At 29.9% G+C, this 72,089-nt stretch overlaps 5 protein-coding genes across 15 annotated transcripts in view; all 5 read left to right on the top strand.

Annotated features, from left to right (window-relative positions):
- LOC113865455 (protein MEI2-like 1) overlaps positions 1-1,218 on the top strand; it is an 8,525-nt gene extending 7,307 nt beyond the window's left edge. For 2 of the 4 annotated variants that reach the window (XM_027500040.1, XM_027500013.1), the window contains 2 exons: positions 1-82; positions 559-1,210. The exon at positions 1-82 is cut by the window's left edge and continues 98 nt beyond it. In XM_027500040.1, the coding sequence (XP_027355841.1) occupies positions 1-82; positions 559-723 (247 nt within the window). In that variant the 3' untranslated portion in view covers positions 724-1,210. Of the gene's footprint in view, positions 83-558 lie in introns of all 4 variants that reach the window. The other 2 variants (XM_027500032.1, XM_027500022.1) reach the window with 2 other exon arrangements.
- A 15,355-nt stretch (positions 1,219-16,573) lies between these two features.
- LOC113865752 lies at positions 16,574-27,704 on the top strand. 4 transcript variants are annotated; one of them, XM_027500508.1, is made up of 8 exons: positions 16,574-16,773; positions 17,808-17,963; positions 22,674-23,091; positions 23,299-23,455; positions 24,278-24,322; positions 24,941-25,106; positions 25,217-25,587; positions 27,050-27,704. In XM_027500508.1, exons 2-8 carry the CDS (start codon positions 17,835-17,837, stop codon positions 27,366-27,368), a joined length of 1,605 nt encoding a protein of 534 aa, XP_027356309.1. In that variant the 5' UTR covers positions 16,574-16,773; positions 17,808-17,834; the 3' UTR covers positions 27,369-27,704. The 4 variants fall into 4 exon arrangements, with proteins under 4 accessions (XP_027356309.1, XP_027356315.1, XP_027356294.1 ...); XM_027500514.1 differs by having other exon boundaries at positions 16,578-16,773; positions 17,821-17,963; XM_027500500.1 differs by having other exon boundaries at positions 16,621-16,773; positions 17,472-17,963.
- Positions 27,705-32,141: 4,437 nt separating this feature from the next.
- On the top strand, positions 32,142-34,789 carry LOC113865779. 2 transcript variants are annotated; one of them, XM_027500534.1, is made up of 4 exons: positions 32,142-32,388; positions 33,001-33,117; positions 33,254-34,164; positions 34,485-34,789. In XM_027500534.1, the coding sequence occupies exons 1-4, from the start codon at positions 32,146-32,148 to the stop codon at positions 34,504-34,506; spliced, it is 1,293 nt and encodes a 430-aa protein (XP_027356335.1). In that variant the 5' UTR covers positions 32,142-32,145; the 3' UTR covers positions 34,507-34,789. The 2 variants fall into 2 exon arrangements, with proteins under 2 accessions (XP_027356335.1, XP_027356327.1); XM_027500526.1 differs by lacking the exon at positions 34,485-34,789 and adding an exon at positions 34,284-34,348.
- Positions 34,790-40,876: 6,087 nt separating this feature from the next.
- On the top strand, positions 40,877-49,807 carry LOC113865726 (protein BONZAI 1-like). Of its 4 annotated transcripts, none has more exons than XM_027500456.1 (16): positions 40,877-41,232; positions 41,394-41,441; positions 42,454-42,602; positions 42,692-42,740; positions 43,028-43,084; positions 43,402-43,587; positions 43,671-43,805; positions 46,150-46,211; positions 46,314-46,416; positions 46,497-46,611; positions 47,809-47,885; positions 47,967-48,104; positions 48,185-48,349; positions 48,655-48,768; positions 48,895-48,991; positions 49,181-49,807. In XM_027500456.1, exons 1-16 carry the CDS (start codon positions 41,083-41,085, stop codon positions 49,273-49,275), a joined length of 1,740 nt encoding a protein of 579 aa, XP_027356257.1. In that variant the 5' UTR covers positions 40,877-41,082; the 3' UTR covers positions 49,276-49,807. The 4 variants fall into 4 exon arrangements, with proteins under 4 accessions (XP_027356257.1, XP_027356282.1, XP_027356273.1 ...); XM_027500481.1 differs by having other exon boundaries at positions 42,483-42,602; positions 49,181-49,589; XM_027500472.1 differs by lacking the exon at positions 49,181-49,807 and adding an exon at positions 49,058-49,168 and having other exon boundaries at positions 48,895-49,016.
- Positions 49,808-56,787: 6,980 nt separating this feature from the next.
- LOC113868814 (ethylene-responsive transcription factor ERF114-like) lies at positions 56,788-58,728 on the top strand. The gene is made up of 2 exons (XM_027504733.1): positions 56,788-57,032; positions 58,170-58,728. The coding sequence occupies exons 1-2, from the start codon at positions 56,788-56,790 to the stop codon at positions 58,726-58,728; spliced, it is 804 nt and encodes a 267-aa protein (XP_027360534.1).
- Positions 58,729-72,089: the final 13,361 nt, after the last annotated feature.

Genomic DNA, 72,089 nt, shown 5'->3' with positions numbered 1-72,089 from the left:
CCAGAATTCAAGTCTGATGAATGAAGATAAACGTTGTCGCCCTATTCTCTTCCATACAGATGGGCCAAATGCTGGCGATCCGGTAAATCAACTTCATTTTTCAGCTGTAACTAATTTCCTTTTGCTGACTACAGTTTATAATGGAACTATCATAGTACTGATATTTTGTTTCAAAGAGCCGATATAATGATGTCTTTATTAATGCATTGGGTTGATACAAGCAAAATGATAGTAACATTACAGGCTTTCTCTCTTAAAAGTTTTTTGCCTGACATTTAATGATAACATGCATTGGGTTTGACAAGAAATATTTTCTTGTAGGAATACTTTGTTAACGATTATTTGACTTACAAATAACTAAAGCATTATGGTTCTGAGTCTGATTTGAGCTGCTTCTGATGGCTATATACTGCAGTCTGTTTTTGTGGTTTTAACTGTTTCTAGCATTATGTGCATCAGAAAGGCTATATGAGCGTGCGATAATTTTTGAGTTTTTATACCTGGTTCTTGTGCTGATATTGTATACTGAGACAAAATGGACGTAATCTATCTCTGCAGGAACCTTTCCCCTTGGGTAACAATATTAGAGTGAGGCCTGGAAAATCTCGCATTAATGGTAATGAGGAAAATCGCAGCCAAGGGAATCCGTCAACTTTGACAATTGGAGAAGAGTCTGCTAATGGAATAGAATCTTCATTGAGTTCCTCAAGAAACTCTGACTGATTTAGCCTCATGCACTAACAGTTGAATATTGCATGTCAACTCCAAGACTGTATATTTACATTTTCTTTTTGTTCGCGCAAGAGAGGAGTTGGAGCCGGTAGGAAAAGGGGGCTCACAATTTTTGCCTATAGAGGAGCCTTACAAGGGTTTTTGGAGGTTGAGGTACATAACCAAAATGAAGTCACTGATTCTAGTATTTTTGTTATTTTCCTAATATTTGCATCAAGTTCTGCTACCAGCTTACACGTTTAGAGAACGGCTTAACTGAAGCTTAAAATTTTGGCTAGCTATTAATGGACATGTGACAATTTGCAGTTCCCTTGAGTCAACGTGCATCATTGCGGTTTCAAGGGTGCTTTGCTGGTTTTGTTTTCCTTGTTTTGTCTTTAATGTTCATATGTAATTTTGTTTCCATATATAAGGATTTGTTGTCCATATAATGGATTGTTGAGCGAAGATATTTAAATGGAACATTTACTTCGGTGGTAGTAGTTCAGATATTGCTGTTTCGCTTGTTATTTTTATATTCCTTCGTCGGTGCCTATACCTGTTGTGCATGCCGGAGCAACTTGTTTCTTGGTTGTAAACAAGTACATGTTTAGTGTATAGCTTATTTCGGCGGTAAATAATCACTTTTTTTTTTATAATTTTCTTAGAAAAAAATAAAATAAACGAGCATTTATTTAAAATAGTTAAGCTAAATATGCAAATACTAAAGCTCAATTCAGCCTCATGAAATTCATGGATTCTGAAAACCAGTAGCAAATATCACCTAAGAAAGATTACCCATGATATTCTATTTGATAATAACATCTATCTTGTCCCGAGTATTCTTTTAGAAAGAAAAATAAGTGTATATACTATGTAGTATTAAGCATGATGTCATTTCGGGAGTAAGTTTGATGATCATAATTTTTATGTTTAATTCGAAGTAAAATGACTTCTTGGATGAAGAAAACAGATTGTGCAGTTCTCTGTTTGTATCCATTAGCATTTATTTGTAGGCAAGTGATATGCCATGATTAGCACTGTATACCCTGCCACTAGACCTGATGAAACAAGATTTGTTTTGTCTCGATATTTGTTTTTTGGATCATGATAGTGACGCATCATGATCCGGAGTACAAGTCTTAACACGTTTTTTAATTGGGCCTTGCAGTGAAATCTGTTAGGAAAAGTAGCGCAATGTATTTACAATTCCAATTATATGAAAACTTTCTGAAAACTAACCATTGATGGACAATTTTGCCTCTTGCTTTAAAGACCATTAATGGTGACTGACGTACCTTATTATTATAAGAGAATAATGGAACATAAAATGTTGTATAAAAAGGTAAAAATATAATATCTTGTTTTACATTTGAAAATACCACCACATATTTGCGAATATATAAAATTAAAGTATAAGACTAATTTGAGAAAATAAAATTAGAAAAGATTAGAATAGTTAAAAGTGTGGATTACACAAAAAGACAAAGCACCATAATAATTGATAAAATTATGATAAAATGCATGTAAAATATGTACATGCACATGCAAAATATAAGTTTAAATATATTTTTATTTATATATTTTTTCAAATTAGCCAACCTTTTTCTTTTGATCCTTACATATTTTTTACTAAAAATTAACATGTTAAAACTCCTTGGTTAACTACGATAGTGAGAGAAATGAAAAAATAAACATAAAAAAATTCACAAAAGTATAAAGATAAAAAATATATTATGAAGTTGTAAAAACGACGTGCATTTGCTCGCGAAAAGTTAAAAGATTGATTATGTATATACACACACACAAAAGGCGAAGCAGAAAAACATGTAAAAAGCATGAAACTTTCACAATTTTTTTTTTCGCAGAAAGCATTAGTGTAGAAAAGTGGGAAATCAAATGTTGAAAAAAATTGAGTTTTATTGTAGTTAATTAAAAACTACTGCATAAGGGGATGGTATGGCAATCTCCATTAGAAAAACATCCAAAAGATAAAAACTAAAAATAACTTTATGATCATTTAATGGGCATGCCGTGTATTCCTTTCTTTGACGAATCTCCAATTTCAAGAACAAAATGGAAAAATTCCAATTTCATTTTGCCAGTAAAAAATCTACTACGTGATAATTTCAACACTGGTGTGTTTGATGTCTTCTTATTCTCTTGTTAGGTAAGATAACTTATACAGAACAAGAGCATTTAAGGGGCATCTCATGGCCTGTAGGACCAAAAAAGTAACTTCAACTGATTTAATATTCATTTTTATTATAATTTTCTTAATGCAAAAAAAATCCTTTAAATAATTTTGAAGAAAAGAACTTATCCTGTGCTTAGACATGCTTGATCATTAGCAAATATATTCGGGTCTTGGCTACATAGGACAACTTTCCTGGAATATGAACTTTACTCTCGACATTATGTCTGAGAAGGGAGTTTTGAAGAGAAAAAAATATATTTTTAATTTTTAAATTACAAGAATTATATACCATTTATAGTAATAAATACGTTATTAATATATTGATTTATTTTTTTTATTTTTTAAAATATTAGTTTTAAATAATTTTATTTAAAATATAAATTTTACTATCTCCTCCAAAATCCTCCTTAAACAACCCTTAAAATTCAATCTGTTGCAAGAGATGTAAAACATAGCGAGGCTGTGACAAACTTGATGGTTTTAGAATATAGTGATAAACTACACATTGGTTCACTTGACCGAACTGCCAAGGTAAAATTTTCTGCTAACGAGGTTTTTGTTTCATTGAAAAACAGGTCTAGTTTATTGGAAAGGCAACAATACATTGTGTACAGGTGTATGATATAAAGGACCAGATTCATAATTAAATAGCAATTAGTAGCTTAGCATGTCTCATTCTGCAAGTGACGGGTGTCACTCTGAAACCATAAATGAATGTTCTTCCTTGAGCCTCTTCTATGCGCAGTCTAGTGTGTAAAATAATGCTAGTCTCGTTGTTAACTAATTATGATTGTCTCTGTGTCACACAAACCTGCACAAAAGATCATATTGAATGCAATCCTGCGTCCCTGTCGAAAATATGAGAAAAGATCTTCAAGATTTGAAGAGATTTGGGAAAGAAGAAATTACAGGATAATATTATTTTTGAATTCAAGGACTGATGAACAAATAATTTTTTCTTAAAACTTTAAATATAAAAAATTTTGGGAGAGCACTTCATGCTCCTCAACAGCCAAGGCATAGTAGATTTGAGCTATTTTTAATACTTAATAAAAAAAATGAATATTTAACCTTCCCACCCTAAATTTTAATATATTTGTAAATTGAAATCAAACTTTATAATTTTTCGATTTATTCCTAAAACTGTAGTATGACTGTTCTACTGTTCCATTTACTTCTTGTTCGACTATATTAAATAAAATTTTCTTTTATAGTTTATATATGCACTGTATTGATATCCTTATTTTGTATCTATTATTAAACTGATATATATTTGAAGTTTTTACTTTAACATGGATTTTATATTTTCAACTTTAAGGTCTGAGATAATTTAATTTGTTTTTTACTTTGTATATTTATTAATATATAATTAATAATTATTTATTTTAAATTGATAAATAATCTATCTATATAATTAATTAATTACACCTACTTAATATTTTACGTATTTGTAATGAAATTTATGATTATTAAAATTTAAAATGCTTAGAACTACGAATAGTGGCATAAATGTTACAACACTAGAAGAAGGATGTCAAATAAAGTCACATAAAACCTTGGTGATATAGAGATGAATGTTGGTGCTGTTATCTAGTTATACGATATTAAGAACATAAACAGAAAATTAACTATGAATTATATTAATATAATTCACATCTTGGGTTAACATCTATAATACAATTAAAATGTTAATTAATATATAATAGGGAAATTTTAAAAATCAGAGTAGTTGAAAAAAGTAAAATTATTTAACTAAAATATGTTATAGTATATTTTAGAAACATTTATTTTCTACTTAAATTGTTTAAAATCTTTAATTAGTGTAAGAATAATAATTATTAGTATACTATTTATCAATTAATTAAAATTAAACTACCTTAATTTTAATAATTAATTTAATATACTGATTAATTTATGGTGTGGTTTCAGTTTACTTGGTTACTTTGCACTCTATGTCCAAGATGCATGTGTAAACTAGGCCGATGCGATTCTTTTCATTGTAAAATGATTAAGATTCTATAAGATTTCTAGGAATTCAGTTTACATCTTAAAGTTTTTTATATAAGAGGATTGTCCTAATAACCTTTAGGGATCTTAACCTAGTTCTACTTGTAGCACTTGTCAAGTAAAGATATGCATGCAATATGGATCAATTTCTATTAAGAATCACAAATATGATTACTTAGTACCAACTAACTGGTTTATGTAACTCACCAATTTCTGGTTGCTTCTGAATTTAGGTGAATGGGGCAAATTATTGGGTGGTGGGAATAGTTTCCAATCTACGTACCCCTACTTGAAGTAATAAACAAGTTGATCCTATCATAATGATGAAACAAAATGATATACTCATCCAGCTATTATGTTAGAAAATGTAGATTTGGACACGGGAGGAGTCACTCCTTTCAGTCACAAGAAGATAGTTCAAGTTGAGTCAAATGGTCTTGATATCAGGTTATCCATGTGGATATACAAAAAACTTCTGAGACAAAAGTATCATATTAGCAACTATTAATGCAAAAAAAAAAAAAAAAAAAAAAAAAACAGGATTCTTTTGGTCTAATTTTTTTTTACAAATAAGTTCTGATACAAGTTCACTACAGAACGACCTTTTTTACAAATTAATTCAAGTAATATACAACAATGTTCTGCAATATGCCAAAATATAGGATCACAATTACACTACAAGAACAGTTACAAAGAACTTGCATTTACATCACCCAAAGTAAATGAGTAGGGGCTCAAACATGTGATTTGTCATATGCGATACCCTATCTTGCTGCACTGGTGAAATCCTCTAGCAAAGTTTCGACGATGCATAGTTAAATAAATCAATAAAACAGTAAACCAATCACAATTATTTAGAACCACATTCATCCTAGTACCGAAACAAATGCAGTTTGTTTGGATAGGAGGAAAGAATATAGAGAGGAAAAAACAACACAGATAACAATTTTTTTTTAGTTGAAGAAAAAATGAAGAGAGAGAAGAGAGAATAGATGATTTTCAGAAACAAAAATTCAAAATTTTTTTTTCTCTCATTTTCCCTTTAATTCAAATTTCAATTTCTTTTCCTCCCCATATTTTCTTTCCATAGAAACAGAAAAGGGGTTAAGTTGTTTATGAAATAAAATTCTACTAAGACTTCCTTCAACCCTCTACAGCCCCACTTTTGCCTCTCCAAGCATAACAGTCTCAAACTTCCTGGCCTCCAACCAAGCTTTCCTGAAAAACCTTACTCCCTTACCACAAGCTTCCTCTTCTCCTTACAACAGGGCGGAGGTTGAGCTTTCTAGGACAGTTGTGTAATTTTTCCTCTACTGTTTCTTATCCTCTGTATTCTCTTACCAAATGCATAACAATATGCTAGGGAAGAAGAGAGGACCAATTGGTGATAGTGAAAGGCTTAGTATGTGTGAATAATGTTACTTACCTATGTCCAGCCATACCTAATGTTTGACTATCATTTAATATGATCATCAGCTTTATTTACTTAAGGTGTCTTCTTGCCTTTATATTAATTTAAGACACTAAAGGGGTTAATCGCTCCAATTAGAGTGGTGATATCCATCTCATTATTAGTTAACTTCCTAATCTTCACACGAATTTATCAATACCAAATTTTATTAATATGCTTCCTAATAAATTTCTAATTCAATTATTAAGTTAACTTATTTTACTTGCTAACCTTTTTCTAAGATCAATTATGTAAAAAGTTAAATATTTTAAGTTTTACTCTTCTACCACAGACCATAGTTACAATTAACATAAAAGCATTTTGTTTGTTTCTTTGCTTTCCTCTACCAAAAAAAAAAAGTGCATTTAAGATGAAAAAAAGATAATCTCGGTCCTGCATTGTAATTAGAAGCTTAGACAATCGACTTTTCAAAAAATAATGCACATAATGCTTTTTAAAAGGGTATTTCTCTCTGCATAATAAAGGCCAAGCTTGTGAGAATTAAAGAAACAACATTAACAAAGTAAATTCCAAAGCAGCTTAAATTTACCCTGTTTGAACCATGAATAAGTTGAAATCGCATGGATTGGGAAGGACACTCATGCATTTACTATCAATCTGATGCTTGAAATCTGCTCTTCCTACACAAATATCATATCCAAATATCTCTGCACCAGCACTATCTGCTTCTGCAGCATACCAGCAATTCCCATGACAGCAGAAGAAAGAAGATTCTTGCGCAATGCTTTTGGCTTCCACTTGTGCTCACCATCCTGCTCACTCCAAAGTATAACAGCATGGTCACTTACGCCAGTTACAAAACATGTATTTTCTCAGGGCATAGGAACAATGCCATTGATAATTCCCTTAACATGAGGCTTGTCCTCTAAGAATTTTACGCGCTCTCCCTGCCAGTTGCATACAAGTTTTGCATATATCAATAGCAATAAAAAAATAAAAGAAAACCAAACAGAAAGTTTTACTTTTATGCCAGGATATTTGTGCCAAAAGCCTTACCCCCTTGTCCTCTATTTAGATTTGTGACTGATAATTGAGTGTCTCCACCATCAGCACTTTATACTGAAAATATGTTTGTTTCCTTCTGGGTGCCAAGCTAAATCTTCTGGCCATCTCCTATGCTTTGCAGATACACAATCAGTACTGCTAAGCACAGAGACTCCTGACCTATTAAATTAAATATGGGGAGAAGATGTGAATTTGATAAAATGAGTGAGTCAACATTAAAATATCAGTTATGTTTTCCACCCCAATACGTGTGTAAAGTCAGGGAGAAACTGCCACTGGTTGAGGAAAGAGTCATCATATAGTCAATTTGGGAATGATAAATATTCATTCACTAGATTGAGGATATATGATAAATAGCCATCTTATATCCTCATTATTACTATTTATTGTATAGATATCACCATTTGCATTTATTCATTGTAATTATTAAGAGATATTCTATTTTTTAAATACTAGGATTAGTTTCCTATATATACATGTAACTGTTAACTTATGTTATTATACACACAACAGAATATATGACGAAAATGTTCAGTCGATAATGAATCCATTATTTCCCACACTAAACTCACTGAACAACCTCAATAAAATCAAACTATATGCTTTGTGGGCATTGGTTTATGTTTTTCTTGTGTCTGTCATCTTCTTCCTTCTCATCCTTCTCTCCAATCACTGGTAGTAGCTCTAGGGGGAAATCTAATAAGTCTAGTCATAGACCTTCTTCTGAGCAGAAAAAAGTTGAAATCAAGGACAAAGGGACAAAAAGGAAATCTGGTAAGATATTCGTATAATCATATCTTGAATGACCTTTATTTTTGTCTTTATGTAGTAGATTTGGCTAATCTATGGACCATATCTAAAGCAAATGTGCTTCATTCCAGGTTTTATGTCATAACAATATTGTTGGCTAATCTCATTTAAAGATTGCTTTTGCTTGAAATTAAGCTTCATAAGATTTTTCTATGTTTTTTAGACAAAAAGGAGCGCAAGGAATTGATTCCTTTAATACATAAGAGTTCTTCACCAAGCTTTTTGCACTGTCAAACAAGAAACTACATCTCAAGTCAACACAAGAGGAAATTGCGGGGTGTTGCTTTGTGTATTGTGAATGATCAGCTTTTTGTGACCAGGTAATTTTCCTTTTAGTAATTTGTTGAAAGTGGACTTGTTGACAATGATTAAAACTAGCCTTTTTTAATTCTGTTTCACCTATTGATTTTCTTTTCCCATCTTTTGGTTACAGCAAGTTTGGGATCACTCAAAAGTACTCTACTGCTACCTAAATTGTTAAATTGCAATATGTTGGATCACTAGGCTTATAGTGTTACTGAATGGAGCGACTTAAAAAGTGTATTCTCCACGGGTGAGAATGAGAATTTAAGGGTCATCTATAAGTTCTGAGGTTTAACTTTGTGACCTTTTGGTCTTTAAACTGATGTTCAAATAAGATAGGACATATGCATGACAACCAAAGCAACGCATAAGGGGTCTTACTATCTTTTTTGAATATATATTTTCGTTCTGCTTCTTCTATTGGAACCTTTCTCTAAAAGTCCATTCATTAGACTAAAATGATATAAGGAGGTGATTGCTAGGCAAGCATATGCCAAGTTTGACTTTGTGAATGACGTTTGCTATCAAAGTTTATACAGAAGCATGGACTCTTGTATAACCCAAATTTATCATTTCAAGAAAGGTTTGCTTATTAGTAATTATAATAATATAAATTTTGTAAAGGCTGTTCTTGTCATTTTCTGATGTGGTCTCTTTAGTGGTTCAAGAGCTCTTATTTAACTTGTATCATTTTTTTCATCCTCAATTTGAACTTCTCTGTTAGGCAAGATATGTTTCTTGTCATACAAGAATGATATATTATTTTGAGTCTAACATAAGCTGCCTTTCGGGAATGTGCAGTGCTTTGGATGGTGTGGTCAACTTGTGTAAGTTCAGTCTAAGGGTACGTATGCCCTCATTTTTCTTTTTAATGGCACTTTTGAGAGTTTTTAATCTTATATTTGGTGATGATGTTGGTTATAAAATAGACTTGAACCAAATATAATATTTTGAAAAAGGAGTCTATCTAATACTTATCTGGTTTTTGCACAAGAATAAATTTGCCAGTACCCCCTATGGTGTCTTGTTTCATTTCTACTGACAGTCTATTATTTGTATGTCTTCCACTCTCTGAATGTGAAGTTTTGGAGTAGAAAAACCTGTAAACTGATCTCTGAGACTGAGATCATATTTTTTCTGTGTATAATCACATAACAATTACATGTATATATAGGAAACTAATTAAACCCAATCCAAATCCAGCTCCACTTTTTTTGTCAGAAAAAAATTAAACTATAAATTCTGCAGGATACTTTAACCCACAACCCTTTATGTATATAGGATATTGATTTTCTTAAATACATAATTTATTTTGAGCGCCCCTTCTTTTTCACAGGAGATAGTAAATAATACCGGCATGTAAGATTTGAAGCAATTGATTCCGAAATTTAGAATTAATTGCAATAGGAGTATACAGAGTTGATAGTATCTATGGTCAATAAGAAGCTTAAGCAACAATGCAGCAGGACATGAAAACATGAGAGAATGTGGGGATTAAAATACCTGAAAAAAGTCACAAGCACTGAGCTCGATTGCCTATATAGACAGATCTGAGATGGAGGGAGAAAGTGAAGTGAGGGAGAGCGAAGATGATGACAATGATGATGATGAGGATCGTCAGAAGCTGCTATACATCAATAAGGGTATAATAGGAGTTTACAAACTGTAGCGATTTGGTTTTCTTTCAGTTTGGTTCGGTTCGATTTCTTAACTTGAACCAGAAACTGAACCGAACTGAAGAGAAAAGAACAGTTTTTTCCATTTTTGGTTTTTCAGCTCTTAATTTTTTCGGTTCGATTACGTGATTTAAAAATGATTGATTCAGTTCTTCAACCCTCTGGTGTGTATTTAATTTCCTTTTTTTTTTCTCTTTGATAAATTAATGTTTTCTTATTTGTTTTTAATGATTTTACAAATTATTATTGATATAAATGTTATTATAAGAATTTAATCAACAAAAAGTTAAATTCTTAATTTTAATTTTTTTATTTTAAATATATTTTTAGTATATTTAAAAACACGTATGAAGAAGTTAAAATTAAAATATTTTATTAAAAATAAAAATATTTATTATATTCTAAAAGTATTTAAATACATTCTTTATATAAAAGTTTGTAATATTTAAATCAAGTAATGAACTTAGATTTGGAAAATAGAGAAAAACCAAAAACATAGAAGTCATTGTATTGGAAACAACTCAGATATAAAAGCTCACAATGTTTTAGTGTATCAAGATAAAAAATGAGTAAAAAAATTGTAAACACACACTAAGATAGAGAGGGATGGAGAAGATAAAAAATGTGGAAGAAAATAAACATGATGACTACGGCAGGGACGAACAAAGGATGTTATGTGTTATGTGGCAAAAGACTTAGAAATGTTTTTTGATATTTTGAGTATTTAGAAAATTATTAAATTCAATTGTTTCTATAATCTAATATTGTTTTGGATAATTTTTGAAGAATGTGGAGAGTTTTAACTTGAATACCGACACTATAATGAATAATGTAGTTATAAGTTTGAAGTTTTAGTCCTTATATTTCTTCTTGGTTGTAGTTGAGGGTTGTGTGATGTAGGTTAAGCTAATTAGGATACTTAGTTCAATGATTAATTTTTTACATGACCATTTATTCATCAATGTATTTTAAGTTTTTTAAACATATATTAGATGTTAAGTATCAAAATGCTCTTCTTGCAACATTTTAATGTTAAACAATACATTACTTTGTTGCATTCAAATCTTTATATCTAATACATTTCTCATTGCTTGGAGTATTCTATGTACTTGTTATGGACATCTTTTACTAACTTTGATTTTTCTATCTTATTTTTTTAAAAAAAATATACAGCATATCAAATTCGACCAACATCTTTTTTTTCATAAGCAACAAGTTGAAAATGTTTTTCACAATTGCCCTCAAAATGAAAAGATTGTCCAAGTCACTGTTGATTTGCTTAGAGAGCATTGAACTGTAATATTATTTTGTAATATGTTTATAACTTTTTATAAATCTGTTTTCCTAACATAGATCTTAAACAAGTTGGAGAAGGGGGATACAATGTTTACGGCAAAAAAACATATTAATTTTCTGTCAAAGGATATGGATACAAGGCTTCTAGAAGGAAACTAATATCAATTATGTTATTTAGTCTTTTATGACATAATTAAATTGTAATCTTTTTTTATTCTTAGCTGGTTCTTTTATTTTAAAAGAAAAATCCATGTGTACCTCAAATAATTATCAACTATGTTTTTCTTGGTTTTAAACGGGGGACAAAAGGATATGTTTTGTTAAATATTTAATCTAGAGAAATTTCTATGTCTAGGGATGTTGTTTTCTATGAACATATTTTTCCATATTAAAGGGTTCAAGATGCTAGTAATGAAACTGACAAGCCTAACATTCATGATTAAAGTTCTTTTATTGAAGATTAATCCATTTTGAGTTAGCCATTACAAATCATTCCTGTATCATGTGATATTCTGATAATAACAGTAATAATGACCATGAATCTAACATTGAGGTTCAAGAAGTATGCATACAAATAGATCAAAACCTCAATGAAGACCATGACACAAAACAAAATTCTAAATCTCATTAGCCAATCTGAATGAGTACTAGAACAAAAAGATCACCTGAGTATCTAAAGGATTATCATTGTAACCTTAATGTTTTGAATATATTTTCAAGAGTTAAATATCCTTTGAATTTTGTGTTGTCTTATAATAAATTATCATATGCTTACTCATCCTTTGTTATGTCTATTTCTTCACATGTTGAGCCAAACACTTATTTAGAAGGGGTAAAACATGATTGTTGGAGAAAGACTATACAATGTGAGATATCTACCTTGGAGTCAAATCAATCATGGGAGGTTGTCATTCTGCCTAAGGACAAAGTTGCAATAGATTGCAAATAAGTATTCAAAATAAAATATAAGACTGATGAGACTGTTGAAAGGTATAAGGCAATGCTAGTGGCAAAAGGATACACCCAAACAAAAGGTAATGACTACCTTGATACTTTCTCTTGAGTGACAAAGATGACACCTATAAGGGTGTTTCTTTCCCTAGCTTCTATGTATAACTGGAAATTGAAACATTTAGACATAAACAAAGCTTTTTTACATGGAGAGTTAAAAGAATATTTATACATGGTTGCTCCTTCTTGATTGACTTCTATTTAACCAGGACAAGTTTATAAATTAAAAAAGACTTTATATGGCCTTAAGCAAGCTAGCAGAGAGCAGTTTGCCAAATTATCATCCTTTTTGCTTTTTGCTGAATATACATTAAAAAAGATTGGAAGGCTTATGTATCTCATTAATACTCGACCTAACATAACTTTTTTTGTACAACAACTCAATTTCTTGCTAAGTCTACAATAGCTCATTATACTGCAGCAATTAGAATTTTCATATATATTAAAGGAGCTTTAAGTCTTGATTTGTTTGTTTCTTCCAACAGTTCTGCTCATTTAAAAGCTTTTTGTGATAGTGATTGGGGCAATTGCAATGATTCAAGACAATCAATCTGGTTTTAGTGTGTATCTTGGGAATTTTCTCATATCTTGGAAATCAAAGAAGTAAGGAACAATATAAAAGAATTCTTGTGAAGCTAAATATAGAGTAAAGGCCACTATTACATGTGAGATTCAGTGCCTAACTTATCTTCTTCAAGATTTCAAAGTTTCTTTTGAGCAGCCATCTCTTTTGTACCGTGACAATGACTCAGCAAGATACATTGCAACAAATCTAGTGTTTCATGAGCGTATGAAACACATATAAATAGACTGTCATATTGTCAGGAAAAAATTGAAGAAGGGTCTCATTCACTTGCTTCCCATTTCCACCACAAAGCAGCTAGTAGACATCTATACCAAAGTCTTAAGTTCTCAAGCTTTCAAGAGTATTTGTTTCAAGCTGGGTCTTATCAAAATCTGTTCCCCAGCTTGCGCGGGGAGGGAGGGTATCAAAGGATATGGATAATACAAGGCTTCTAGAAAGAAGTTGACATCAATTATGTTATTTTATCTTTTTTGACAAAATCAAATTGTAATCTTTTTTATTCTTAGCTGATTCTTTTAAACAAGTGTCTTGCTTTTATTAGTTCATTGTTTTGCAATATTCTTTTTCGGTTAAGCCTAGAATAGGTGTACTGCTTGTATATATACAACCCCTCTACATTGGTTTCAATCAAAGAGAGAGAAATATTCATTCTCAAATTATTCTATTTCTTCTTTTCTCTTGATCATCTTCTTTTAGTTTTCTAATATGGTATCAGAGCTCTGATTTTTAGAGCTCTAATTGCTACATTTATCCATGGTTGAAGTTGTTGATCCCTCACAAGACCTTAGTTCTCTTTACCATGTTAGTTCATTTGATAATCCTTCATTTCTCATTGTCCCGAATGTTCTTGAAGGACCAAACTATCATCATTGGTCATGTTCATTTCGAATGAGTCTCATTTCAAAAAACAAGATAAGTTTCATTGATAGAATCATAGAAGCTCCCGCTTGTACCAACTCAGCCAATGTGCTAGTTGTTTCCTGGATGCTCAAAGTTATTTCACCATCCATGGCATAGAGCATTATCTGTATGGACAATACCTTTGACAGATGAAATGATTTAAAGGACAGGTTCTCACTAGGAGACATGATTCGCATTTTTTATCTTCAGGAGATGATTTCTTCTTTCAAACAAGGTAAGTTGAGTATTACAAACTATTTCACTGAGCTCAAAATTCTTTGGGATGAGCTTGATCTTTTCCGCCCACTACCTGGTTGCTCTTGTGCCTTTAAATGTACCTGCAGTGCTCTTGGAAATGTTGCTAAATATAAAAGACAAGACCATATTATTAAATTTCTAAGGAGGCTAAATGATAATTATTTGATTGTTAGAACTCAAATTCTGATAATGGATTCCTTACCATCCTTAAATAGAGTTTTTTCTCTTGTTATACAATGAGAGAGACAAATTTTTGGTGATTAGTCCAAGGCAATAGCTGGTACTAATAGAGGAGGTTATTAAAACAACATTGCAAGTTTTAAAAGTCTTATATCCAGATCCTTTGATATTTTAAAAAATATAATAAAAAAAAATAACATCAATAAATATTCATCAATACATTTTGTTAAATATATTAATTTTATAATTAAAGTCGACGTTTGTTCTATTCTTCTTATAAAAGAAACTAAGATAAGACATTACCTTAACTTTTTATTATATTCTTGCTAGGACTAATTGTTTCAAAAGCAACTTGCTAATGGAATTACTTTATCTTATCACCTGCAGTGGCAAGATATTAAAATTTTTTACAACAAAGTTTTTCTACATATTTTCAAATTATTAAGTTTGAATTAAGTTATAAAGATTCAACCATGTAAATGATTGTGAGATGTTTTTATTTTTGGACCTTTTCTTTTTAGTACTGGTTTCGTGGTCATAATTTGAATAGTAAAACAATTCGATCACTTGTATCTTTAGACAATTTCTTGTTGTATAGATTCTTGCATGCATATTGTGCATCAATTACTTTATCAACGGGCAATTAAGTTTTCAAATACTGCATGGTTTCATTTGTTTTGCTATGTTTACATTATGTGATTGCTTAACACTGATTTTTTTTAATATGCTCATTGATTCCTACACCACTAGTAGCATTGATGATGGTTTGTGAATGTTTGCCTATTTTATATAAAATTTAATGTCTCTGAAAGATTTTGTGAAATGCACATGTTTTAGTGCTTAATATTGGTTTTTTTTACTAATTTGTTGATCATATACATCTATTCACCTATAGTATATTTTTCCTTGAAATGATTAACAAAATTGAAGCATTAAATTATGATATTTTTCCATCTTATATTCAATTTCATAAAAAAGAAATTGTGGGAGAACACCAACGACTAGTATGATTCTATTCTTCACTAGGTGTCCTATATTTTTTTTAAATTTTATTCAATTAACAAAGAATTTTAGATTTCTTACTGTTATTGTTGTTTATCTCTTAGGCAATGGGTAGAGCTTATCGAATTAGGCTACAAGAAGAAGTTGTTAATATTAAAAAAATTTGTGATAAGTAAAAGTATTGTAGAAAATATTTTAGAACATTTTGAAAAGATGGTAATTACAATAATTGGATGTATAATGATTTGTATTGTTTATGAATTTGAAGACTTTAGAACATTTTAAAAAGATGGTAATGACAATTATAAATAATAAAGAACTCTAATTTACTTTTTTTTGAAGAAAAAAATAGTTATAAGAAGTTTCACAACGTTTATTCATTTTTCTGCATGATTAATAAGTTGATCATGTCATCTAATTAGGAATTTTTTTAACATTATTAAGATAATATTTTTTAAATTAGTTAAATTTTTTTATCTTAATAATCTTAATTTAAAATTAATCTTTAAATTTTAATATATTACATCAATACAAATAATATATCTTAATTTTAATAATTTATTTGTGTAATATGTTTCATAATATTTATGATTTTGTCTCTTTTAATTTATCTTCAATATTTTTTTAAAATATTTTTTTAATGTGTGCACATTAAATTTTTTAAAATATCATAAATTAACATAAAAATTATGTATTTGAATGTTTTTATAATTTTAAAATAATAAATATTTTTATTTTTAACTTCTTAATATATGCTTTTAAATATGCATTAAAAATTATTTAAAATAAAATGATTTTGTTTTAAAATTAAGAATTTGAGACGTCAAATTTTCATCGTACAATTTATATCAATAATAATTTGTAAAATCATCTAAAAAGAAAAAGAAAATATTAATTTATCAAACAGAAAAAAAAAAAAAAGCTAACATTAAATACACACTAGGAGTGTTGAACTGAACCAATCCGTTTTTAATAGTATAACAGAACCAAAAAAGCCGAGAACTTAAAAGAACAAAAAATTGAAAATATCTTTCTTATCTCTTCAGTTCGGTTCAGTTTCCGGTCCAGCTGAGAAAACTGAGCCGAACGAACTTCAATGAAAACCAAACCGAACCGGTATAGAAAACTTTATTTTTTTTGAAAATTTCTGTTATACCCTTAATGATGAATAGGGAAACCCTAGGCTCACTCCCTTCCCTTTGTGCACAGCCTTTCCCGTTCCTCTCCCTCATCATCATCATCATCTCCGCTCTCCCTCACTTCACTTTCTCCGGTATCCCTGATTCCCCCTGCATCTCAGATCTGTCTATATAGGCCATCGACAAAGACAATCGAGCTCAGTGCTTAGGGACCTTTTCAGGTACTTTAGTCCCCACATTCTCTCATGTTTTCGTGTCCTGCTGCATTGTTGCTTAAGCTTCTTATTGACCATAGATACTATCAACTCTGTATACTCCTATTGCAATTAATTCTAAATTTCGGAATCAATTGCTTCAAATCTTACTGCCTGTATTATTTACTATCTCCCGTGAAAAAGAAGGCCCCGTGAAAAAGAAGGCCTACTCAAAATACATTATTTATTTAAGAAAATCAATATCCTATGTACATAAAGAGTTGTGGTGTAGAAGTATCCTGCAAAATTTATAGTTTAATTTTTTTCTGACAGAAAAAGTGGAGCTGGATTTGGATTGGGTTTAATTACTAATAGTTATTAAACCAACCTGTTTCTGAGGTTTTAAAAGTTCCTATAATGGAGTTTCACCAAACACAGATTAGATTGACTGTCAATTTGTTTAATTAGTGAACTTTCAAGGATGCTAATTAGTGTATTCATCTTTGTTGTATTTGTATGTGTTGTGTGTGAACAGTTAGTTTTGAATACCTATTCGTAAGAATTAGTTATAAAAAAATAAACAAGTGTCAAAGTGAACATGTTTATGTTTATGCATTTCAGTATAAATTATGTATTTCCATAACAATTTGGAGATCTAATTTGTTGTGAGAATTTGATATGTTTCTGCACTTTGTGTGTATTTTTTATATGAATTGTGACAACAGGTGTATGAAAATTGAAAACAGATTTAACCGATCCAATCCAAACTGTATTTAAATGATTTGGTTTGGATTGGTTTTGATATTAGACTGATCCAAACGAAACTGCATGTACTTTTTATGATTGGTTTGGATGATCTTTGGCTTCAAAACTGAACCAAACTGCATCACGAACACCCTTAAAACACACATCCCTACCACTTCATGTGTCTCACACACAAAAACACATAACTCTCTCCTTCCTAAAGCTCCAACAACAACGAACTGAACCAAATCAAACAAGGTGTGAGAGGAAGCCAAGAGAACACATACAACCTAATTGGTAATTTTCAATTCTTGAAGAATCTGAAAACAGGAGGTGATGTTTTAATGGAGCAGAATGAGAATGGAAGCACTACGAGCAAGGAGGAACAGGAAGAGGCATTGGTGGCTTTGATCGAACATCGTACCCACGAAGTAAAAAACTTCCGTCACCGCATTGCTTATTACAAAACTCAGGTTCATTCTTAACCTTTTGATTTCTACAGTTCCAATCTTCCATGTCATTTTTTGCTTTTCTATTTTGTCATTTCCTCAATTTGTGTTAATCATATTACTTGCGTGAGCCTTCTAATAGTATGCTTTTAGGTTTAGTTTTTATTATTATTTGTTGTGTGTTATGACTACTAAGTGTTCAAACCAGAAATTAGTGTTAGTTCATGTTTGAATTGTTTTGTTCCTTCCACTATGAAACATTGTTGTTTGTGGCTAATGTTGACCTATTTGAAGTAAAATCAAATAATTTGATATGGTCTTGGACTAGATATCAAATTCTAGTTTTCAAATTCCAGAGGACAAGTTGAGTTTTAACATTTAAATGGGGAGAAAAGCCAAAAGGTTTTGTATCTTTGCCATATCTAAAGTTAGCACTTTTCTCTACTATATACTCACATTAAGTTTATTTTAAGTCTATATATGTTTAGTTTTATTAATCTCTAATGGAAACCGAAATGCAAGTATTATTGCATACCTATAAGAAAAGATTAACACACATAACCAGAGTCTATGTCTCCTACAAAAATCCCAACAGATACTGGAATTCTGCTCCCTCTAACAGAATGCAACCACTTATTCCCTAGTGCCTCCACACCCCCGCCTCTCACTCTCATAATGCCCCATCAAACTAACTCATGCATTGAATTCCCTTTTTTGCCCTTGTCTTTTTCTTTCTCACATACACCTTCCACACTTTGGGCCTCTCAATAGGATCCAATAACTGATTCCCTTTCCCTTTACTTGTCATTTGGACCAACAGCCCTAACAATACCTCTTGCTGAAACAGTAGCTTTGACCTTAAGGCTAAAATGAGAAAATTGATTCCTCTTAATAAATTCTTACTCCCAAGTAGAGTCTTTAGTTGCAAGTCCCTTCCATTGAATTAGATACTCCTTGAACATGTTACCCACCTCTAGTTTGTCTCGAATTGCCTAAACTTTCTTTGGTTCTGTGACATTATCTGCTGTCATATCTTTTGGCAAATCAGGAGTAGCTAAATACTTGCCAACTTTTTTGAGCAGTGATACATGGAATACCGGATGAACTCTATAGGTTGGAGGTGATCAAAGCTTGTATTTCACTCCACCAATTTTTTCCAAGATTTGAAAAGGGCCAAAATATCGTGGGGACAATTTTGGATAGATCCATTGGCACACAGAAGACTGCTTATGTGGATGCAGTTTTAAGGAAAACCCAATTACCGATAGCAAAAGTTACATCTTTCTGGTGCTTGTCTTCATAACATTTCATTTGTTCTTGTGCTTTATTGAGATTAAATTTCAATTGCTTTAGGGCCTTATCTTTATCTTTAAGATCTCTTGCCACAACCTCTACTTTAGTTTCCCCATCCAAGTACCTCACCACTGATGGAGGCTTATGCCTATACACCACCATGAAAGAAGTGAAACCAGTAGATACATGGATTGTGGTATTATATATTTATATCACAGTTCTTCCCAAGGCAGTCACAAAGACTAATTCCAAGGTTGTTTAGAAGCGAAGCAGTGCAAATAAGATTTTTAACACTGATTGATCACTTTTGTTTGACCATCAGATTCAGGGTGATAAACTGTACTCATTGTGAGAGATGTAGCTTACAAATTGAAAAGCTCCCTGCCAAAACACACTAACAAAAATAGGATCACTATCACTGAGAATGGACAAAGGAAACCCATGAAATGTAACACTTTCTTTCACAGGAAATGCTGCAATAATTTGCGCCAAATAAGGATGCTTAAGATAAAGTGGGCATACTTAGAGAGCCATCAACGATCACCAAAATGACATCATTACCTTTAGATTGAGGAAGCCTTGCAATGAAATCCATTGATATCTCTTCTCAAACTTGATTTAGAATTGATAAGGGATGCAATAATCCACTTGGAAGGGTAGCAACATACATCACTTTCTGGCACTCATCACAAGATCTTATAAACTCCATGAGAAATTTCCTCATTCCCAACAAGTAAAGATTGCTAGCTAACTTGCGATACATTCAGTGATAACTGGAATGTCCTGACTATTAACATCCTTGGCGAGATAAAAAATGGTGCGTTGTAGGTCAGGGTCCATATCCACCTCTTCTTTAAGCTCTGTGCTTTTTTGCCAAATCGGAAAATAGACTAAACTAGCCAATTCACCTTCCATTGGCAAACGAGAAAGTGTGTCGATAGCTTTATTTTCAGGCTTTGGTTGATATATTACCTCAAATTGGAAGCCAAGTAATTTGGCCAACCAATTTTGCTGATCAGCATAAGTCACTCGTTGCTATAGTAAGTTCTTAAGATTTTTCTGATATGAATATACAATAAACTTCCTCCCCATTAAGTAACGAAGCCAAGGCAAAACTGATAGAGCTACTGCCATGAGCTCTTTCTCATAAATAGATTTTGAGAGGTGATTTGTAGAAAGTGATTTGCTAAAATAAGCTAAGGGTTTACCATTTTGCATTAAGACAATGCCCAAACCTGGGCTTGATGCATCACATTCCAAGGCAAAGGGCTGCGAGAAGTTGTACTTGCCTTTTTTAGGATTTCAAATGCTTGTTGAGCTGCTGATCTCCAATTAAAAGCTCATTTTCTTTATCAATTCTGTTAATGTTTTGCTAACTGTCCATACCCTTGGATGAACTTCCGATAAACCTGTCAATCCCAAGAATCCTCTTAACATTCCTCACATTTCTAGGCTCAGGCCACTTCAGAACACTCTACACCTTAGTTGGATCCACAGACACACCCTCATTTGACAAAATGTAACCCAAATACTCTACTTGAGTTCTCAGTTCTCACAACGCTAAATTTTTTCTTATTTGCAATAAATGATTTTCTTTGAGCACCTGGAGGACACTAGATAGGTGCTACAAATGAATCTTTTGATCCTACTATACACTAATATATCATAAAAAAATACAAGCACGAATCTGTGTAAAAATGACTTGAACATTTGGTTCATTGTTGCTTGGAAAGTAGTTGGGGCATTCATTAACCCAAAGGGCATTACAAGGTATTTGTAGTGACCATGGGTTCTAGATGCTGTCCTGGACAAATCTTCCTCCCTTATCCTTATCTGATGATACTCAAATTTTAAATCCAGCTTTGCAAAGAAGCTTGCACTATGTAATTTATCAATCAACTCATCAACAATTGGAATAGGAAATTTGTCTTGTACTGTTGCCTTATTAAGAGCCCTATAGTCTACACACATCCTCCATGTAGCGTTTTTTTTCTTAATCAAGAATTACTAGACTAAAAAAAGGGCTAAAACTATGGCGAATTATATCTTGCTGTAACATTTTGATAACTTGATGCTCAATTTCATTTTTTTGATGATGTGTATAGCAATATAGCCTAAAATGTATTGGTTCTATGCCTTCCTTTAGATTGAATGAGTGAGCTATTCCTTGAGAAGGAGGGAGCCTAGACAGTTCGTCAAAAACTTCTGGATACTCTTGCAACACTCTCTCTAACTCCAACTGTTGTAAGCGAATTCAGCACTCCCTGTTGTTTTCCACTAAGCCCCTCTTTTAAGTTCCACAGTAAAATTCCTTACATCCTTTTCAAGTGTTCCAAAGCACCCAGGAAAGAGTCTTTAAGGTTGGGATTGCCACCATAAGTGCACCTTGAACCTAGCACAGCAACACCTTGCAATTCCACAATCTAGTTTCCTGTCTTAAAGGACATAATCATATTCCCCCAATCCATTTCACTTTACCTAGTGTTTCCAACCATGCTACCTCCAAGATCATGTCCACCTCCTAAGTCTAGAACATAAGCATCCACAAGCACATTTGTATCTTTGAACCACGGGTAGATTAGAGCATTTTCCCTTAGTGTAGACCCTGTGACCATCCACCTCACCCCAAATCATTTTGTAGGGTCTATGGAAACTTCAGTGAATATACCACTTCTTGTGCCACAAAGTTGTGACTCACCCCACTATCAACCAACACCAAAATGGGTATCCCTTTCAATCGCATAGTTTTATGCACTGACTGATCAGAACTTGTCACTCCCATGAGGTCCATGAGCTTACACTCTAACCAGAGCCTCCTACAGAAATCCCAATAGATACTGGAATTTTGCTCCCTTTAACAGAATGCAACAACTCACTTTTTCCTTAGTGCCTCCACACCCCCGCCTCTCACTCTCATAATGTCCCTTCTAACTAACTAATGAATTGAATTCCCTTTTTTGCCCCCTTGCTCTCTTTTTTTCTCATATACACCCTCCACACTTTAGGCCTCTCAATATGAACCAATAACTGAACCCCTTCCCACAACTTATAATTTTTTTCATAATATCTACTTTGGTATGTGGTTCGTTATAATTTTGTCACAACTTAATTCTAAATTTTCTTTGATGGTCATTACTAAAGAAATTGGTATTTGCTTTATCAGCACTCATATAGTATTGAGGATATTATTAGTAGTCACATTTGTTTTCCATTATGTTTAGTTTGGTTTCTTTGTCGCTGTAATCCCCATTGGAACCTATTTTATGAATCTTAATGAATTTCTTTATGCATGGAATGGTAGCAAGTTGCTGGTGTTTTAGTATCCATTTTATATTTTAATTTCATTGTATTTGTCAAACATAACATCTCTACCTATGCTTTTGTTTTGGCTCTTTAAATGGAGAATTGTAAGCTGATTTAGTTATTGTATAATGTGTGAAGCTTGAGGAAGCAGAGAAAAGGTTGCAAGATTCTGAATCCAAATTGGCTCGCCTTCGAGGTCAAAGTAATGCAGTGTTGGGTAAAAGTAGCTTAAATGATGGGATTAAAATTGTGAAGACAGAGTGCAGATCAAACAGTCCCATTGATAGAAATGAAGGTTCTTACAAAAACCAGAATCAATCTAAACCAGAACTTCTTATTCCTTCAGTGAATCCAAAAATTTCACAACCTGTACTGTTGCAAAGGTCTTCTGCAAAAGCTTCAATAAATTCCAGTTCTGAAGCCAGTCCAGTGGTCCATACTTCTCCAATCACTGGTAGTAGCTCTAGGGCGAAATCTGATAAGTCTCATAGTCATAGACTTTCTTCTGAGCAGCAAAAAGTTGAAATCAAGGACAAAGGAACAAAAAGAAAATATGGTAAGATATTCATATATCATATCTAGGATGACCTTTATTATTGTTTTTATGAAGTAGATTTGGTTAATCCATTGACCATATCAAAGGAAATGTGCTTCTGTCCAGGTTTTATGTCATAACGATATTATTGGCTTACTGCTGTCTTTTTCAATTCAAGATTGTTTTTGCTTAAAGTTAAGCTTCATGATATTTTTCTATGCTTTTTAGATCAAAAAGAGCACAAGGAATTGATTCCTTTAATACGTAAGAGTTCTTCACCAAGCTTGTTACACTGTCAAACAAGCAATCACATCTCAAGCCAACACAAGAGGAAATTGCGGAGTATTGCTTTGTGTCCTGTGAATGATCAACTCTTTGTGACCAGGTAATTGAATCATTTCATTTCTAAAATAATTTTCCTTTTAGCAATTTGTTAAAAGTGGACTTGTTGACAATGATTAAAATTTGCCTTTTTATATTCTTCATTTCGCCTATCTCAGTTCTTTTCTCATCTTTTGGCCACAGTAGGTATGGGATCAAAAGTACTCTACTGGTATCTAAATTGTTAAATTGCAATATGATGGATTACTAACTATGCTTATAGTGTTAGTGAATGGAGCAACTTAAAAAGTTTATTCTCCAGGGGCAAGGCTTATAAGTTCTGAGGTTTAACTTTGTGACCTTTTGGTCTTTAAACTTATATTCAAATAAGATATGACATATGCATGACTGCCAAAGCAACACATCTGGTGTCTTACTATCTTTTTCAAATATACGATTATTGGAACCTTTTTCTAAAAATCCATTCATCAGACTAAAGTGATATAAGGAGGTGATTGCTCGGAAAGCATATGCCAAATTTGACTTTGTGAATGACGTCTGCCAGCAAAATTTATGCAGATGCATGGACTCTTTTATAACCCAAATTTATCATTTCAAGAAAAGTTTGCTTATTATTAATTATAATAATACATATTTTTTGGAAGTCTGTTGTTTTTTTCTGATGTGGTTTTTTTAGGGGTTCAAGAGCTCTTATTTACATGACAGATATATAATTATGTAAATATAATGGCATTGATATTTAACTTGTGTCATTTTTGTCATCCTCAATTTGAACTTCTCTCTTACGTAAGATATGTTTCTAGTCATACAAGATTGATATATTATTTAGAGTCTAACATATGCTGCCTTTTGGGAATTTGTGCAGTGCTTTGGATGGGGCGGTCAACTTGTGGCAAATTCAGTCTAAGGGGTATGCCCTAATTTATCTATTTGGTGGCACTTTGGAGTGCTTTTATTCTTATATTTGATGATGTTAATTATAAAATAGATTTGAACCAAATATAATATTCTAAAAGAGGAGTCAGTCTAATACTTATCTGGTTTTTGCACAAGCATGAATTTGTCTGTACCCCCAATGGTGTCTTGTTCCCTTTCTACTGACGGTCTATTAGTTGCATCAGTCTTCCACATTTCCACTCACTGAATAAACTTATAAACTGATCTCTGAGACTGAGATAATATTCTATTGTGTATAACCACATAACAACTACTGTATATAAAACTAGTCCTACTACTTAAAAATAGAATATCTATTAATAATTACAATGAATAAACGCAAATGGTGAATTAAATCTATACAATAAATAGTAATAATGAGGATATGTTCTCAACACTCACCCTCAATCTAGTAAATGGATATTTATTATTCTCAGATTGACTATATGATGGCTATTTCCTCTACCTGTTGCAGTTTCTGCTTGACTTTATGCAATGTATTGGGGTAGAAAACATAACTGAATTCTAAAATATTTTAAAGTTGACTCACCAATGTTATCTAATTCACATCTCCCCATCTTTAATTTTGTAGATCAGGAGCCTCTCTACTTAGTACTACTGATTGTGTATCTGCAAAGCATAGGAGATGGCCAGAAGATTTAGCTTGGCACCCAGAAGGAAACAACATATTTTCAGTATACAGTGCTGATGGTGGAGATTCTCAAGTATCAGTTACAAATCTGAATAGAGGACAAGGGGTAAGACTTTTGGTACAAATATCCTGGCATAAAAGTAAATATTTCTGTTTGGTTTCTTTTATTTTTTATTGCTATTGATGATATATGCAAAACTTGTATGTAACTGATAGGGAGATCGTGTAAAATTCTTAGAGGACAAGCCACACGTTAAGGGAATTATCAATGGCATTGTTTTTATGCCCTGGGAAAATACATGTTTTGTAACTGGCGGAAGTGACCATGCTGTCATACTTTGGAGTGAGCAAGATGGTGAGAATAAGTGGAAGCCAAAAGCATTGCACAGGAATCTTCATTCTTCTGCTGTCATGGGAGTTGCTGGTATGCAGCAGAAGCAGATAGTGCTCTCTGCTGGTGCAGACAGGAGAATATTTGGGTATGATGTTCGTGTAGGAAGAGCAGATTTCAAGCATCAGATTGATAGTAAATGCATGAGTGTCCTTCCCAATCCATGTGATTTCAACTTATTCATGGTTCAAACAGGGTAAATTCAAGTTGCTTTGGAATTCACTTTGCTAATGGTGTTTCTTTATAGTTCTCATAAGCTTGGCTTTCTTATGCAAAAAGAAATATTAATGACACTAACACACTTTTTATTATTGGTTGAAATTTTTTAGAATTATCTCACAATTTAATGAATCTTATTTGTGCTTTTATTGTTTTAAATAAATTTCAACTAATAATTGAGAGAATGTTAAAATAATGTGTTCCTACCACGCTTATGCAGAATTTATAACATACCTCAAATTTCATGTTCTTATCTGTCTTGAATGTTTGGTTTTCAGTGAAAATTATGTTCATTCAAAAACAGTAATATAAGATTTGGTCCAAAAGTTTGAACCCCAGATGAAATTGCTTGCATTATTACTCTCTTGTGGTTCAATAAATTATTCTCATTGCTTATGTTGTCAGTGCACTTTGGAGAAATAGGAACAAAAAAAAGGATAGAGGTTTGGTTCCCCAACCTGAACTCCCGTACTGCTGGATGTGGTGTACAGCTATCATTCTATGATATTGTGGCTTTTTACATCTTTTAATTGGAAATATGAAATCTTTTTGAAAATCATGGAAATATTATGCATACAACAGCACAATGGTGAAGAAACTTATTGTGGTTTGTTGTGCACATCCTTGGTTTACAGACTTAGGCTATGTTTGGTAAAACTAATTGCAAGCTTATAGCTTTACAAGTAGCTGATTGAATTAGAGTTGTTTAGTAAAACTAGTGGAATGTATTAAATGACTAAAAAGGACGATAATATTACATAAATATAATATTAGAACTAAATGAGGAGAGAGAGAAATTTAAGATTTGTTTCTACATGTAATTTGTTTAAAAGGGTAAAGGTAAATAAAGATGAGATATAATTATTGGTATCTATTTGCTATAAGCTAAATATTACTTTAACAAAATTTTAGAAGCTAGCTTTTAGAAGCTGTAAGCTTATTCTATTTTGTGGTTACCAAACAGTTCTGCTAGCTTATTTTTTTAAGCTATAAGCTTGTGATACCCAACACAACCTTAGTTATATTGATGTGCTTCTAATGTTAGGATGAAGAAATAAAAGATTGCGATAACTGGCCCATAATTCAGCAGGTGCATCTCTCAGACAGTTTAATCTAGAGAACGATAAATCCTCTCAAAGTTGAATGTGAGGATGTGTCTGATCTTCAACAGTTTTTTTAATAGCTAGAAAGTCCATGTTATTTGAATTCTGGATTGGAATGATGTTTTTATGTTTTAAAGTCATATGCTACTTGACAATAATTTTGATTGGTAACTTGTACATTGAATTCAGCACAAGAGGTCTGCCTTTAAGATTTGAACATCATAATACTCTTTTGATCTTGTTTCCATCTCAACCGGCATTTTTTTATTGCTATTCCTTGGTATTCTTTTATTGGATGTTAGTTTATAGTAGCTTATCTACTTTTCATTCTACTAGGACCCATGAGAAGCAGCTTCGGTTATTCGATATTCGGTTAAGGCAGACAGAACTACATGCTTTTGGATGGAAGCAAGAAAGTAGTGACTCTCAATCCGCCCTCATAAATCAGGCTTGGTCTCCTGATGGACTATATATAACATCCGGTTCAGCAGATCCTGTGATTCACATATTTGATATTAGGTATAATTCTCACAAGCCTGCCCAGTCCATAAGAGCGCATCAGAAACGTGTCTTCAGAGCCATGTGGCTTCAGTCTGTTCCTCTTCTCATTTCCATATCATCTGATCTAAACATTGGATTGCACAAGGTTTACTAGAACCTCTTGCCAATGACCGAGACCAACTCTGCTCTCCACCCTTTTGTTGGTGCTGGGTAATTGGTTTCTATTTAATCTTGGGATTTCTGAGGAAAGAATATTAAATTTTTTCAATGTATGACTTGTGGAATTTTGGGGTTGCAAAGAGAGGAATTTAATTGGAAAATAGTTCCAAAAATTAGGAAAATTTTGGTTGGGAAAGGCATGCTCAGATGCTGGCAAGTTGTATTTTACTGATATTGTCATTTAAAGCAGAAGAAAGTATGAGCTATGTCCTGCTTTTATTTTTTAAAAAGGGGGCTAAAACCGTAAAAGAAGCTTTATTTGTGTTTTTATAATCAAACCTTTTTCAGTACTTAAAAAGCTATTCGTACCTCTTTTAAAAAACTTATTGTCAAATTCAACATCCGAATATAAAATGATTTTTACTTATTGAAATATATTTCTTAATCATATACAAATATTTTTGGACTGCAACATCCAAACAACCCTAAAATAATTTATTTGTTTTAATAAATCTTGTCTTTTCTGTAGAAATTAGGCCTTTATATTTAACTAAATCATATCAACCAATGAATTTGCTTGCCCTGCAATAACCAAAAAGAAACCACAAAAAGAATGATGCTACACAAAATGGAACAAATAATCCACTCGGGCATTATTATTGTTAAAACTCAAACAACTAACTAGTAGGAAAACAGCCTGAATAAATTACATCTGGGAGAACGAAATAGAAATAATTTATCATGTAGGTGAGTTACATACCCTATTTAACGAAATCCTAATCCAAGGGAGGAGCATTATAAACTTTATAAAGGCAGAGAAGAGGGGAGAAGGAAATGGAGAGAAAAGTAACACTTATTATGTGCAGTTGAACTCATGCACGCATAATTGGAACCCAAAATTTTTAATTAGGTTATATGTGGTTTTTGAATAACATAACGGAATCTAAAACCCATCAATCTGTCCATTTCCTAGTGTTTTATTTTCTCAGTGCAAGTCATTTTGTTATGCTAAGGTAGTACCTAAATAATAATAAATAAATAAATAATAGAAAATAGAGTGAGCAAAAGGGAGATGAAATAGAGAAACTAAATTTACATTGCAAGGATTGAGATCCAAGCATTTAATAATGATGAAAAGTAAGGAAATATCACTATAGATGATAGTAGTGGAGTTATAACTCACTTCTAATTTTGGAGTTTATGAGGTTGACAAAGAAACTTTGTTGATGAGTTTCCTCCTATTTTTCACTGAAAAATGTTTTGTACTTTGTTTGAAGTATCAGATATGTTAACGACAAAATAAGATAAGTTAATTTGAGTAGTTGATAATTGTTCCAACTAAATTCACTTATTGACTGCTAGGATGCATTTTGATTTTGGGTCAAGACATAAAATAAGATAGTATCTAATGCTAACGCATATCCCAACTATTATGATGACCTTCAACTACTATTGCATATTCCTTTTCCTTATTTTTTTTTGACACCATTAGGACATTGGCCAAGCCTATATAAAAAGGCTTTATGCTCCACACTTGACATACTTTGACTTCTCTACACACCTTTCTCTTCTTAGTTCTAACCAAACTCATCTTTGAGAGTCATTGGAGACCATTGGCAAGAATGACGAGCTTCCTTTTAGAGTCTAAACAAATAATTGAGCTATGACTCATCTTTTACCTTTCTGAGTTTCTTTTGTTTAAGTTTTTCTTTGTAGTTATGAGTTTCTTTATCATGTTTTTCGTAGTTTATTTTGTTATGAATAACTAAACCTATAGTTAGGGTTATGACGGATCCTACTGCAAACTTTGTGTGATTTTTACTTTAATATTGGTATTCGTTTTTCTTTAATATTTAGTTTTTATTCTATTGGATTATATTGTGTATGTTAAGATTTGATCACTCTTAACACTCTATAGTTAGTTGCATTATAGGCGATCATACCACGTGTAATTAACGGAACTATAAGATAAAACGAGATAAAGAAGTGAGATTAATCACACTTAATTTTTTCCTTTCAGCCGTTATTGAATTAACAAACTCATAGAATCTTCGTACTTTTTCGACCAATTACCTTGCATGATCATTAAGGGTGTTTGTTCAGAGAAAATAATATTGATATTGCATAATCATTGGGTGTTAATAGAACTAATAATGAGTGGTTGACAAATATTTGGATATCAATCATGCGCATTACAAAATAATATGGAAATGCATAAAAAAAAAAGATCATTCTAATAAAATGCACACTTATATAAATAATTTTAAATTTTAAAATAAATTTGTCTCTAGTCATTGGATCTAGAGTTTTACTAAGATTTGTTAATTTATATAAGTACATCAATTTTTTTTTATTGTTATTGAATGTATACGCAACTAATAATTTTTCTGTCTACTACATTAGTAGTATTAAATTAAAATAAAATTTTAAACAAATTATTATTATTATTATTATTATTATGTTGTATGATTATTTTAAATTTAATAAAGTTTATAATTTTAAAAAAATAAATACTGTAATTATTAATATTAAGTATTTTATTCTATTAAAAAATCAAAATAATAAATAATAATTATTTAAAAATTTAAATCAATATGAAATAATATATATATATATATATATATATATATGTAATTATAACATAATTTAGCATATTAAAAAATCAACTAATTCCTTTGAAAATTTATTTGATAATATTCTAAATAATGATTTTATTTAATAATTAGTATTTATAAGTTATATACGGAGGTAGATGATCGTGAGTTTTGTTTATGATTAATTAGAGCACAAAGAAATGTAGTAGGTGAACTCATAAGTCCTAAACTTATCTCATCTGATCTCTATCATACATTATATTATTGTTCTTTTAATTTATTGTTAAAATTAAGTTCTATTTTTTATCTGTTACAATCTCATTATATTTAAACAATCAAATTAAGTTATTCTTGATACTTTTAAATAATCTCTGTAGAACAATAACTTGAAAAATCTTAATTTAAAAATCTTTTATTACTTTTTGATAGGTACATTTGCTTACAAACAATCACAGATTAGAATCAAAGAAACAAAAATGATTATTTTTTATATAGATGAAAACAAGGTGAAAAGAAAAAAGCAAACAAAAAATTTTTATTTCTCAAAATTCTTCAAATCATTTTTCTCCATTTGTAGAACAAGCAAACAATAACTCCAGAATTTATATGATGTATATATTTTTTAAATAAAATCAAGGTGAGTTATTACAAGTTAAAATTAAGATTTTTTTTTTTTGCCTATTTAGAGTTTATTTTTTTTAAAAGTACTTAATGATGTTTGAAAAACATATTTTCTATCTAAAATTATTTTTGACACATGACACGGTAACAAAATGATACTCTATTTTTTATTTTTTTTAAAATGAGTATTGTCTCAATAAGTGTCGATATTTATTTTTAAAAAATTAAATTAATGGTTAAGATAGAGGATGTCACGTGGCACAATATCGTGATTAATATAATAAGCATAATTTGTTAGGATTGCACAACCTAACAAATTCTTAAAATATTACATTGCTACTCTTTTTTTCTTTCTTTTCTCATTTCTTTTGCCAAAAATAAAAATATATTCCTCTTTCACTCAAATACTCTATTATTGATAATATTCTTTGATAACAAAAATCTTATTTTGGACATAGACTTTTCATTTTTTATTTTTTTAATTTTTTCTTACTGGAATGAAAAAAGAGAAATAACAAATGAAAAAAATTAAAAAAAAGAGACATGTCATATAAACGTAATTTTGACTAGCATTAACAATCACATTGCTAATACTATTTAGAATTATATCATGTAACATCATTCACACTTAATCATTAATTTAAATTTTTAAAATAAATATAAATACTTATTAAGGTGATACTTATTTTAAAAAAATTAAATTTATACTATGCCTGAAAAATGTTTCTAATTAGAAAATATATTTGTCATATGTTCTTTTTAAGTTTTTTTTTTAATTAATCTTAAAAAAAATCAAAATTATATACTTATTCTCAAATATTTTGATAATTATATATATATTTTTTAAAAAATGATTTGATTGATTATAATTACATTCAGACATACACTTAAAAAATTTTTTTGTTAACTTCAACTTTTAGAATTTAATTTAAGTATTTATAAATATATTTTTTTTTATAAAAGATACATAATTATTATATTAATATTATAAAAATATAATAAATACATATCTTTTTAATAAATTTTTACTATTAAACTTTTTCGTCGTTTAACAAAACAAAAAATATATATTTTATTTTATTTTTTTCTCAGGAAGATCAAGAGCTCGAGCCAGCACAAGTTGCTTACTATTCTGCGCTCAACTGCTCTATGTAATTAATCAATCTCTATCTCTTTCTCTTTTTTCCATTCTCTATAGTCATAACTTGTTTGAATTAATTGCGTTCTTGATCATGCCCTAGACATCTACGTTTTACTGCATTCTAGATATATTTGAAAGCTTTGAATTTTGATTAAATGGTTGTTGATTTTGAAAATGCATGAGGGTTTGGGATCAACTCCTCCCATAGTTTCTTCCCATCTTACTACTGGGAGAGAGAGAGAGAGATAAAAACAAGTTTCATTGTGGCTACTACACATTCTTTTTCCTCTTGTTTCCCTTTCCCATTGTTTTCATCTCTTTTATTTTTACTGGGCATTGTTTAGTGATTTGAATAATCTGTTTCTGTTGCTAACTTGTGCAGTGATTGAATGGAAGCTGAAGTCTTGGGCATGAACATGGAGGAAAAGCTTTCTGGATTTATTTTCATGTGTAATAGAATTACAAAACCAGAGTGCTATCGGTGTCGAGTTTTTGGGCTTCCTTCTGGGAGAAAGGAAGTTGTAGAGAAGATCAATCCTGGCACATACCTTTTTCTGTTTGACACTGATGTGAAGCTTCTCTATGGCATATATGTTGCTACCTCAACTGGGAAGCTAAAGATAGAACCTTTAGCTTTTGGTCAGAAATTCCCTGCTCAGGTATCATTGATGACACGCTAAGCTAAATAAATGCCATTCTCTACCATGACTGGTAATTTCTACCGTTTTACTATTGCCTGAGTATGACAAAATTGCTCTTTTCTCAAACTTAGTCATTTGGCTGGTTATTAAATTAGCTGGTTGATCTGTTTGTGCTTTAAGACATATAGTATGCCTTTTGGGTGTTAATTTCTTAATTTGCTTGTGGGGGTGGATATATATGTAAAATTATAATTGGTTCTGGGTTCTGGCAGGTTTTTCTGATGCATTTGGAAATCATATTTATCACTATTGACTTTGATATAGTTTTTTAAGGAGTAAACTAGTGAACATTAATGTCAATTGTTTCGAAGTTGTTGTCATTATTGTTCTTCATTGTAACTTTGTGTGCTTGGCTGGTTGTTTATATTCATTTCCTATTTTTACCTTGTTTTGGTCAATGTTTGTTTATTAACTTCATTAGTCAGTTAGCTAGCTTTGTTTTTTAGCATGTGACCAGTATGTGCCTCTCTAATAACACTGTACACAATTACTTGGTGACATCAAATGCACCTCGTCTTGTTTTATTTTTCTTTTCCCATTTACCTGCTTTCATTTTTCAATTTTGTTCAGGTGAAATTCAAAAACAAAGACTGTTTACCCTTGCCAGAGAATTGCTTTAAACATGCCATTCAAGATAATTACCTGAAAGGCTCCAACAAATTTAATCCTGAACTCAATATTAGACAAGTAAACTTCTTTTTGTTCTATGGTAAATTGATTTTAATTACAATTATTTCAGTCTTTTTTTTTTCCTTTTTGTGTAGAAGTTAGTTTTGTATGGACTAATATGTCTTTTTAGTTGAAATTTATTGCTCTGTTGTAGGTAAGAAGTCTAATAGAATTGTTTCGCCCATTACATGTATTGCCAACAACACCTACACATCCTGTTTGGGAGAAACCCGTGAATTATGTTTTTGATCAGATATCAAGGCCACCCCTTTCTGATGGCATATTTTTGTCTAGGATATCACCTAATCAAGCTCCAAGGTTGTTGAACTATGAACATGTAAATAAACTCGAGGCATCTACTGGTCCTGCCTATCCTGTTAATGATGTTATGCCTAATTCAGCTGCAGCACAGTCTGTGCCATCCCAAGCTTCAAGTTATCAGCTTTATGCACCTCAATATTCACATCAGGCTATCAATCCACAACCTGAATTTCATTCTTCCCTGGTGAATAGTTGTCAAGCTCAATCATTGCAAGATTCTCAACATGCACATCACACTATCCTAAATTCGCCACCTGAATTTCAGTCATCATCAATGACCATGGGCAGTAGTCATGCTCAATCAGTGCAAGTTCCTCAATATCCATATCAGAGTATCCCAAACCCATCAACTGTGGGCGATAATCATGCTCAATTAGTGCAGGTTCCTCAATATCCATATCAGAGTATCCTAAACTCACTGCCTGATTTTCATTCCCAAGTGGCAAATGCAAGCAACAGTCATACCCATTGGTCATGGTATCCCCATTATACACACCAGAATATCCCAAGCTCGCAACTTGACACTTTCTCTACCACCACAGTGAATACGCGTAGTGTTTATGCTCAAGTATTGCCAGATCATCAACACACGCACCAGAATGCCCAAAATCCACAACCTGATTTCAATTCCTCTACAGTGAATGTGGGCCATGCCAATGTCATGATGCAATCGCACGCTTCCTCGTCATCATATTATCCATACATTCCACAAGAAGCTGTGTCTGCCACATATTCATCTCAAGGGTATTCTTCAACTTTATTCTAAACATTTAATACAAAGCTACCTTTGCATAGGTATTTTATTAATTTTCTTAACTTGAACAAGTAGATGATTCATTAACCTAAAAGCTACCATGTTTAAGATTCCAGAGGAGAAAGCATTGCTCCATTACAAATTTTATAATTGTTTGCTGAAAAAGCATTCATAGCCATGTGCTTAGTTTTTGACTGAGTTCAGTAACGTTAAATGATCCATATAGCAAACCTCACCTAGTGGAAGATAAGGCTTCCTCGTTGAACAAGCATTCATAGCTATGTGCTTAACGCATTTTGCCTATATGAAGTGAATTTCGTCGACGCCACTGATGCGCAGGTCTGGAGCCATACAAGGTGGGGTCTCAAGTGATCAACAAACTGGATATGAAAGTGAGCATCATCAGTCATCTATGCAGACAGAGAAGAATACTTTTACACAAGAGAATGTTGTCAGCCACCTACACTCAGCAAATTCATAGTCTCCATGCTGAACCACATGTTCCATTTAACATAGTCAATTCGATTTTACTGCTTTATGTACATATAAGTAGGGGGCATATATACCTAATGTTTAATTACTGATGTGGGATAGGGCTCTCTCAAGTAAAAATTTGACACCAGTTAGAGGGGATGGTGGTTTTCCCAGTTTGATATAGATTTACCAGGAACTTATATTCTGAAATTTGCAGTTTTGGATATAATGTACAAATATTACGGGTTGACTGGTATTAGTCTACCAGTGCCTACTAACATTGTTTTCGGCAATTCTGCCTCTGGAACTTTGTTCTTGTTGTATACTAGTAAAAAATGGTATTAGCAATATAGATAAATAAGAAATTATGATAGAAATCATTAATCATAATAATTAACTATTAATAAGTTGATAGTTTAATAGCCTTTCACACTTGTGATAATAATAATTAACTATTAATAAGTTGATGAACACGTTAAAATTTAGATAAATTAAATAATTATATATATTATCTTAGAGTTTTGTTAACTTTAACACTTTAAGGTTAAGTTTAAATAGTTATATGTATAATAAAAAAAAAATATTTATTATCATTTTATAACTTTAATATAATATATATGTATATTTTTTATAAAAAATATATATATTTATGGATGTTTAAATTCAGCCAGAAGATTAACAAAACTATTTTATAGATGATATTTATTAATCATAGTTCTTGTTATTTTATATTTATTTCAAATTATTTATTACTTTAAAATATAAAAAAACACTATTGTCTTTATTTATTATTAAAAATAAATCTCACAATTAATCATTATAATAAATTTAATATTATTTCAAGAACTTTAGTATTTTTAATATAAATAAATAAATTATGGTAATTCATAACAAAATAATCATTTTATTTAAATACATGCATTGATACTAAGTGGCATCTAAAACTATTGTTTTTATATAAAAAGTAATAAGTAAGAAATAATAACATACAAGAATAAAAACAATATATTATAAAAACAATAGTATATAAAAGTATTATCATTATTTCACAAAAATAAAACTCCATGTATTGAAAGAAAAAAAAAATAACATATGATCTTTTTATTATTATGATAAAAAATTTATTTTGTTATAAATGAATAAATTAAAATATTTAAAATTGTAATTTAATCTTAGTTTTATTTGAACTTGAGAATATATTATAAATATGTAAATTTGTAAAAGTTAGACAATTTTTTTGTTACGTAGGTGATTGATGTATTCATCATTTTATAAAGTTCAAATAGGTTAATAAAACTCATTATTTTATGGGTAATATTTAGTAATATTTTAAAAATATAATACATTATAATAAGTTGATTGATAAAGTATCAAATAATTTTAAATTATAAAAATTTGTAAACTCAATTTATTGAATATAATTTTTTAATTTAACAATTAAGTTAATAGAATTTGATATTTATAAAAAGTTATTAAAGAGACAAACCTAAATAATACTTACTTTTGAAATAAGTTAATTTCATATTTGTACATTTGTGTGTTTGCGTTTCGGTCCTTAAAATGATTTACCTTGAAAGTGGCGTCAGCCATTTTAACTAAGATAATAATAATAACGAACATAACAGAAATAAACAAGAAAGTTCTCGTTGTTCTGGTTCTTCTTCTACTGTCTCCGTCAACAGTGCGCTCCAATAATTTACAAGAAAACACCTTTTTATCTCTTTTACGTGTTTCGCTCTGTCACGGCATATCATATCATATCGGTAAGATAATAAAACTAATAATTAAGATAATTTCTACGGTAATTTCAATATTAGAAGATATTTTATTCTCTTTTTATGTAAAATATATTTATTGTGTAATAAATCGTGTGTATCAGAGATCTATTTAAAATATATATAAATACTTTTTAATGTTTAAAATTTTTAAATAATTATAATTATTGATTTAAAAAATATAAAATACCATTTTAAGTTTACTGGCATTTTAACAAACACAGTAACTAAATTAAAAAAAAAATAGAGAAATCTGCTATTTTTAAAAAAATATATTTAATTCTGTAATTAATTCTATTATAGGATATACATTAAAAATTATTATAATAATAGTATTGCAGTTTTTAAAGTTTGTGAAACCATATTGTAATCATATTACAATATTTTATTAACTTTTTATAACTAACTTCTATATATATATATATATATATACATATTAAATGAGAGTATTTTTATTTTTTTTGGAAACTAAAGTATCTAATGCACTTAATTTCTTATACAGTGACCACATTTTTAAGATTAAAATTATATAAGAATGATGTATAATTTACACTCTCCTTCTTGCAATGATTTTATTTTTATATTCTTTTTTACTTTTTTTTATTAATTTTATTTTAAATTTTAGAAATAAAATTTAGTGCTTTAATTTATTTTATTACCTTATATAAATTTTCAGATTTTTTTTTATGAATCTCTATGTTTATATTTTAAAAATTTCTCTTGTTATCTTATATAAATTTTAAAATTTTTTGCAAATAACTTAGTTTATATAAATTTTATATTTAATATTATTTTATTATTTCAAAATAAATTATATTTTAAATTATTCTAATTTTATTAATCTTTATCATTTTGATACTACTATCTATAATAATAGAATGAAATTAAATTAATCTTTAACAAAGTTAATATTTTAAATAATTTTATTATATATTATATGTATATTTATTTTAAAATAAAATACACGTGTATTACACAAACTACTAGCTAATATTAATAATGGTAATGCTACCCTTTAAAATAAGTGGGAAAATTTTAAACAAAGAACATATAAAATAAAAAAGTAATATCAATTCTCTCAAATAAAGAGGTATTTTATTTTATTTGAATTCAAGACATAGTTTTTTCATTTAAAATAAAAATTATATTGATTTTGGTTCTATTTGCTTGGTTTGCACTTTCACCCTTGTATATAATAAAAAATTATTATAATACAATACTGATATACTTACTCCATGCTCAAGCCCACTCAATTTCTACTGCATTCTATTGTTACTCTCATGATACACTTTTTCTTTTACTTTAATATAAGAAAGAGAAATCATCATCTCATAGATATCATTGTTATTGTGGCTTAAAGAAATACTCTTAAACATATATGTATATGATTTTTCTTCTAATCTTTTATTTATTTTTTTTACTTTTCAAAAATTCTATTTATTTTCACATTTTATGAACGGAGTTCGAAAATCAATATGTATAACGTGAAATACAAACATGTCATTAGAATCATGGTTTGTAGCAAGCAAAAGTGAAAACAAGTAAAGGAGGGGGGAAAATGTTAATGGGTGAGGTAAGGGTTTTCTTTTTCTTTTTCTTTTTCTGTTTTTGGCTGAACGTGAGGGTAAAGAGGCTACACATCATGAACATGGAAAATTATTAGGTATAATGGACGTCGTGTTGTACTTTTAGTTAGTTAAAAGAAGCACGTCAAGCATTTGAGAGTAAAGCATGCTCCTTCAATGTTCATGCACGTCCCTTTTCACATCCACGTAAGAACGTCTCCGTTTCCAAGATGATCAAAGCCAATAGATATTGGTGATCAAATTTAATTTGACCTTGTAAATTTGAATTTATGAGAATTTTAAGATTGATGACATTAAAAGAAAAGAAAAAAAGAAAAAGCTTATTGACTGTCACATCAGGTTTGATGATTTCACTTATATTTTAAAATTTTAGCACTAAGATTAAGATATGCTATTAAAATGGTTGAGGATGTAATTTTGCGAGAAATGAGACTCAGAATTATTAAACTCATATTATGATAATACTTTATGGTTTGTATCAGTATCTTTAACGCTGTCCATTATAATTAAGTGGGACATACGACAGATATGATACTTTGCTAATTTTTGTTTTAAATTAATACGTATTACTGAAATTGGTTTGTCTTAAAACATTTTAAACTAATTGATGTTAATTTCAAATATAATTGCGACTTACTTTTTAAAATATTAACGATAAGAATGCGTGCAAAAAGGCTTGTAAACTCGAATAAGTATTGATCTCAACAACAATAAGAGAAGAAAAAACACAGTTATTAATCTCACTCACAACTAATGGGGGAATACATTGTTCTGCAATGTTAAAAAGAAAAATAAATATTGATTCACTTAAGTTGTTTTTCAAAGTAACTAATAGCAATTGAATTAATATCAGGTGACAAATTTATATACTTTTAATACTTTTTTATAAAATATAATATCAATAAATTTAACTATTAATTTCAATTTTTTTTAGGTATATCAATTTTATAAAATTTTATATAAAAATAAAATTAATAAATATTTCATCGTATTACTTTATTTTAATGAGTATTATGCTTCTAAAATATTAGTAAATATTAAATTTTGGATAATTTATCTATAAATATCTTAATTATGTGTAATTTGATAAATATTATTTTAAAAATAATATAGAATAATTTAATGGTTAAATTGATCGATCTTACCTTTTATGAAAAATTATTAAGATGAATAATTATCTAAGTTTGACACTTGGTAAAAACGGATTGTAACTCATAAATATAATAAGTTATGCTTCATTATCTTCAAAATGAAAACTAGAGGAGAATAAATTATAATTTTATATTTAATATGTTATGTTGTAGATTTAAGTTTTATCAAATAAATCTAAAAGTTTTATCAAGCAAGATGAAAGATTTATAATGAAACAAAACCAAACGAAAGCAACTATGAGAATTTGATTTGCACTAGCTCCACAAATTAAAGTAACTATGGTAAAAGAAATCTCACCGAAGAAATTGTAGAAATCTTAAGAAAGTAAATTTGCATCAAACACAATAGTTAATCAATTAATGATGAAAATAGATTTGTACTCACTAAAAATGAAAGATGAAGGCAATATTATTAACTATATTAATAAGTTTAGTATCGAGACTAATGTATATTCACAAACTTTTAACAATTAATAGAATAAAGTTACAAATCATTTCATCTAAATTTTATTGTTTTGTAATTTTGTACCTTAGTGCAATTATATATGCTGTAGAAAGTAAATACAAAATAAAATTTTCTATTTATAATATTTTTTTACCTCTTCTTTTTTTTAAGTTGATCGTTGTGGAACTTAGATAAATATCTACTTTAACCTAACAAATTCTCCCTTCGTCTAAACTCTTGCTAGGTAAAAAAAAAAAAACTCATAATTTTGAGGTGATTTGACATATTTTGTCTAAATTTACACCAACCTTGGCACATAATCAAATGACTACATGTTGTTATGATTAATAAAAAAAATATAAATTTTTTTATTCATAGCATTTTTCTACCCCTTCTTCAAGTTGATATTGTGGAACTTGGATGAACAGTTATTTAAGTCTAACATGATGCAGGAAAATAATATCATATTGCATTAATATATAAAGTTATTTTTATTTAATAAGAAATTTTATTATATAATTTATTTATCGGTCATAAGCTATGGATGAAGATTAATTTTAAACTTAAACAGTTGATAATCTCTTACTTTACGAAAAGAAAAGAAAAGTTCCTGTAAGGTAACTCTTATTTTTATTATCTACAAAGAAATGAAAATAAGAGGAGGCGTATCAATCCTCCACCACGATGGAAAGAGGTGGGGTTGACTTGATGCCTTTTGTGTGCTAAAGATGCTTCATTCTAATATTTAGCTGATTAAGACCTGCCACTTGCTACACATGTCAGAAAGAGAGGAATAACGCAACGAAGTTTTCCAAATTAATTTTAAACATTGCAGGTAAAGACGGTTGTAACTAACAATATTCTATTATAACATGCATGCAAGGCCCTTACTCGCCGTTCTTTTTCTTCGTACCTTCCTCTTTTGTTTTTCTCCATCGGGCAGGTTAGTTAGGTACACAGATTTTCTCCAAATTCTATAACACAAACAAAAAATAGACATTTCATAATTCAGCAAAATGATAAAAGAGCCATAAATTTCATATACAGTTGAAATTTTCATTGTGGTTTTGAAAAAACATTGTTTAAACACTTAAAAGTGAACACTTAAAGGTATCTCCGTGTCTCTAGTGCATTTTTGAATGTCTCTTTACAGAAAAGATAAAAATAAAATAAAAATATTTATATATTATATCATATATAGTTTCAAAACAATATAACTGTGAAAGAATGGCAAAAACGCGTTTTGTCAAAGAAAGAATAGCAACAATAAGTATGATAGTATCAACTAGGAAAAAGTAACGTGAAAGTTTGGCAAATTGCATATTAGATAATAGGATATTCTCTGTGTGTTTCTGGTTTTGTTCCTTTCAATATTCCCTTTTTTTTTTTTTTAAATATTTCGCAGTTTTGGTCACTTCTGAGTTTGACCAAGACTGATGAGAAGTAAAGGCACTTAAGCTGGGGCGCGCACTTTTCAATGGGAAATTGCTTGTCCGACGTTGCCGGAGGCAGTGCTGCCGTTGGCGGCACCGCCGGCGATCTTCGGAATCCGGCGGGCGCTCCAAACGATGCCGTCGAGAATTTCCTCAGGTCTCGTGGCTACCACGGCCTCTTCTCTCAGATCGAGGTTCTTTCCTTGGCTTCGCAACGAGTTTCTCAGTGTGTTTATTTTCGCTCTTGCTATTCCTCTTCTCTCGCTTTCGGTGATAGAACTTCTACTTCGTTTGTGACTGGTTTTTGTGGAAGGAGCTTTTCCTACTGTGATGTTGGCCTCTGTTTTTGTTGCAGTTGTCGTTTTCCGCTTCTGGCTTGCGTGATCGTGATGTGCTCTCTAAGGTTCGTTTCTGTCGGTTAAGCATTTCATGAATCTTGTTTCGGTTACGTTTCGTTCGAATTGAGCTACTCTACTATTCCATCGTTTACCGTTTTTGCATTTGTTTCATTTCGCCGATATTATTATACTAGCTCAATGATCGCTTGTTTTGATCTATTCTTTTTTATACACATAGCATCATAATTAGGAAAAATAAATAAATAAATAATCGGGAAATTCCTAAGCACTTCAGCGAGAAATAGTCACGTTTTACTTCTAGAAATCAGGAGCATGTAGCTTTTGGAATCATTAATTCTGAGCTGCAATCTCTATCAGGAAGTTTTTCACGAAGCACAGAAAGTTTTGGGAGTAAAATGAAATAGAAACGAAAATCCACTAATCTAGACGCTTGCAAGCAGAGTCCCTGAAGTAAAAAAAGAAGAAAGCGTAATTCGTTTATTACTTGTCATTTAATATACTAACAAATGAGTTTTTCAAGTAAAATGATATGTCCTGAGTGCACGAACTGAAACATTTAACTTCGAGCTCCTCAAAATCTAATAGCTTAGCTGCCATCGTGTTTTAGACTAGATTCTGCTAGATCCTTACATTGACATAAGACATCAAGACATATTGAAATAGGCCTCATAAACGTAGCTGAACAAATAAATCACATGGACCAATAGGGCCACAGTAAGTGTTCCTTTGGTTATAGGATTGTCAATTTTTATGAATAAATGAAGAATGATTTTGTTAACCTTAGACCTTAAGCTAAGTTTAAACATCCAAAAGTAATAAACTACTGTTAGAAAAGGAAATATTTTACATTGGTTACAAAAGTATAATAAATGCTTTCTTTTCCAATAAAAATTTACTACTTTTTGGATGTTTAAACTCATCCTTAAGAGTTGATGTTAATAAAACCTAAAAGGAGAATATGCTTTTAATAGTTAATATTCTCTCCATTCAATTAAGTGAATCTTGCTTGTCACAGTAAAGTCTGGATAGTTTATATTTAACTTTTCTCTGATGCAGAGTGATCCAATGATGGTTCTTTATAAAAGAGGGCAAAATGGAGCACTTGAGGAACTTTGCCGCACAGAAGTAGTTTTGAATTCATTGAATCCCACGTGGATTACCAAACACACCCTTATTTATCATTTTGAGGTTATTCAAGTTTTAGTGTAAGTTTGAATATTTATACTTCTAACAAGGCAGACGACTGTTTGTTTATTTCACCAGGATTTATTTTGTTAAATTTCTTTCATCACAGGTTTCGTGTGTATGATATTGATACTCAGTTTCACAATGCAGATGTAAAGGTATAGTGTTTATGATGGCCTATATACTTAGTTCTTTCTGGAGTAAGATGTGGTTCCAACACATAACAATGTAGATAACAACCTAGCCCCCCTTAACTTTTTTCTAAATTACTTAGATTTTGCAAAAATCCTTATAAGGTTGTGCAACAAAACATTTCCCAGCTCTTTCCATGACAAAATATTCACTTGCCATGTGGGTTTTCTTGTTCATTAAATGTAATAACATGTTGGTAAAGAATATCAATGTTCGAAAATCTAGATTGAAGCTATTTGGTTGAATTGTGCAGATGCTTAAACTAGAAGAGCAGCAATTTCTTGGTGAAGCGACTTGTGCACTATCTGAGGTAACATAGAGAATTTTAAACTTTTTGTAGGCAGAAATCTGACAACTAAACGGAATTCATTGCACTACAAATGAAGCTGGATCTTTATGATCCAGGACTCCTGACCATCTCATGTGACAATTGTTTTGCCAAATATATGATACTTGAAAATGTGTAACATTTCTGTTTTATAGTTCATTGGTGGCTACCAAGCACATTAAAAGCTTTCTAAACCAAGAAAGAAATGCTTACTCAAATTTAGCTGCCCTTTGCATAACTGCAATTAAATTTGTATCCCAATTATTATACCCATTAATATTAACAAATTGGTTCTGCAGATAATCACAAAACCTGATCAATCATTGACTATAGATATACATACAGAGGATCCTCTTAGATCTACCCTATCCCAAAACTGTGGGAAACTCTTGGTGCATGCTGCGGAATGTGTTAGCTCAAAGACTGCAATAGAGATAGTGTTCAGATGTTCAGATTTGGAGTACAAGGATCTCTTCTCCAAAAGTGTATACAACTATTTTCTTTTTTCCTTTTGGGATTATGAGGAATGGCAGTTCTGCTATAAGACAAGCTTTTGTTTGTCTTGCAGGACCCCTTTTTATTGATATCAAAAATTATAGAAGGTGGCACCCAAGTTCCAATTTGCAAAACAGAAGTTATAAAGAATGATCTCAATCCAATATGGAAATCAGTGTTCTTGAATTTTCAACAAGTAGGAAGCAAGGTATATATATAACTGAAATACAGTTATGTTATGTGGTGAGGCAATTTATCTAATAAAGTTGGACTTCTCCATCATACTTTTATATAGACATTTCTAGTTTTCATTGCCTGTTGAGTTATCATCTCTTTTTTTGTTAGAATTGGTACAGCAAAGAAAGATTGAATTGTATTACTAAGAATGAACACAGTTCTATACCCAATGTAAGTATTGACTATTATCATACAATGCCAGAAATATTTGAGAGATCTTGGCAACTCTCCTACACAAACTTTTTCACTTACAAAAAGACTATTATCATACAATGCCAGAAATATTTGAGAGATCCTGGCAACTCTCCTACACAAATTTTTTTACTTACAAAAAGACACCTCAATTCTTTTAACTCTGACCTTTATAACAACCATCCCATGTAAGTGCCTCCTAATTATGAGCTAGTTGATTGTTTCTCTAGGTTGGGCCTTAACATTAAATGGCCCACTCTTCCTTTTTCTTACAATATACTCTTTTCATTATGGGACTAATGCTTAACCCCCCCAAAAGCTTTCATCTTGTCCTTAAGGTGAAAATGTGAAAATTATTGAGACTGCATAAGAATATGTTACACTCAAGAATCTTCACATTTGGCGCTAACTTTTTATTGCATTTTCTAGCCAAGGACTTCAACCTATAAGGGTGTATCTTTAAGTATACCCAATCTCCCACCTGGAATTCCACTTCTCTCCTTTTCTTATTTTCCTGTGATTTCATCTGTTGCAGTGCTGTCTCCAAGTTCTACTTTAACTGTTGCAGCATGTCATCCCTATCTTGTGTAAGTTGATTGACCTCTTCTATTTTAGAGGGTAAAGTGTCACCTCTAAAAAGAAGAGGTGAATCTCTACCATATAGTCATAGTGCCTAAAAAGGTGTCATCTTTGTTGGGCTGTTATAATTGGTGCCATACCAATATTCTACCCTAGCCAACCAAAAAGACCATTGTTTGGGATTGGTGCCTGAAAACAGCGCAGGTATGCTTCCAAACATCAGTCTATAACTTATGTTTGGTCATCTGTCTACGGATGGTAGGTAGTGCTATACTTCAACTTTGTCCCAGCTTGTTTGAATAACTCAACCCATCATCTTGTACACCATTTTCTTTAGTGCTGCAATGGATTGTTGCGTCAAATTCATCTTCTCCATAGTTTCTTGTTGCATTTCATCAAATCATGTCTCTAACTGCTTGCTTGAAACCATCTTCTCGCTTCACCCAATTGCACAGCAAGAATTTTCTAACCAAGAACTTGTTTTCTTTCAAGAATCTTGTGCATCTTAACTCCTTGGGCGACTTCAGATCACAAACACTCCAACTCAAAATCAAACATCAAACGTTGAAATCAAGAATCAAAATCTTGCCTCACCCATAGCTCCGGATTGGAACTCTGATGCCAGTGGTAGAGCTGGTACGGCAAGGAAAGAGAAAGAAAGATTGAATTGTATTACTAAGAACAAACACACTATTGTACCCAATGTAAGTATAGATTGTTATCATACAATGCCAAAAATATTCGAGAGATCCTAACAACTCTCTTCGACAAACTTCTTCACTTCCAAAAAGACACCTCAATTCTCCTAATTCCGACCTTTATAACAACCATCCTGTTAGAGACCAAATAAAAAATGTGAAAAGTATTACTAACAAGAAGAAAATACTGCAGAAATCTTTTCTGCAATACCTAGAGAAAAGCTACTACAAAGGTTTGCACCCTTACCCACTACTAATAGAAGAAAAACATATTTGACCCCTTTTCTCTCTTCCCTCCTACTATATGAAACATTACACGTCAACTTGCTATCCATAACTAATTTTTCTCTCTAATTCTCATTCTGCCCCTTCTTATTTCTCTTACTATATGTTTTCCAAATCCAAGGCCCATGACAAAGTTGGACTTGACTTATCCATTTAGGTTCTTGGGACCTAACACATCCAATGTAACTGCCTCCTAATTATGAGCTAACTGATTGTTTCTCTAGGTTGGGTCTTAACATTAACTGGTTCACTCTTCCTTTTCCTATAATATACTTTTTTCATTATGGGCTTATTGCTATCATTTTGTTTCCAAGATTTCTTCAAATGGAAGAAGGTACAGGGTCAAGTTGCTTTGTTTCAAAATGTGCATTATGTTTATTAAAACAAGAGTATATAATTTAGAAGTATTCTTCTTTCATAATTTCTTCATTTCATATTGGTGCTTGTTATCACTATTATAGGATATAGAGTGCTGGTTAACACTGACTTTGTACATTTTGGCTTGATGTTCTACATATAGTTTAATTGAAGCTATCTTATTTTCACTTTTATCATATACAGGACAGCCCTTTGATAATTGAGTGCTATAACTTTAATAACAATGGCAAACATGATTTGATGGGGTAACTGGCAGTTCCTTTTTCATGTGTCTATCATCCATGTTTCCATTATGTCTATGTCTAGGCTGAAATACATATTAGGGTTTTTCATTCTTGATTTATCAGAAAAATGCAGAGATCTTTGGCAGAGTTGGAGAAGATTTGTAATAATGGCCAAGGAGAAAAATTATTTTTGCCTTCTACTGGTGGACAGAACCACGATAACAAGGTCTTATTATGTTTTATTAAATTGATGTCCATCATGAATTTCTCTGTCTTTGTCTCATAGCATATGTGACTATTATTTAGGTGTTAAAGAGCCAACTATTTGTGGATAAATTTACTGAAAGTGTCCAATACACTTTCTTGGATTACTTGGCTGCCGGATTTGAATTGAATTTCATGGTGGCTGTTGACTTTACAGGTATAGAACAAAATCTTCAAACTTGTACTTGTGTGTATAAATATAATGATTAGTTAGAGAATGAGACAATAATATTATGATTATTGTATTTGTAACTTAGGACTTTGTGGTTGTTAAGATGTCTCACATTGATTAGGAATAGAGTCAGAATACTCCTTATAAGGGCTAGGGTAGTCCTCCTCTTACGAGCTAACTTTTGAAAGTGGGTTAAGCCCAAGTTTCTTAACATGTTATCTGAGCTTATTCAGTTTGAATATTGGACTGTCCACAAATGTCCAGTTCTGCAAATTTCACGCACCGAATGTCTAGTCCTAGGCGTGAGGGAGGTGTGTTAAGATGTCTCACATTGGTTAGGAATATAGCCAGAATACTCTTTATAAGTGCAAATTTCACGCACTGGATCTCTAATCCTGAGCGTAAGGGGTGTGTGTTAAGATGTTTCACATTAGTCAAAAATAGAGCCAGAATACTTCTTATAAGGGCAGCTGGGAAGATTACCAAACCTATATAGTAGCTAATTAGTTATGCTTGTTATTTCTGATAACTTACATGAAATTTAATTTTCTGTCAGAAATACTTTGCTAACACATTAATTTTGTTCTTTGACCTTTTATGTTCTATCTAGTTATTGTAGAAATTAAGAAATTTTGTTAGTTTTTTTTAATAACAATAGTACTTGCAGCGTGGGATTAGTTTAGCAAAACATAATTTTGACACTGAAGTTTACAATAATGGTAGAAGTTCAATATGAAGTCACTATTGCTGAGCTAATATACCCTTTGGTTTAGTGCAAACGATCACCAGTATCACTTGATAGTTAAACACTCATCCTCCTGACTCAATGCTTAGGTTTCAGTTTTCACTAGTGTGCTTGTTTGGCGGAGGAGTCTGGATGTGTCCAGTTTACCTTGAGGAACCATTTGTGGGTTCCCCAAAATGCTAACCCTCTGAGGCCCTTCTTGTCAGGCTCAACAGCTGGTATGAGGTTGCCCTTCCCCCTCCTTGTCCTCTCTATTTCCCTCCTCCCCACTCCTACCCCTGCCACCGTTTTCAATAGGAGGATAAAAGATAAGCTTAATATAAACTCATGAATTCATGTTACACTTTCATCTAATGACTTAACATGCTGCTGGTTAATGTATGCATGGATGACGGGGAAGAAATACGTTCTTATTAACCCCTTCTCTTGTTTACCAGCTTCAAATGGAAATCCACGTCTTCCAGATTCTTTGCATTATATTGATCCTTCAGGACGGCCAAATGCATACCAGAGGGTGAGAACTGATTCTTGGTTTAAATTCACAACTTTATTTGTTGTTGATCGATTGTTGATGTGATATAAATGCTTTTTCTAGGCAATTATTGAGGTTGGGGAAGTGTTACAGTTTTATGATTCAGACAAACGATTTCCTACTTGGGGATTTGGGGCACGGCCAATTGATGGTCCTGTTTCCCATTGTTTCAACTTGAATGGAAGTAGTCATTACTGTGAGGTAAAACAGCTATGTCCGATCTTGCTTGTATTTCATATTCAAACAGTTCATTAATAGTTAGAGGTTTCTATCTGTTCTAGGTGGAAGGGATCCAAGGAATTATGATGGCATATACAAGTGCCCTGCTTAACGTCTCTCTTGCAGGACCAACTCTTTTTGGACCTGTCATAAGCACTGGAGCACTGATTGCCAGTCAATCTGTAGCAAATGGTGGAAGAAAGTACTTTGTTTTGTTAATAATCACAGTAAGAATTAATATACTTAGCAGTGTTCAATATCATTTAAATCTGAAAATGAACTGTAATTTTGCCTCATTGAACACCATTTGTAATTTCATTGTAACTTAATGGTTGTTTGTTGTTTGTCATATGTTTCTCTCTAGTATGCCTTTATGCATCCATATAAATATGCATAGTAAGCATGGAATTCTATATTTGTCTTACATGTGACAAAAAAAATATTGTGCCCTTCCTGACTTCTGAGAATATTTTAGATTTTTCTATTGCCATGTTTTCCCACTTCTGCTGAGTTTTAATTGGTATGCTCCAAGGATGGAGTAGTGACAGATCTCCAAGAAACAAAAGATGCTATTGTTAAAGCATCTGACCTACCATTATCAATCCTTATTGTTGGAGTAGGAGGAGCTGATTTCAAAGAAATGGAGGTATTAAATCCAAATTGTCTGCTTTTTACAGAGTTAATTGTTTTGCATCTTGAGACACTTAGCAGTGTGACTGTTATACTGCAAAATGGCTTAATGTAGTTTTGTCGCAAATTTCTTGTTGCTTAGGTTTTGGATGCAGACAAGGGAGAGAGGCTTGAAAGTTCATATGGACGCGTTGCTTCACGTGATATAATTCAATTTGTTCCATTTCGGGAGGTTCAAAGTAAGTATTCAGTTTAAACTATTAGGTTTGAGCTAGTGGCAAGGGAGTTTCAGGAATTTGTATTAGGTCATAAATTTAAACTTATTTCTATCATTGTATTGAAAAGAAAAAATGTACACTGCTTTAAAAATGAAGTTTGGTGAATTACTCCGAACATATCAAACACTGGCAAACTTCTTTCTATCGCAGGTGGAGAGTTTTCAGTTGTTCAAGCACTTCTAGCAGAATTACCAACTCAATTTTTAACTTACGTGCGGAGTAGAAATATCCAACCGAGCCTCTAGTCATGCGAAAAATGTACATAGAAAGGTTTTCTGATCATTGATCATTCTGCAATGTCGAGGTCCTTTTCAGTTCTTCAATCAACAAATTCGGCTAAAGGGGGCCAAAGGGCTGAGAACTCTTGCTTTGTGCGGATTAACGCCTCAACGAAGATTCGCCGGCTAGCTGTCTTATCTAAAAGATATATATGATCGAGCCTTATGGTTGGCATTTCCTTTTCTTTTTGCGCTTGTGTCCTTTTGGCTTTTCCTAGGTGATTGGTTTGCCTGAAAAGACTAGTACTACAAGTTGAATCAATGTTTTTTTTAATGGAAATCCAATAATTTGTGTATGTCTTTCGATGGCATTTGACAAATATATGCAGAATATTCAGAAAGAAATGTAGCACTGTTGAAGTTTTTTTTTTTATTCATTATACCAATTTTTGGTTGGCTGTAAATGTTCATTTAAAAGGAAAATGTAACTTATAACACGGAATTTGAAATTCTGGAACACAGGACATAATCTGCTATAATGAAAATTAAGTAGCAGATCTACTCCGGGATTTCCCCTCTTTTATGTGAATCACTTTATTTGATAGATTGTGATAAAAGCATATAGAATCCGACATATAAGCAAGTAGGAAGACACTAAAGAAACCCAAAATATATAAAGAAAAGCGACCAAGAAAAGACATTAAAGAGAAGCGGGAAGACATAACATCAGCACCACAGGTTGGGACATCTTAGCAATAAACTAGTAGCTTATTGAGTTTAACACAGTAAGACTCTCTCACTTTTTCTTTGTTCGTTTAGCCTTGGGCCTAATTTAGATTCTTTATTTAAATATTAAGATGCATAAAACTTGCTAGTGAGTTGCATAATCTACCCAATTGTTAAGCATTTCAATGTTCCGATAACAATTCATATCCTTATTTTCTCTCAATCCGAAAGAATCGCTTTGGTTTCGTGGATATTTTCTTGGACTGGGACATGGTTGTGTTGTTTTCACTAGTCCCAATTAATCCGAAGAACTGTGGGTTCTCACAAAGAAAATGAAACGAGCGAAGGAGTATAAAACACAAATTTGGAGTTGATTAAGTTGTTTACAGCAAATTGAAAAAAAAAAAAAAAGTGTCAGCAGCTCACTGTTAAAAAAAATCCATGTGATTGTAAGTGTTATATCATCTTAACATGACACATTAATAATATTTAAAAAATTTAAACCGCATTAGTTGAAACTTTGTAAATTATAAGAACTTGATTACAAATTTAATATTTTATAAAGACTAACAGATTAATTTAACTTTATTTTTATTACAAACTTATATTTGTAATAAAATTTTTAAAATATAAATTACTTACTTTAAATTTAATTTTACTAACATCAACTTTACAAAATCAATTTTAAATAAAAAAACTAATTTGAGACACCCAAAAACGCATACTTAATTCTTCAAATAAAAAATAATTTAGTAACCTGAATTTAGATCAACTTTTCTGTCAGCACGGTGATACAAATTTCGCTATTCGGGGTTCATATATCGACGTTGATAATTTGGCCCGAGTAAAAACCGAGTGGATTATCCAAGCTTTAACTGGGAACCAACAAATCTATGCTATGCCACGGATGTCACTAATCAGAGGTACGTGGTCATTTGCATTTTTCTTGATACCTTTAGGTTACTATTTAGAATCTGTTTGCATGAAAAATAGTTTATAATTTTTTAGTTTATTTAAAATATGATTAATTTTGTAATTTTAAAAAAGTACAATTGGATTAAAAAAAATTAGAGTGAAAGCTTTAGGGGTATAAATAATTTAGGATAAATTTTATAAAGCGTAAAACTGATTTATTTTTTAAACATGGGTTTGGATGAGTTAAGTATATACCTGAATACCCTTTTTATTTTCCGTCTAATTTGATTTTTAAACAAATTTAATTTACCTTAAATGTAAATTAAAAGGCTTAAACATCTGTAGTGCGACCTTGAAAGTATGTTAAGATTTTTTAAAATAAACTAATAGACCTAAATTTATATAAAAGTTGACTTAAGCTTTTAAATATATCAATAAGTCTATAATTTCAAATATTATTATTATTATTATTATTACTATTATTATTATTATTATTATTATTATTATTATTATTATTTTTATTATTATGTGAATAGTATAAGTAGTTGAACTTAACAGACTTGAACTCTTGAGAGGGTTTTAATGGATTTTTAATTAACTAAATATTTTAAATAATTTTGACTTAATTAATTTAATAATTAAGTTTAACTTTACTCAAATGCAATCCAAGATAGGTCAAGATCGTTAATTGATCTATTTTAAAAAATGTTATAAAATTTAAATTGAGTATTTATAAATAAAAAAATTATGAAAAATCTATATTGATTATATTAAAATTATAAAAATATAATAAATACTTATTTTAATATATTATTATTATTATTATTAGTTCCTTATAACTTTTTAATATTAAAAAAAAGGTACGTTTAACTTTAACATAAAAGAGGGGATAGAAAATAATTTGTTTCGGTTATGTGAAGAAATAATAGAGGAGCTGAGAAGGCAAAAAAAATATAAAGACCTATCAAGTAAGTGGATCTATTTGTAAAGAATTCTTGCAGTTAATTTGTGATTTCAAGTTCGAATATCAACTAAATATAGTTAAATACATACAGTTGACTAACGATTATCACCTTAATTAATGCATCAATTATCACTAAACAAATTTACGAGAGTATCTTCATATCTAAAGCTTTTGTAAGTTATTTTAAAATTATTTTATTAATTTTTATATAAATTTTATAATAACAGATCAATTTTATTTTATTTTTTTCTATTAACATATCAATTTTTTCTAAATTTAAACGACTGTATCCATTATAATTTTTTCTTCATATCAAATAATATTTAATGTACAATGCTTAATTAACAAAAGCTATTTATTTTTAAACAATATTAAGCACTTTCATTAAAGATATTTTGAAAAAGCCATCTATGCCTGCCCCACACATGAATATAGGTGTGTGTGGACCTTCGGACTTAGCTTCCAAATCCCCTTATGAAAATGACAGAAGGCTGGTAAAATTTTCAGTGTAATACTTTTTTGGCTAAATTTAAGTATAATATTATAAATAATTTAATATTATTTTTTTAAATAAATTTATAATTTTATTTTAGTAATTTATAATAACATTAAATATAAAATTATCAAAATAAATTTTAATTTTAATTAATAAATAATATAAATAATACCTAAACAATAACCAATACAATTAAGTACATGAATTAATAAACAATCAATGTGATATGAACTTTGAATCTTACAAAATTGTCTCCAATAAAAAAAAATCTAAGGTTTAAATTTATCTTAATATACATTAATTTTTATCTTATTTTCTTCTTTATAAATAGGATTGACATGTATAGTCATAGCATTAACAACATAGTATTGCCTACTTTTGAAATACTCTTTAACATTTTAATTAAATCACACTTAATAAAAAATTATTAGAAATATTTGATAATTTAATTTTTTAAAAATAATAATATTTTAAGATACTTTTTAATTAAATTTAAATTGTATTATTATATTAATTATTATGCATAATGATAGAATTAATATATGAAAAACTAATAAATACTCCTACAACTTTATAAAGGACTAAAGACAAATAAAAATCTTTAAAAAATCTTATAAAAAAATAGAGAGAGTAAATATTTTTATAATATTTTAAAATTTTTAATTTATCATTTTAATGTAAAATCATTATTTCTATTCTTTAAAAAATATTTGTCATAAATTTTCAAACTTATTTTTCATTCAAAAATATATTTTTCTTAAGTACAAATTTAAGCAAAGGTTTGAAGTTAAAGTAGAATATAGTTATAGCTAGAATATAAGTATTATACATATTTAAAGGATACAACATAAAAATCAAAATATATAAAATTATTGTTAGTTGTAATATCTATAATGAATACTCAATTTAACTCAAACGTAGGAAAGAAATATATAGTAATATAACAAAATGCATATAGCACTAAAAATTGATTTTGATTTATAAGTTGCATGTGTCTTATTGAGAGATCCGACTCCAATGTTTTGTAATATATTTTTTATAGGTACCTATTATATTCAAATCCTATTAATTAGCAAATATTAGTATTTAGAATAATATACTTTTTGTAATGTTTTATTATACATTTTTTTCTCAACCAAAAAACTTATGAGGTATGCTAACAAGTAGCCACTGAATCTTTAGAGTACTCTTTGTTATTTTGGTTGAAATATATTAAAATTAACTTGTGAAATCAGACGAAAGATATATTATATAGAGAATGTTAGTGATAAGTTTACGTGAGTTTTAATAAATTTTAATTAATAAGGAAATTAAAAATTTATTGTTACTATTTTTCAAATCTTATTGTGGAATGATTAAGTTTATACACACATATATATATAACAACATTACATAAAATACTTTTATATAAAAATTATCAAAACAAAACTTGTGGGTCATTTTCATATTCTTTGAACGATTTAAATCATGAAAGGATTATGTAGTTCTTGCCTTAAAAGAATCCATCGTGTGTGTGAGAATTATTAAGAGTGTAAATAGTAAAATAAAGAACATATTAAAGAAAAAGTGTGTGAGAATCAGCTTCAAAAGGGAAGAAAAGAAACAAAAATGACTTTAATGTGAGATGTGTGATTCACTTTAACTCGTAGGCTTTGCGTGCAATGCAAGGTTGAAAACCGTGCTATTAATCGGATCTGTCTCACATTAAAAGGCTCCATGTAGTCCCTTCAAGATAAAGTTGACAAAACATTTTTAGTTACTGCTTACCCTCTTCAGAATACCATTTTATATAATTTTTAAATTTCCTTAGAAAATTAAAAACTATAATACAACAATATGTTACAATCACGAGTCATATAAAAGTTAAAAATAATTATACCATCGTAAATAAATCAAAATATAAATAATAACATTTTACTATATTAATATTTAAATTAACAAACTGTAGCTTTTAAATAAATATTTTTTGAAATAAATAAATATTTTAAATGTATACGCGTTGGTATTAATATAAACTAAAGAAATTAGATATTAATGCACGTATGACATAATTAAATTATAAGTAAGACTACATATATCGCTTTTATAACGCACATATGTGCATATAGATGCTCAAATTATACGACCTTCTTTTTATTTTAAAAATTTATACTCTTCTTTTTAGAATGATTAATATGTGCTCTATTTTCATATAAATGAACATTTTAAAGACACTTTTCATTTTCTCTTTATGATTCTTAATATAATTATTAGTTAATATTGAATCTTTACCATAAAATTTAAAATTTTTTACTTTAAAGATGAAATGAGGATTTTTTTTCTGAAGTTTTAAAAACTAATATTAGGGATGTTTAAACCTTTACTTTTTCTTATATATCCTAATATCAAAAATCAATAATGTGCTTAAAATTAATCGGTGATAACAATGAAAATTAGAGAGAAAAACACGTAGAGAAAAGAAATGTTTCAAATACACTCATTTATATGCAGAGAGGTTCATTTACATTAAAATGAATTAAGTATACTATATATTTTTTCAGAAATTAATTATTATGAATTATAAATTTTAAAAATAAATAATAAATCATTGAATACATAGATCAACCAACAGATAAGTATTCTAGCTTAACTTATGATATGAAGTTCAAGTCACAATAAATATAGTTATCTTAAATAATGAAGGTTTTTAAATTTACAAACAATAATCTTACTCAAATAAAACATATTTCTATCGTAATAAACTAACTCTTGCAACATATATATATATTTTTTCTACATTTAATTATTCAACTTCCAAAACCCAACGTAACAAAAGCATGCAACTTAATATTGCTATAATTTCTCCGGCATGAAATACTTTCAACTCAAGATCAATAGTAAATAAAATAAAATAAAATGAATGGGTTTAATTTGATCCTTGATAATCATGTATAGCTCTTATTGCCCTTTCCATAGTACACCCCTCATGCATTCTCTGTCAATCCTTCAAATACTTCTATCTTCCTCTCTACTCCGTTCACCTACTCCTTTTTTCATGTTTGAACAATTAATAAGGTCTCTAATGTTGTCTTTTGTACTCTCTTACCTTAATTTCAATGTTCGGAACTTTGATGAGATTCAAATCACAGGAGAAAGTAAGGGGAAAACAGGTGTGGACAGAATTGAGAAAGTTGCACAACAAGACCCAAAGGAATGGGAAACAACGAACCAGTCCTTGGTAAACAAAAATAAATTAAAGGATTAATTAGTAATTCAACTAGATATATATTTTTTTTTCATTTTCATGAAAATTTTTTATTCCCCTCATAATAGTTGGGAAAAAAAAAATTTTAATCACAAATTTTTTTAATGCCTTTTATACATGAAATTTTTTTTAAAAAAATAATATATATATATATATATAGAGAGAGAGAGAGAGAGAGATACACAACAAACATATATACAACTTGTATTAACTTATTATATAATTTGGTTGTATTAGTATAGTATTTCTATTTTGTTTTTTGTTTTTATGTCTCTTATAGTATTAAATGAGGGAAAACATGCACTCATCTAACTTCATTTATTTTAAATTATTTATAATTAAAAAAAGTATTCTTGGATTACATTAATGAATATAGTATGTGATTTAAGACAAAGAATTACAGTTATTAATTATAATATTAAAATTTTTGTTATATTAGAGATAAAGATAGAATATTTTTTCTAGCATACCATCTAGAAATTAATCCTACTAAAATAATGATAGGGATGCACTATTTGACATGCATGCTTTTTTCTTAAAACAATGTTTCCAAGATAATATTTGGGATATATACAGAGAAATATATAGAAAGAAAAGAGAAAAAAAAGTAATAATATAAATAATAGATGATGAAATTTGATAAGAAAAAAGACAAAACAAAAGTGGCTAATTATATTATGAACATATTTATAAATCAGAATTATTTTTAATGAAAAATTTAGTATTGAATCAAATTTATATAAGTCTAACTCGAATAGGGTTCATGTAAATTTCAATAAATAAAAGATTATTAAAAAAATATGTGATAAAGAAATTTTCTTCCTTAAAAGGGAAAAGAATAAAACATAGGCTTTGGACTTTTGGTGTGTTCTGTTTCAGTCTGCTTTCTGTTCTTCCGTTCACACTTGCACACACGGCAGAAAGACATATAAAAGCAAACGAAGCAAAACCCTAGTTCTTCCCCTCCCTCTCATCCTCCTAGATCCATTCTTTCTCTTTCCTTACGTTTGGTTGATCCATACACATAGCATCATCCACTGTTTGATTTAGTCCCTACGACAGTGTTGCACTTGTACAAATTCTCGAAGAGCCAATTTGACACCTTGCGAATTATTAAATCTCTTCCTATATGCATAAATTTTATATCTCTCACACCCAATATACATCAATCAGTTGCTAAAGTGGATCAAAGGCATGGAGAGAAGATCACATTCTTCGGAAGAAGGGCAAAAAGAAGAAGACTATAATTTGTTCCCAATCTATTCCGAAAGGTCCCAACAAGACATGTCAGCTATGGTCTCAGCCCTTACACAAGTCATTGGCGGCACCAACAATGACCCACTTGATCAGATGCATGAAGATGCTGTATTAACTTCCACCCACTCTAGCTCTACCCAAAATACTGAACACTCCCAACAACCACCGCAAGATCAAGGTAAGTGCTTCCGGCACACAGTTATACGAATAGTTGTCATCATAAAAGTGTAAAAACATTAAATTTGGATGATAAAAGTTAAGAGTTTGTTGGTATTTATATAAACACTTAAAAAAATCATGTGCTTTTTCCTTATAATTTGTTTATATAAATTTGGATATTTGTTTTCTCCGATAGTTCAATTCCTTTTGTTCGTATCATGAAACTGTTTCCTTGGGTCAAAGTGTTCACAAACACTAAACCTAATAAAGTTTGATATTTGATGTTCTAGTACCTCGCATGGCTAGTAAAAACTTTATTTTAAAGGTGTTAGTTTAATTTCTCTTTCAGAAGTCAGAACCATTATCTTTTTTCTTCCCCTGAAAGCCTAACTGATGAGGCATGGTGCAGTTTCATGAACAACCCTTAAATTATTGCTTTTATAAATTATTATATCATTGTTTTTAACATACCAGGGCGATTCTTAGCGCGACTCTAAGGTTGATATATATTTTCTCATATCTGCCTACTAAAGAAGATAACACACAGGTTAAAAAATATAATTAATATTTTTGTTTATATTAAAAGTATTGTTAATTTCTGATACGATCTGTATTAATATTGTTTTAATTCGTTTATGAAAAATTTGTTAAATATTCCAGAATTAAGTAAAAATAAGAACATGATTTTTTTTATTAATATTATCTTAAATTTCTAAATATCCAAATAAATAAAAATAAATTTTCTTTCAAAAGTGAACAATAAAAGGAAATGGCGAGAATACATTATAATCTTGAAAACCGCCTCCAAAGCTTTGGGTACTGCGTTCTCATTTTTATTTTATTTTTTGTAATTGACATTGATTCTCATTTCTATAATACTAGGAGATAATACTAGTGCTTTAACATCCTAGTATTAAAGAGAACGTTTTTCATAAACTCGTCAGGTGTCACCTAGTGAGATACGAAGAGAATAAAGAGCAGTGAAAGATGTGATTGGGGATATAACTCAATAAAACGAGAGAAAAAAAAAAGACATGAAATGGAGGTAGAGAGATAGTGTAGAAATATACGAATATTATGCTTATTAATTGATAAGGATACGATAAGGTGTGTGTGTAAGTGTGTATAATGTATTGATTTACGTGTTTATCCGAAGGGAGTGTAAGAAGAAGACACTATAGAGGAGTGAGACAGCGACCATGGGGGAAGTGGGCGGCAGAGATTCGCGATCCAAAGAAAGCAGCGAGAGTTTGGCTTGGAACTTTTGAAACTGCTGAAGCTGCGGCTCTTGCTTATGATGAAGCTGCACTTAGATTCAAAGGAAGCAAAGCAAAGCTCAATTTTCCTGAAAGAGTTCAAGGCACAGGCGAATTTGGTAATTACCTCACAAATCAACAACATATGCTTTCAAACAGTGGTAAAAATGAACAACCATTATCTAACCCAGTTGCTACACACTTTACTCAAGAAACGTATCAAAGTAATCCCTTTCAATATGCACAACTCATGGGTAGTGCAAGTGGTGGCAACTTCAATCAAGATATGCTTAGTTTTTATGGGAGAGACATGTTTGTTTCTTCTCAGCCACCAGCATCTTCGTCTTCTTCTGGATTATCGCAGCAGCAACAACAAGAGCAGTTTTTGAGATTTTCAATGCAATTCGGAGGCTCTTCTTCTGGTTCTGAGCCTCCTAGGAATTGGAGGGATGGTAGACAATGAAGAGGATACCATATATTTGTTTTTCGTATGTCATGGCATTGCATGCTGTTATAATATTTTCATGATAATATCGCTTTTTAAGTTGTTTGAATTTACTGTGTGTGTTAATGAAATGTTTGTTTAATTTGAAAAGGCATGGTATTGGTATACCTTTGTCTCAATTAAAAGGAAAGAGCAAGAAATCTGAGAAGGCATAGTATATTAAATTATTCATGTACTTTCACTAGTTAAGCTTTTTTTTTTAAAAATGTTTCAGAAGTTTAAATACAAAACGAAAATGATGCATGAAATCATGCTTATATTAAATTTATAATATAATGTTGGTTCTATGGAGGTACGAATCACCCAAAGTACGTCAGGAGAATAAGATAGAACACTTTTTGCGAGTAGTGCAAGAAAACATTAGTGTGAAAATGCATTTTCGAATAAGATAAAAGGAAAGAGCCGAAAAATGGAGCTGAAAGAATAATTAATTGCCATGAAATTAAGAAAGGTATTGAAAATTACATATACAGCAGCGATGGAGATGGGGTTGTGTCCAAAAGAATCAAAATATTACGTTTATGTGAAAATCACGTCCAGAGCGCAGCAATCAGGTCTGAACACGAACGTAAATTTCAAAACCTGTGATGGGTCGAAATAATCGCTAAAAGCGCGTCGAGGTGTCGGCTTCAACATTGATTATTACTCGTTACTACACTGGAGCAACATCTACAATAAATAAATAAAAATGTTCATTATTTGATTAAAAAAAGAAAAAAGAATTTGAATCCTCTAAAATAATAACTAAATTTTAAGAGTAAATTAAACTCATTTTCAATAAACTCTTTTATATATAAAAAAAACTAATTTATATAATTGACACGTGTGTGTGAAATGGGGTAGCTTATTGGGTAGTTGCAATGCGGAAAGAGAAAGCGAGAAGCGCCACCGCCCCTTGGCTTGGTTCGGCACGTGTATCACAAAGGGAACCGTCCACACCACTTTCGTAATCGGAACTATAATTGTTCCCATAGTGCTCGCCCCACGTTCTCTTCAACCAAAAGGTTATAAGCTTTATCACTGCCATCATTGTTCACTGTTGCAAAATTAAAATGCTCAAAAAAGAAGGTTAGCACACTAAGGACGCAACTCCAAAGAGAAGATTGACAATAACAGGATCAGATCATCCAGTAGTTGAAATAGGAAGATGGTCAAATTCAACCTCTCAAAGGAGCGTTTGGGTCGTTTAATTCGGCATCCATTACCACAAAGTCCAGCTTTAACATACTTCTCACCCTGCGACGTAGACTTCGATGCCCATTTTTTGATTTTTAATTTCTCAAATCTCTCTCTACTCTGACTTTAAGTTCATCCTCTTCAACTTCACTTACTCTCTTTAGATATTCTCTTCTTTTTTCTAATCTCATTCTCCATAATTTGTATACATTATATTATTAAAAAAGTTTAATTCATACTTATCTATTTAATTTACTCCCTAATCCTTTTTACAAGACAATGTTTTTCATAATCTTATTCATAAGACAACTAATAATGTTCTAGAAGTATTTTACAATTTTTTATATTTGTCCCTGATCACCGTTGAATAATTATAGTATAATTTAAATAAGGGTTTAGGAACTTTAAAGTGAAACGACTAACATGGAAGTGGAGTTTGACTTTAAATAATCATATTTTTTTTTAAAAATATATTGTAATTTCTTAAAACTTAATCATCAACTAATTTTAACGTGCTTTTTTTTGTAATACGAGTGATTTTGTAAGAATTATCTTTGAAATAGGATACCTCTTTTAACAGGAGCATTAATCGGTCTAAAAAGTTACTTTGTTAATAATAAATTTTTTATAAATTATTTTTAAAAATGTAGAGACTAACTTTTTTAGAGGAAAAGAAGTGCTTCTTAATAAAATATTTATACAAGAGTGTAATAATTTAAAATGTTCACCAAAGTTCAAAATTTTCATCATAATCATAAAAATATTTCCTAAAATCTTTTAAAGATACCAAATACATTTATAACATTACCAAAAATTATAATTTCCAAAAAGTATGATTACCTTTAGAAAACATGATTCTTAATATTGAAAAGCAAAATTTACATATCAAACGTCCCACAAAAGATTAAAAAAAAAACATGAGATGAGAGGAAGGAAGTAACAAATAATTATATTAATATAGAAATTAAATTAATACTATTTTAAGTAGAAATAAAAAATGCTTAACAATTTTTTAAATCTTTTTTAGGGTGTCAAGCTAGCGCTCAAATCTTAATTAATTCCTTACATCTTTTTGTCTCGTTGAAACATAAATAAAATTATACTTTGTAATTAACATTATTTTTTAATTATAAACATCTTTATTGTAAATAATTATAAAATTATTTTCAAAAAAATAAAAGTTAGCTATAATTTTTTTTAGTAACAACGAGGCAAAAACTCAAATAAAACAAAGACTACTTAAACAACTTGGAAAAACAAATTCCCGACAATCCGCACAATGATTAGTTAGCTGTATTTTTAAATTAATATAATTTTCTTTAACAATATTAATAAAATTATTCTTAATATATAAAATAAATGGTATTTTTAAACTATGGGAAATATTTACTTCAATGATTATAAAATTATTCTCAAAATATATAATAGTCTATACACAACAAATTTGTAAAATACAATTAATAGGAAATAGATATTCATGAAGTGGAACTAATGAGAAAAATGTAGTATTTTTTGCTATATACAGCAGTTAGAAAACATTGTCAAAAATACTTTTTATTTTCAACTAGATTTCTGTAATGAGTAAAATATCTTTCTTATTTATTTATTTATCATAATTTACAAATAAAATCATTTCTTAAATTATTTAAAAATAATTTTGTATCTGTTAATCTATTATTATTACTAGTTTAGTAACCTATACAATGCATTAATATTTTATTTTATAATAAATATAAATATAATTTAAAATTTAAATAACAAAATTTTATATTCATAAATTATTATATATATATAGTAAAATTATTTTAAACAATAAATTTTTAAAAAAATATTTTAATTTAACTCTCTAACTTGAATAATATACATTAAAATAGTAAATATTCTATAAAATTAAATAATTTTAAAATATAAATCATTTTAAAATAATATTTTTATTGTATAGTTTTAAATTATTTTAATTAAATATTAATAATTAATATAATTAATAATTATAAATTTAAGAGTTAAGACACTTAAAAATAAATTATAAATTTAAGAATAAGAATAAAATAAAATAATTTTTATAAATATTAAAATTTATATAAAATAATAAAGGAAAGTTAAATAAAAATTTTAATATCTAAATTTTTAAAATAAAATTAATAAAGATACCAACAAAAATAAAATTATCGAAGTAAAAGATAATGCAATTCACATGTTATTTTTAATTAATTTTAATATTAAAATATATACATAACACATCGTAAGGAAAGGTAATTTTACTCAAGTTTTACATACTAAATAGTAAACTTTTATTTATAATATAAGAGATTCATTGCTATAAACGGGGACTACCACTACATATTATATTTATATTTAATAATTATGTATAGATAAATGATTATTATTATTATTAGAAAAATAATAAAAAATATTATTCTCAATTTATTAAAAAATGTAAAAATGCACCCACTTTCATAATTTTTTTAATACATTCTAATATAAATTTTTAAAAAAGAATGTATTATTTATTGATTATTTAATTAGTGCTTTAAGTAGTCTTCCTCGTCGTTGATTCTTTAATCCGTGTTCTAAATAATATATTATTGATTATTCTTCTTTCTCTAATTATACCGCAAATTGAAACCTTTGACCTTGCCGTTGAATTTGATATTATTAGCCGTTAAAGCTTTTGACTTGAAAGAGGAAACCTAACTTATGAGCATTAAATTAAAGGATCAATTGATTATTTGGATCATCACACCTACAGTGATCGTAAGTTGATCTACACCAAGTGACCCACCAACTAAATTAACCGCATTTAACCGAACAAAATATCCATTTTTCCCACTACATGTTAAAAGCATTAAATATTTTAAACTATTATAAAAATATATTAATCAATCTTATTATTTTAAAATAATAAATATTTCTATTTTAATACAAATATATTTTAATTTTTTGAAATATTTCTTTCATTATACATTAAAAAATTTATATAAGAAAGTTGGTTCATTAAATTTATTTATAGGATTTTGATAATGAATGTTAAAAAATTGAATAAATTATTAAAATGATAGAAGTAAGAATATTGAGAATAATTTTAATATTTATTTTTTATTATATTTATTTATTTGTATTTATTAATTTTTTACAGAAAATAAATTATTTATTATATTTTAAAATTTTGAATATAATAAATATTTGTTAAATAAATATTGTAACATGTACAAAAGTTGCTTTTACAGGCATTTTATTAAACGTAATATTAGATAAAATAAAAACATACAACTTCTAGTATTAAGAATTAAGAATCATAATGACATTAGATGAACTAACTACGCCTGCCATTGTTTTTATAAAAAAATAATTAATTTTTTTTATTCAAATGTATTTTTCATAAGAATTAAGTAAATATGTTCAAATTGAATAAAATTATTAAAAGAGGCACAAATTTATTTTTAAATATTTAATAGAATTATATTTATCAAAATTTAAATTTAAAACTACAAATTAAGTCAAAACAGTTGTATATAATAATTTATTTAAAATTACATGCGACGAGTCAATAATCACATTATATATTCTTATTCAGAAATAGATTAAAATATTTTTTATATTTTTTAATAATAATAATAATAAATCAATGTTGCAGTAATAGTATGACAATTATAGTAATAAAAATAATTATTATTATATTTGTGAACTAACAATATCAATAATAACTACCATAATAATAAATATGATAGTTAGAGATGCATTACAAAAAATAATTATATACTAATGAAAAATATTAGACAAGAGATTTCATCATCGTTAATAATTTGAAATAAAAATTGTCCAAGAAATTATTAAATGATTATTATAACTATTATAATTTTATATAAATAATAAGATGCATATGTATTAATAATACTTAACAATATGAAGGATAGAAATCAAGATTGTCAAAAAGCTTGTTAGGAAGAAGTTAAGTAAGTCTCATTCAACTAGCATTCTTAAGAATAATAGCAAGAATAGAGATTTTATCCATGGATAGACATAGAATTTGCAAATACGAGTGTAAGATAGACATAGAATTTGGAAAATGAGATTTTTTTTTTAATCCTTTTGGGAAGAATATAAAAATTATAAAAAATTATTTTAATGATTTTATATAATCTATTAAAATAAATTTTAATACTTTTATAATTAAATTTAGACTACAAAATTTTTCACAAAATAAAGTCAACACGCGCTCGTTTGTCATTGACTATGGGATCCATTTGATTTTGTCTGCGGCCCATGTGGTTTATCATCCTGCGGACACCGTTGTTTTCTAAAATTTCAAAACTTGCGGTATTAATGCAATTTGCTGTGTCATTTTCAACCTAGTTATCATTACTTATTAATTATCGTCTAAGTGAAGGAAATTCAGTTTCTACCTTTTTATCGTCATAAAATAATATTAATTGAATTTTTTTATTTCCAAGAAAAGAATGGTTTTAATATATTCTTTTTCATATATTTTATAGTTATTAATAAAGATTTATTAAAAATTATAAAAATATAAATGAAAAAAAAATTAAGATTAAAGGAAATGATATCGATAATATTTTTATAGCTAAAAATATATTAAAAAATGTGTTAAAAATTATACTATAGGTTGTTTTCGTTGCATATCATAACGATTATATTTTCTTTATATCAATATTTATTTAGGATATATTTGGAAAGGATTTTTGGATAAGGAAAGGGATGATATTTTTATTTTAAATTAAAATAATTATATATTATTTTGTGATAATAAATACATGATTAAGACATTAAATTTATGTTAGTATATTAATTTATATTATTTTAAAAATATTAATTTAAAATATATTAATTTAAAATATAAAATTTATTTTTTCTTTTTTTTTATGTAAACCAAATAATCCTTTAATGGTTAAGATAAGATAATTTATTTTATTTTTTATGTTTATTAAACAATAAAATGTAATATATCTTATTTTATTTTTACATTTCAAATTATCATCTTGTTGAGTTATTGTAAGCAATACGTGTTCTTATTTAATTATCTGAAAAAAAACAGTGCAAAAATATGTAATAAAAATATATAAAAGTTAACATAATATGCACTGTCAAAATAATAAATATATGTCTAGCAAAAAAAATTAATAAATAAATGAAAATAATTTACTATAAATTATCCAATAAAACTTAAAAGACTATTATTTGGAAGAGTATTTTAAAGGTCTATATGGTATTTTGAAAGATGATTTTAAATTTTAGTTGAATTTCAATTCTTCTTTTGTACAATATTTTTATTAGACTAGATTTGACTCAATTACTAATTAATTAATTTTATTCACATTTCAAATATAAACATTTAAGTTAGTAACTTGTTTATTCATAGTGTTTGAAAATTAGACCAGTTGACCTGTATCCTGCAACACATCAAAGGTCGCACCAACCTCTTAGGCCAATAAATAGAAATATTGAAGACTAATGATATTGGGAACAAGGGGTACAAAAAGACTTATTTAACAAAGGTAGTTTATATTTGGCTTAGCTAAGGGTGAGCAAAATTTGACAACTTGACTAATATTTCTTTAAACAAAAAAAAAGGTAAAATGGTATGGTTTGTATGAAATTTTGGATAAAATGAATTAAAAGTACAATTTTATATGAATATATTTAGTTAAAAATGGATGAATATCAGTCACTGAGTAGTAATTGAACTCGACTGATTGACTCCTTGTTTATAATTTTTTTTGCACCTATTAATCATCATTTGCCTTCACTACATAGAATACTCTCGCAATCTCAAATCAAACACTTCAACAATATTATTTAAGAATCTTAACTTTTCTGTATGATAAATATCTCCTCCCAATGCTAGGCAGTAGAAATTTGACACTTTACCTACATAGTCTATAGCTCTACATACATATATGTTATTGCTAGCTTGTCAACTGCCAAGTATAAAAGAAATATAAAAAAGAGTGCAAACCAAGTATAGTATAGCACCTTCATCCTATCTCTTTCACTTTCTTCATCTCTAGTGATGAATCTTCCTCTCTATTTTTCATACCTGATTTAATCCACCCATTCAACCTGTCATTTGCTCAATTTGCCACCCACACAATTTGAGACATTGTTCAAATGAAAGCGGCTGAAATTTGTAAGAAATCAGATTACTTTAGTTTTAAGATTTTAAACCCAAACTCATCCAAAACCAACCTATGCCCACCCCTAGGCTCAGCAATTTGAGATCCAATATTTTACCAATTTCATATCTTGATTGGATTTAGAAGTTAGTAGTAATGAATAAAGTTAGATTTTTAATTTTACTTATTCGTCATAGATCTTTACTCACTAATGCTTTACATCATTATTATGAGTTTACTTCTAAACTCTTGTTCTAGGTATTCTGGTGAGCTTAATACATTAACCATTTCAAAGATTGTCTTTGCTCAAAAGAAGTTTGTTTTGTTTGAGGGATACTATTTCCTCATTGTAATTCCAATGACCTTACTACTACTTGCATTACTACCTTAGCTTGACACAAGAATTTTATTTCCTATATATCCATTATTTGGTGACTTTGATATCAGAGAAATAATATGTTCTTTGATAAAAAGAAATAAAGTATCTATAATGTTTTAGATTTCATTAGTTTGTATAAGAAGAATTATTCTTTACTAATTTCAAACAAGTTAGTCCTCAAACTAACCTCTTCTTAATAGATGTTATGGGATTCACTATTTTCTGAGTGCTATAAAATTAATATGGATAATAGTTGTAGGATAAATCATATAGACTGTGGTAATGTTATATGAAACTATAGTAGTAAATGATTAACATAGTTTACTCTTTTTTTTTTATGTTAATGAGTACGTGCTCTACGCTAAATTGAAAGCAATCTTTTGAGGTCTCAACTTGGCCAAATTGAAAAGTTATCATGAGGTGATTTTAGAATCTAATTGCTTAGAAATTATAAACTTTATTCTAAGAAATTCAAGATTGGTCTTTCTTGTTGTGCATTTTATTCTACATGATATTTATCATCTCATGTAATCATATGTTTATTCATGAGGTTAACTTACTAGTTGAAAAATTAGCTCATTTGACATTATTATCTGAAAATCTCTTTCATCCTCTAGATGTAGTTTCTAAACTTCTAGTTTTAGACAATTTACATATTTTACCGTTTATCTTTTTATTTCTTTCTTTTCTTCTTTATAGAAAAAAATAATTACAAATTAAAATATGATTTTACACTTCATAATTTTCATTTAACTTTCAATTTTATAACCTTTTTAATAAAATCATGAAATACTACTAAAAAATAGTCATTTATTAACAATTTAAATTAAATTAAATTAAATTAATCCTCATAGACAATAATTTTAAATAAAAATTAATTTATTAATGTAAATATTATGAGTTTATGTGAATAATATGAAATATTATATTAATAAATAATTTTTTAGCATAAAATATTAATGTATTATCATTATATTAAATTTTAATATTAATATTTATTACATCAAAGATATTATAACTATCTTACCGATTGATAAATTTTTATTAAATAAATAATATTATTTTTACAAGTTTTCTTTATTTTAAACTACCAGCTACACGTATTATGCTTTGATTAGAAATAAAAGGTTATATATATGTAGTCTACTTACATAAATTGTAATTTTTGAAAAAGAAAATACTTCCATGAATTATTTTTCTAAAATTTAGTACTTCTTACTTTAATTTATAGTGACATTTTGTGATCATAATTTTTCTTTTATTTATATTATTGTTTTTTTACGTTGATTTTTTTATGCTATTTTTAAAAAAATATTCAACTAGTTTTACAAAACCAAGGCAAACAAAAAGAACCTAAACAACAAATCTAGAAGAGTTAAAGCAAAGGGAATTAATACTAAGAAAGGGAATAAAAACAAAAAAAGAGCTTTATCAATCAAGTAACAACTATTAGGAGCATTATGTTCTATTTGAGCAAGATAATTAGTACATTGATTATCTTCTCTAAAAGCATGGGAGAAACTAATAGTTCTACATTCTTTTAACAAACAACATATAAACTGAACTAAAAGAAAATAATGCTAAAATTTATTATTATCTTACAATATAAAATTAATGACTTCCTTGAAATCAATTTTTATACAAACATACTAAAGTTTATTTGTCTTAATCTAATGAAAACTAGTTAGAATGATCCAACATTCAGCAAAAAAAGAAGAAGGTAGTAATGGACTAATTTATGCATGAAACCAACAATAAAATTGCCATTGAAACTGTCAGCAAGCCACCACACATAGCCAATAGACCCTTATTACGAATTGACTCATCCACATTGAATTTAAGATGACTTCTACGAGGAGGTTTCCAATTAATTGGAACTAAATCATTAGCTATTTCAGATAACCTACAACCTACAAATATTGAGAGATATAATCTCTATAAGCTAAATTTGAATAACCAAATCAATAGAATCCACAATTTTCAAGGCATCTAGGGCATGTATTAGAAATAATAAACTTCTTTTTTTCCTTTCCTTATTAGTAGTTAATTTTCTAGAGTAACTTTCCAATTTTTTTTGAAAAATTAGCAGGTCTTTCCATTGCAAAACACGTTTGAAATGGTCATTTATCTTGTACAAAAAATCATGAGAACAGACAAATTAAGAAAGAAATAACAAATTGAAGGTCAATTCCAAAATCCCTGAGAAACAAATTGAGCAACTAAAAAAATCCTTATTCTCATTTGAAATAGGATTAAAGGCTATCTAAGAGGTAACCACTTATTAGTCCCTAATTTAGTAGAAAAACCATCACTAATCTCTTAATTCATAAATCAAATTTATAAAACTATTAAAACAATATATAAAATTTGTGGGCGACGTTAGGGAGTTGAGAGTGGCTCTCTCTTTCTTTGTTTCTTCTTCTTCTATTGGTGTTTCTCAGTTAACGTTGGGGTTTGGCTCGATAGCGTTTAGGAGTAGAGTAATTTGGGGCATTTTATGCTTTTACTATTACGCGAATAAGGGGTTGTTAATTTGTGCTCAAAATTTCATTTTGCCAAGGGAATTCGTCATTTTTGACTTCGTCTATCTGTTAAGGTAGAAGGATTATAGGTACTAACATATGTGGGTTATTTAATGCTTCACAAGGCAAACCCAGTGCGCCGCTCTTTGAACCCATCTCCTTTGCCGAATTATCATCTATTGACCCTCTCGATCTCATTGGTTTCTCACGCATAATGGTAGTGGCAGAGGCATGAGGAGGAGCATCATCGATATGGTGTCTCGTAATTGATTGGCTTACGGGATTGAAATTCAACGATTTGCAACACAGATCCGATTGAAGATAGCAACATTGATTTTGGAAAGAAAGCTAAAGAATTTAATGGTGGAACGGAAGTCTAGAGGAGAGGGTAAATTTGGTAGGCATCTTTGGAAAGTTCTCAATAATTCCACCTCTTACCTTTTTACAAATTTTTCACTTGTTACTGGTGTTTCGGCCTTGTGGTGGGTGTTTCAATGGTGGGGGAAGGTGGTTGATGTTTTCGTACCACAAAAGAGTGACAAACTAGGACGTCGCTTTGGTTTTGTGCGCTTTGTGGATGTGGCAGATGCCAAGAGTTTGGAGGCTAAGTTTAGATCCATTGTCATTGGAATGATGCGTTTGTCTATCAACTTAACGAGGCCTGCAAGGGAAAAAACTGTGGGTCTGATGGTGTCTACGGAGGGCGATGAAACGAGACACTCTTTTGTCACTAGGGCTACAAAGACGTCAAGTAATACATATGCGGATAAGTTTAAAGCACCCCTCTAGATGGGACACACACAGGATAGAAGTGGGTGGAAAAAAAGAAACCTTAGGCTTACCTTGAGTTTGAGGTAGATGAGGGGCAGATTGAGGAGTGTAGAGGTTCTATAGTTGGACGCTTTCATAGAAAACAAGATTTAAAAAGTATGCAAGGGGCTCTCCTGTAGGAAGGTATGTTAGATATTAATCTCATGGCCATAGGTGATGACATGGTGTCGGTGAAATCTGATGCAGGAGTAGATTTAGAGGATACAGTATCGCTTAACAAATTGTGGTGGGAGAAATAGTTCTATGATCTACGAGAGTGGCACCCAAGTATGGTAGCTGTGTGGAGGGTGACTTGGGTATGTTGTTATAGGGTCCCTTTGTATGCTTGGGGTAAATTATTCTTTCGTAAGTTAGTTTTTTTGCTTGGTGATTTTATTCAGATAGACCAAGTCATAGTAGAAAGGCGATGATTGGATTATGTGAGGATACAATTAGGTAATACTATTACTGAGCTTATCAAGCAAAACATTACAGTAAAAGTCAATGATCGTTTTTACTCAATAGTCATGCTTGAAGAGCATGCCTGTGATGTTGTAGCCGCAATAGAGGAAGGCGTAACTAACTCGTCTAAGGACTGCAATGACTTATCTGAGCTTGGTTCAATGGAGCTGGAGGCCTTTGATAACTATTCAAGTGAGGAGAGTATGTTGCACGGTAATGTTAAAAGTAAGAATTGTTTGGTTGACTCTGTGATTAGAAGTGAAGCGTCAGTGTCAGTAAAAGGGTGTTTGGTGGATGAGGGTTTGGGGGCTGGTGGTGTAGATGATACGGGTCTGATAGTGATCATTTGTGATGCTATGAATGAGCCTTTGAAAAATGTGGAGAGGGGAGGCCCAATAGCAAAGCCTTGTCCGTTGCAAGAGGTGGGTAGAGATGGGTTGAATATATCAGACCCGTTTGGATTGGACGCATTGATTTGGAAGAATTCATAATCAAGGAGTAAGGAGACAATTGAGACATCACAAGCAGACCACTTTCAATCCAAAGCTTGTATTGAAAAAGAGAGGGTGAATGTGCGCGAATCCCTTCGGAGGGCACGCTCTGTGAAAGGTAGTCGAGGTGATGAAGGAGGAAACAAACATAAGAGCGCGGTTTCCACAGACTCCCAGGTAGCTGATAAAATTTTGGCTAATGCTTTTGAGGGTTCCTAGAAATCGCATCCTTCTGATCCCATAGTGGAGGTGGGGGAGTGACTAGCTGTTGCAGATTGTGATGATAAGGTAGTGACGTCGAGGTTAATAAACATTGGCAAGAAGGTTGGTATGGTCATACATGGGAACGATGAGCAGGTTCAAGAGAAATTAATTGAGATGGAGGTACGCGACAGAACGATTACGAATACACATGGGGTTCGCTTTGGTTCTAAATGAAAATTGACTCGTTTAATTGTCGAGGGTTGAGGAGCGAGGTGAAGCGAAACAAGGTGTGTAAAATTGTTCGCTCTGAAGGTCTAGAGTTTTTGGCAGTTCAAGAAACAAAACTTGAGACATATAATCGCAACTTATGTGCACATCTGTGGGGTTCTATGGATTTTGATTGGATTGCCTTACCCTCTGTTGCCAAAAGCGAGGGTATGCTTTCACTTTGGGATACATTCAAAGGTAAAATACTTTTCTCCTTTTTTGGTACTGGATTCTTGGGTGTTTGCTTGCAACTATTGGCTACTGGAAACCTATGAATTGTGGTGAATGTCTATGGGTCATGTAGACTAAGTGAGAAGAAAAAGTTATGGGATGATTTGCTCATGACAAGAAAGGGATTTAGCAAATTTATGTGGTGTATATTGGGTGACTTTAATGCTATGTGACAGGTGAATAAGAGGAAGGGTTGTCAGGCAGACCATGGTATCTCTGAAATGGACGGCTTCAATTCTTTCATTCAGGAAATGGAGCTTGTTGATCTTCCACTTGTGGGTAAGAAATTTACATGGATAAGGAGATGCTTCTATGATGAGCAGGCTGGATAGAGTCCTTGTTTTTGGTTCCTGAATTGATTATTAGGGAGATGGTTTTATTCAGGTTTTGAGCAGAGATGTGTCTGATCATTGTCCCATTATTCTAAAGCACAAAATAGTTAACTTGGGTCCAAAGCCATTTTGATTTAACAATTATCGGCTGACTCATAAGGAAGTTGTGGAGGTGGTGGAGGAAGCGTGGCAAAGAGATATTACTCTTCCATGGGCTGCCCAGAGAGCAAGCCAGAGGTTGAGGAATGTTAAGATTGCATTAAAAAAATGAAATATTGAGGTGTTTGGAAATGTTGATAAGGTGATTTCTGACT

The sequence above is a fragment of the Abrus precatorius genome, unplaced genomic scaffold (assembly GCF_003935025.1).
Source record: "Abrus precatorius isolate BTA unplaced genomic scaffold, Abrus_2018 Scaffold10, whole genome shotgun sequence".
NCBI lineage: Eukaryota > Viridiplantae > Streptophyta > Magnoliopsida > Fabales > Fabaceae > Abrus > Abrus precatorius.
The sequence above is the reverse complement of the archived record's forward strand: the minus strand, read 5'-3'. Positions and strand labels throughout refer to the sequence as shown.

What these genes read in the sequence shown, in the direction of transcription:
- LOC113865779 (XM_027500526.1), top strand. Translation starts at nt 32,146, where the DNA reads ATGGAGGAAAAGCTTTCTGGATTTATTTTCATGTGTAATAGAATTACA. An exon ending in GTCAGAAATTCCCTGCTCAG is followed by an intron (nt 32,389 to 33,000) that starts GTATCATTGATG and finishes AATTTTGTTCAG; the next exon opens with GTGAAATTCAAAAACAAAGA. An exon ending in CTGAACTCAATATTAGACAA is followed by an intron (nt 33,118 to 33,253) that starts GTAAACTTCTTT and finishes GCTCTGTTGTAG; the next exon opens with GTAAGAAGTCTAATAGAATT.
- LOC113865726 (XM_027500456.1), top strand. Translation starts at nt 41,083, where the DNA reads ATGGGAAATTGCTTGTCCGACGTTGCCGGAGGCAGTGCTGCCGTTGGC. An exon ending in ATCGTGATGTGCTCTCTAAG is followed by an intron (nt 41,442 to 42,453) that starts GTTCGTTTCTGT and finishes TCTCTGATGCAG; the next exon opens with AGTGATCCAATGATGGTTCT. An exon ending in GAAGTAGTCATTACTGTGAG is followed by an intron (nt 48,105 to 48,184) that starts GTAAAACAGCTA and finishes TATCTGTTCTAG; the next exon opens with GTGGAAGGGATCCAAGGAAT.
- LOC113865752 (XM_027500508.1), top strand. Translation starts at nt 17,835, where the DNA reads ATGGAGCAGAATGAGAATGGAAGCACTACGAGCAAGGAGGAACAGGAA. An exon ending in AGGAACAAAAAGAAAATATG is followed by an intron (nt 23,092 to 23,298) that starts GTAAGATATTCA and finishes TATGCTTTTTAG; the next exon opens with ATCAAAAAGAGCACAAGGAA. An exon ending in TGGCAAATTCAGTCTAAGGG is followed by an intron (nt 24,323 to 24,940) that starts GTATGCCCTAAT and finishes TTAATTTTGTAG; the next exon opens with ATCAGGAGCCTCTCTACTTA.
- LOC113868814 (XM_027504733.1), top strand. Translation starts at nt 56,788, where the DNA reads ATGGAGAGAAGATCACATTCTTCGGAAGAAGGGCAAAAAGAAGAAGAC. An exon ending in CCACCGCAAGATCAAGGTAA is followed by an intron (nt 57,033 to 58,169) that starts GTGCTTCCGGCA and finishes ATCCGAAGGGAG; the next exon opens with TGTAAGAAGAAGACACTATA.